Raw genomic sequence first — 70,356 nt, 5'->3', positions numbered from 1 at the left:
TACGCAGAGTTTTGGTAGCCAACTATGGGATACAAGCTTGGGAATCCAAGCTTTGCTCGCTAGTAACCTAACCAGCGAAATAGGGCCAATACTCAGGAAAGGGCAGGACTTCATTAGGAGATCACAGGTTAAATCTTTATCTCAGTTTGCGGGCATCTCCTAGCATTTCCTTTTGCTACACCGACACATATATTTACATGTTGATATTGAAGGTCAATGATAATCCTTCCGGTGACTTCCAAAGCATGTACCGTCATTTTTCTAAAGGATCTTGGACTTTTTCGGATCAAGATCAAGGTTGGCAATTATCTGATTGCACCGCAGAAGGTTTAACGGTAAATTCTTTTGAAGATGGTGAATAGTCATCAGATCTAAGATTTTCTGGTGCCTAATTTGATCTCCTTCCTGCTCATACAGTGTTGCTTGCTTTTCTCACAAATGCCACCAGAAATCGTAGGTGAGAAGGTAGAGCCAAAGAGACTATATGATGCGGTCAACATTATACTTTCTCTGCAGGTAAGTGTCAGTCAATAGAGCATATGATTTTGCAGTATAGCCAACTATACTTGTGGTGTTCCAAAAACGTTAAAATACGCGATATATAATGTCTTACGTCAATTCTTAGTGTGTTTCCAATGTAATACCATGATGCATTCATACATCACCGTTTTGTAGCGTAAAAATGGTGGATTGACAGCATGGGAGCCCGCAACTGCCGCAAATTGGTTGGAAGTACGCACTTCGTCATTTAAGAAGAAGCCTATGCTATATATATGAGATAAATCGTGGCTTGTATTTCTATTTATACTTCTGAAATCTCATATCAGTTATGTATGGTGTAGCTCCTCAATCCACTTGAATTTCTCGACGAAGTCATCGTGGATCGGGAATACGTTGAATGCACTTCAGCGGCCATCAAAGCTTTAGTTCTGTTCAAGAAGTTGTGTCCAAGGCACCGGAGCGAAGAGATCCAAGATTTTATATCCAATGCTGTCCGATACCTCGAAAGCGCACAAATGCAAGACGGATCATGGTATGCATGTCCGTCTTCCCTTATGTTTGACTAATATGGATAATTCAAAAACAAGCTGACAAGATAACTTGAGAACTATTATGTGTAGGTATGGACAGTGGGGAGTTTGTTTTACATATTCCACATGGTTTGCGCTCAAGGCACTCGCAGCCGCCGGCAAAAGCTACAAGAATTGCACCGCTATTCGTAAAGGCGTAGCTTTTCTCCTTCAGATACAGTTACAGGATGGTGGCTGGGGGGAAAGCTACCTTTCTTGCCCAAGAAAGGTGATTATTTTGGGAGTATTCCGGAAAATGTTCGATTGACTTTGATAACTCCTTCGAGAACGGAAAAAAGAACATGAATAGGACTTGTCAGGAATTGCACAATGAAATGAAATCTAAATGAACGTGAAGTTAGTAATTTCACAAGTAAATTTCTGGCAATAGCCAAAGTTAGACCTCCAACCAACTACAGAGCTTTGCATCTTATCCCTAAGACGAACTTGAAAAAGAAATAGAAGCAATATCAAGTATGATTATGTTATAATATTTTTATGACATTCCTAGTTTAGTCATCCAATTAAAAGAATGGATTTTCTAACCATTTTTTGATTGAGGCAGAAATATGTATCTCTTGAAGGAAATAGATCAAACTTGGTTCAGACTTCATGGGCTATGATGGGTCTGATTCATGCTGGGCAGGTTTGTGTATTCTCTTATTGCATCATATCTATCTTTCATATCATTTTTTTTTTTTTTTGGTCAAAATCTTTCATATCGTGTTTAGCTATCCCTAGTTCACTGTGGAAAAGATTATTTGGAAACGTTGAATACAAAAAGCGACCTGTGCATTTTCATTTTTAATAATTGCAATCATTTCGAGTTTTCCTTTGCCAAATTGCCCGTGCACAAAAACTATCGCACCTCAATGTTACGTATAAATAATATGCACAATTTCCTTGATCTAACAAGTTCTTCTCATCAGGCGGAAAGGGATCCAGCTCCCCTACATCGAGCAGCAAAGCTGATAATTAATTCCCAAATGGAAAATGGTGATTTTCCTCAACAGGTGATATATGATTGTTTCTCCATAAAAAAAAGTACCACGATGTTTCTAACCAACACGTACAGTGATTGGTTTTGTACATAATTAGTACCGATCATTTTTCAAGAGAGTGAAGATTAGTTTAATCAAACATGTGGAAGATAGAGATAATCTATCGGAGTTTAGAAAATATATTAGTTTAATTACTCCTCTAAGTGTCAGCAGGGTTGACTTCGTTCATTCTATATACACATTGCTGACGGTGAATAATTTTGCGTGACAGGAAATTACTGGAGCTTTCAAGAAGAATTGCATGTTGCACTATGCAAACTATAGGAATATTTTTCCCATCTGGGCACTTGCCGAATATTGCAACTTGGTACTTTTGAACAGTTGAGGAACTCAATGAATCATGTCTTAAATTTTGTCCATCTCATTACACTTGAAGGGGATGTAAAAGTAGAATTCTTGTGCGACCTTGCCATAAAAACAGACGTGTAACCGTGGATCCTGGATTTCACTTTATGAAAACGTAATGCAAGCAACACGCCGAATCCCACTTTAATGGGTGACAGATGGTTAAGTGGCACATGAATGCCGCCTGCTATAGTCATCACCAATATTCCCTTTTGAAAGTTTAGCCACGAGGAGTGTGGAGTGTGACAGGCTCTTTCGAGTTAACATTGAGCAAGAATTGAATCGAAAGAGATGTTTAAACTGGAGAGATAAACAAATTAAATTGTCCGAATATAATGAACATTATTAGCTCAAGGGCCTTCCACCTCAGGGATATGTTGATGCAGGTGCGGGATGGGCGAGAGTTGTTTTGAGTGATTATTGATGAAAGTTTAAACGAGTCAAAGTGTATAAAATGGATATCACTGGGTAAATGCAAATGAAGGATAGAATACGATCGAAACCAATGCGTACAAGATGCAACACTAGCTGAGAATCAAAATCGGGATTGATGAAACTCACCACCAAGACCTATAGAAATTACCAGCCAAGGATACAGAACTTCGAAATTGAATAAGCTCACCACCAAGGCTTACAGAAAACCACCAGCCAAGGATACAAAGCTTCTTTGGCTCATCACCTAGAAAAATCCACTTTTCAAGGATACAAAAATCAAGAGTAATCCACTATCCAAGATATTTGTTTACCGAGAGGAAAATCTCAAATATTCATTTGCTCAATATTTACTGACATTTGAGAATTCACCTCATTATCTAGAGGGATTATTACATAGGAAATAGACTAAACATTGAACACGAGAAACTACCTAATTAATTAAAGACATAGGAACTAAAAAACACAATAAAGTCCGAGGAACTATAAAATGCATCAAAGCACCTAGAGACTTGAACTTTGACTCTTTAAAACCTACAACACACTTAAGACTCACTAAGGACACTTGACTAGATTTAAAGTAATTAAAATTACACTCTAAATTCATTCGCCATCCTGGGCAACCCATTTGACACCTTGAAATATTGTCAACTAGTAAAGGAAATTGTCCAAAACAACCTTTGGTTACTAGATAGTTTATTAGTAGTCTCGAAATCGACAACAAGATTGTAAATTGACATCGACAACCATCAAAGTGACAACTTGTCCACCGAATCGACAACTCTCTTACATAATCGACATCTTCAACTTGTATTGATCGACAAAGTCTGATGCTCCCGCATCATATGTCATGCAACACAACTAAAGGAACTTGTTATACCGTTAATCACCTGAGTATATCACCTATTGCACTTACTGATCATGTACCTTGACAATAATTTGATCCCCTGGTATGAGGCACTTCTGCCTGGCACGATCGTTTCTAAACGTACGACTCCATCTTTATCACTGAAAGAAAAATTTTAAACATCATATCCTTCAAAAAAGAAACAAATGGATATCCAGACAAATTAAGGACCATGCCCCTGCTCTTTTCTAGTTCCTATAGTCTATTGTTCTCAGGGATATCCAGACAAATTAAGGATCACAAAATAATTTTGTTGTAGAAGTGACTCAATGACAAATTAAAAATAAAAATTAAAAAATTTGTCACATGAAGAAAAGAACGGAGTTTAAAAAATATAAAAATTGAATGTATCTCATTAATCGACGTAGATGAATGGATGAGTAATTTCATATTAATGTAATAATTAAGCTGAGTTGAATAACAATAATCATCAAAACAACAGACGCCCAAAACTCGGCCTAAGAGAGCTCTTACATATACTGACAACTGACCCAAGAATGACCGTACTCTCCTCCTCAAAAGTACTTCAGATGATCAACTATAAAAACTTATTCACCTTGTAATGAACACTTGACTATATAAGTGATTTCGTTGCTTTCCACCTTGGTAGTATCAAGTTGATAGGCATGAGAACCATCAAAGATTTGAGAGTCAAAAAAATTAAACTCTCCCCTGTCAAACCATTATGCACAAGATCCAGAAAGGCAACAGCCAGCGAAAACAAGTCGACCATCATGCCATCATGCCTAGCCAAGTCGCAAAAATAATAGGCCAGAGAAAGTTCTAATGAGTGCTGATGATCAAATACTCCTCCTGTACCATAGGAGTTTTACTTTAAGCAATGAATCATATTTAAAGAAAGAATAAGAATGCTAGTCATGACCAGAAACAAAAGTCTTCAGCATAGGTAGAAGTATCCAGCTGATTTTATTGAGAAACTCCAATGGATTTACATGAGACGAGAACATGAAATCCACAAAAATGAGAGTGTAGAGGATTAAAAAGAGAGAAAGTTATGAGGCATTACCTGTGAAGGAAAAAGGAAAACAACCTAAAGAATCAAAACAAAGTAGAACTGGGCAAATGTGTTGGGCGTTCAAGGAGCCAGGAATACCAAAGTTATGAAGCATAAACCGAATAACTACTTCAGGCATTATCAGAAGTGTTTCCCTAGTGAAAAACATTGGGCATTTTTTTTTCTATAGCATCCACGGGTAAAGATTGAAGAAAATACAATTATCAACAGTCCAGCAATAGGAATATATAAATCTGTCACCAGTGTCTAGACCTATCAAAGGGGTGGATTGGGTTAAGTTTGGATCAGGTTATGAATAGTCAAACCTAAATTGATCCATTAACTTGTTTATTACCCAATTCGTAATGTAAATTTCTCGACACATATTCGACCCATATTACTGAAATATTGTTTACACCTAACGACCATTCTGCTTGTTCTAGTGAGCGAGGGGCCTCCTCTGCAGGTGCACCACGCAGCCACTTGTGAATCTCGCTGTCCCAGATACGCACCTCAGCCCACTTCCACAAGTCAAGGATCTTGCAACCCAACAGAGCAGCCGACAAGGATCGAATTGCCTGCAATCCACCCCGAAATCCAGCCAAGAAGCCCTGCACCGACGAGTTCCAGTGCCCGACAACGAGCACGCTGCCCTCGACAATCCTTGAGCAAACATCGAACCAACAACATCGAGTTTTTGTTTTGTAGGTTGTCTTGTGAGATTCACTTGTTGATTTTTTGGCCGAGCCATATCGGCAAACAGCCCCTTTGCCGGTCATCAGTGAGCCAAGTCGAGACACCACCACCCGTCAGCCGGCCATACCACGGCAGTCATCATCGCCACCAACCAGTCCAAGCCACGCCGCCGTCGACCCCGCCGTTGGGCCCCATTCATTCAGACCTGATCCGTTGTCATTTTGAATTTGGAAAAGTTATCCACAGATTAGGTAAGATAATTTTTAAATTTGATCTTTAAATTTGTTGCCTATTTTGTTGGTTTTTTTCCATCTTTGGGCGAGTATGCGATATCCACAAACATCTAAAATACTTAACAACGTGCTCGGACAGCAATCCGATCTCTAACTATGAAATATGATACCCAACGACACGAATTCCAACCTTTTCATAACCATTGGATACAATTGTTAATTTATCCTGTTTACAAATTTAAATAGAAAACCTTCCATCAATATTCAAAATCACTAGAAATGATCACCGGTTTATTCTATTTCCAAATTTAAAGCAATTTGTTTATTCCATGTCCACAAGGTAAAAGGTTATCTCACAAAATGTACAATGACCGAAATGACGAGACAATTCATTTCTCTGTCTTAAACACTATAGGCAAACCTTTGTTTAAGCCTCTTTGAACCTCGAATAGTTGCAAAGAATGTTCAACTTTACCCCTATGAAGAACCACCCCGCACCAAGGTAAATTGGAGGTAAGTTGGCATCATGAGGTAAATAAAATGAATGAAAACTTTCTTCTCTCACTCGCATCAATCTCCTAATGTTATAAGAGCTCATAATTCCCAAGAAGAATGTTCATTTTTGTCTCATTCACTTTGTTGGTTCCTTCAAATGTTACTAAGATTCAATCCCAAATTTCCCTGACTATAACACAGGAGAAAATTCTATTAAGTTCAGATGGAAACAAAGCATAATACAGAAGACGTTTAGCTTTTAGCATTAGCGGCCGCTTTTTAAGCTTCTTCTGCAAGAGCCGCATCTTCAACTTGAGCTTTTTGTCCTTCTCGTTGAGCAGGAGTTTGAGCAGGTATGGCTAGACAATTCTCAATCACTTCCCACATGGCAAGATCTATTGCCTCAATGTAGGATTGCATCCTTTCCTTCCAATAGCCACAGTTGCTTCCATCAAAAGAAGGCGGTTTGACGGGAGCTTGTACATCATTTGTAAATAAACCACCAAAGTTTGCCATAAAAGAAGATCTTTATGCTCAAAAGAAATACACTTCAAATAACAAGCTCCGAGACTCTAATACCAATTGTTAGGGCTAACAATACAACCTAAAGGGAGGGTGAATAGTTGTTTTGAAAAAAAATTATGATTTTGCAGAAATTAGCAACTATCATGCAAAGATCAGGTCAAGCAAACACTGTGTGCTAAGGTATGCAAAAATTAGAAAGACAGGAGCACACAAAGATATATAATGGTTCAGCTTTATCACCAAGCCTACGTCCATTGTCCACACTAAAAGCCAAAAGTCAGGCTTGGATTACACTGGTAATTTGCTAAACAATTTATAACCAATAAACACCAATCCTATCATATTATAGATCACACTATCAGAAATCAAGTGTTACTATCACTCATGTACACTTGATCTTTCACATAATTAGGCACTGTTTGGTAACTATCCAAACAGTGCATGACTCTGATTTTTTGTTCCCAGAATCAATTTGGGAACAGAATCGCGTTTGATAAAATTTTTGTTCCTAGGAACAAATTTCTATTTTTTTGTTCCTAAGAACAAATTTCTAATTTTTTTGTTCCTAAAAGTAGATTTGGAACAAAATCAAGAATAAAAAAAAAGTTGATTCTTTTTCCGGGAACAAATCTAAGAATCAAAACCCATTATTCTTCTTCCATTTTCTCTTCTTCTTCATTGATTGCCATCCCGCAGTTGCCATCCGCCGCCATTACCGGTCCCCACCGTCTGCCGCCATCACCGATCGCGAGCAACCAATCCAACGAGCTCGCCGGAAGCAAGCCAGCCACCAGCGAGTTTGCTAGAGGCCCGCCTAGCCACCTGCAAGCTTGTCGAAGGGCTGGGCGAGGCCGCCGGCCACCGACGAGGTTGGGCGAACCTCGCCGGTGGCCGGCGGGCCTCACCCAGCCCCGCTAGTGGCCGATGAGCCTCGCCCAACCCCACCAATGGCCGGGCGAGCCTCGCCCGGCCCCGGCCGAGGCCGTCTTGGCCACCAGCGTGGCTGAGCCTCGACGAGGCCGGGCGAGCCTCACCGATGGCCGTGCAAGCCTCACCATCCTCGATGAGGCTCGCCCAGCCCCGGCGAGGCCATGCCTCAGTGGGGTTGGGCGAGGCCGAGCCTCCGCGAGGCTAGGCGAGGCCGAGCCTCAGCGAGCTAGGCGAGCCCTGCCCAACTGTCGATGAGGGACGGCCTCACCAAGAGCCAGCAACGCTCCAGTGAGGTCGCCGGCCACCGGAAGAAGAAAAACATGAGAGAAAAAGGAAAAAAAATGAAAAAAGAAAGGGAAAAAAGAAAAGAAAAATTAAAAAATTAAAAGAAATTGAATTTGGAACAAAATCAATAAGCACGGTACTAAACGCAATTCAATTTCAGAATCAGAAATTTTAAACAAGCACCAAACAAGTTACCAAACAGCTTAAAATACTTAAAAATTGTTCCCAGGAACAAAATAAAAAATAATCATTTCTAGTCAAAATCTGTTCCAAGAATAGAATCGTTACCAAACGCATCTTTACAAGCCAACAAAAACGTTACATTGAAGAGCTTAAGGAAATGAAACAATATCAACAAAGGACACGAAACGAGCAAATATGGATTCTAAGGGCCTATAGGCCTATTTGGTAACCATCCAAACAGGTCATGATTCTGATTTTTTGTTCCTAGAAATAGTTTTGGAGTGTAATAGTGTTTGGTAAAAATTATGTTTCCAGGAATAAATTTTTATTTTGTTGTTTCCAGAAATAGATTTGAAACAGAATCAAGAATGAATAAATAAATAAATAAATAAAGTTGATTCTTGTACCCGGGAACAAATCTAAAAATCAAACAAGAATCAAGCCATTTTCTTCTTCTTCTTCTTCTTCCCTTTTCTTTTTCTTCATTTACCACCACGGTTGCTATCCATTGCCGTCCACCCTCAATCACCCACCACCGCTGGCCACCGGCAACCGGTCTGGCGAGCTCGCTAGAGGCAAGCCCACCACCGGTGAGGCTCGGCCCGATGAGGGTCGGCCTCGCCAAGGGTCGGCAACACTCCCGGTGAGACCGCCAACCCTCATCCGGCCGGTCACTTTGGTCATCCCAAGGCCGATGACCGGCCACCTTCAATAAGAAGAAAAAAGGGGAGGAAGAAAGGAAAAAAATAAAAAAAGGAAAAATTAATAAAATTATTTTTAAAATTAAAAAATGATTTGAAATATGAATTGAAAATTTGCTATTTATAGAATACATACTTAATTTTTTATTTTAATTTATTATTTAGTATTTATATTTATAGTTTATACTATAGTTTTTTTGGTAAAGAACTATAGTTTATTCTTTACTATTTAATAAAAATTTGATTAGTTAATATATTTATTACTTAGTATAAATATAATTAATCAATAGAATTTCTATAACCTATTAAAATTCTAGAATTAGAATAGAAATTTTATGTAGTTACCAAATGCATTTCTGTTTTTTTTTTCTATTCCAGAATCAAAAATTTTGTACAGTTATTAAACGCGTTCTTTTGCTCATAAACTATTCCCGGAATAGAATAAAAAAGAATCATTTTTTATCAAAATCTGTTTCCGGAAGAGAATCATTACCAAACGCGTCCTATGTATTGCACATCTCTCTCTCTCTCTCTCTCTCATGTTTGGCCTTCAAGATCTTCTCTTATATGAAACTATCTTTAATCTTTCCGAGAAGTAAAGAGCCGTTAGAAAAAGAATAGGAAAAAAAGGAAAGAAAAGGAAAAATAAGAAAAAAAGGAAAACTTAAAAATAATAATAATAATTGAAAAATTATTTAAAGATGTTCATCTCGGCGCCAGTCGTGCCATGTAGGATGGTCGTTATCCACTTCAGTTATTTCTAGCCTAAATTGACCAGATAAACTAAATTAGTACCTATGTGAAAATATTTATGACTAAATTAGTTAAGTTGAAAGGTTTAAAACTAAATTGGTATAAATGCAATAGCTTTATGACCTTTTTAGTACTTTTCCCTTGAAATCCATGAAAAAGAAAAGCTTGACTTGGCGAGGCGTCGCCGACGTTGTAACACCACCACCGTGACACTTGGTCAAACGCATATAAGGCATTTGGGTGAACACTACTGAAGGCAAGATGGATTTATTTTGTGCATCAAGTGCAAGCTGAGAATGATAAGGCAAAAATTTCTGGGGTGCATGAGGTACAACGCGTTGTAGTGCACCTAATACACTAAGTTGTCTCAAGAAAGGAGACTCTAATACCAAGTTGAATAAATAATATGTAGAGATAGGAATATGGAATTTCCTTATACTTCAATATATTAGGATGAAGATTACACCAACCTATTAATAAGTTATATGAGATGATTATCTAAGATAACAAGATAAATGTAATATCAAATATAATCAATCAAGAATATACTCTATTAAAGGATATAAACGCATAACCTTGAGGGTATGTAAAATCCTAATATTGCTTACAGTTGGCATGATCTGACTTCAATCCAAATATGCCATAAACCTTCGAAAAAAAAAGAAAAAACTGGAGAGCGAAAGCATAGGAAACACTATCGCATCGTCAGCAAAGCATAGATGTGTTAGCTTAAGTATAGAGCACAAGGGGTAATAAGAGAGTGATTTCTTCTTAGCAGCATCATCCAACATCTTGCACAGAACATTAATAACCAAAACGAAAAGATAAGGTGAGAAAGTGTCTCCTTCTCATAAACCTTTCTCTCATTAGAATAGCCTTCAAGTCTACCATTAACCATAACAGAAAACAATAGTGAGGTAGTACACAACTTTATCCACTGAATGAATAACCCGAGAAAATTAAGATCCTCTAGTACATTTAACAAAATGTTCCAATTCACCGAATCAAAAACCTCTATTGTAGAGAGAAGCCATCGCATGATCTATAAACCATGTGAACTATAAGGATCACAACCAGAGTCTCACCATGAGGCTTACATGATCAATTATTAAGATGGACTTGATCGATATTATCTACTAACCATATGATATTTCTTTGATAGTAGAGGTGATTTGCAACAACCAAGAAGAGAAGTGTAGAATCATATGTTTTTGCAACTATACTTTTGGGAGATCTTCCAAATAACGTTACATGAGATATATCATAGTCGACTTTTCACACCAAGAAAGACAGTCCCTAGGGCCGTCTTATCAATTAAATAATCTGATCTCGTTTAAAGTAATTTCCCTTCAACCTAGGGCTAGAGCTTGCTTTTGACCTTTTATGACTGCAATCTTTCCCTTGGACTTTATGAGCCATATTCTCTCCTACAAAACCCCGAAAGACATCCTCGAGAACTAACATTGATCACACGAAAATCGATTTGGCGGTATCCCCTTTATTTTTTCATGGATACGAGCGACAACGCTCAAAACAAATAGCATCTTTAAATCCCTCATTTGGGCGGTTTCCATAGAGATTTGCGTGCTCCATGAGCTGTTGCGCATGGAAGAGCCAGGGTTTCTAAAATAATCGCCATCGGTTTTAGCAGATTAGAGATGTTCCTTAAAGAAACGCTAACATTGGGCGAGACGGAATTTTGAAAGTACCTTTTCAAACAAGAAGTTTGCTTTGTTAGACATAAATCTCGGACCTATAAAATAATCCATACATTTCATGGACCATACAAGAATGCAATCCAACACTCAGGTGATTGATCTAATGGAATGATTAAAGGCATGAAGTCTTAAGGGCATGAATCACTCTGAACGGAAAGATAAAATACGAAGTATTCGAGCTAACGTGTCAGTTCTCTATCATGAATTCTCGACACGAAAACAGAGCCAAACGGACAACCGCATCACGTCCCAGAAAGGATGAAAATAGAAGAGAAAATGGGAATTCCACCCATCAAGGAGAGCAACCAAAATATTACTCTTTCCAAGCAAGGGGGCACATAACCAGCCATTAGCCAAATTAAACTTCTACTTGACAAAAAAAATTCTGGTTTTTCCCCTTTCGTTTACCTCGAACAATTCCTCTTTACTGGTATGCTCTTGGTACATCTTCGATAGATGAAAATATGATCAATTCCAGGGGTCACGATAAAGCATTTGATAAAAACTCAACGAGGACAAAAGTCACCAAACGAATCAACTCAATTTGAATAAGCTCACCTGTCGATGAACGGTATTTGCACGGTTTCCTTCACTGCGAGGTACAAAATCACTGTTATTGTATTATTAAGTGCCAATAATTTCATATTTTGACAGAATACATGAAGTTCAGATCGCGTCTTGTGATAAAGGGAAAAAGAAAGAGTAGCCATTGATTGTTTTATTGTATTGAAGTGATGCACGGACACTCGAGTATAGTTTCATTTGACAATACTTACATCATTTCCTTCTGATCTCCACTCAACGACGAAAGACAGCAGGGAAGCATGCTTTCTTTGTTTCTGTCAACAGGTTAATAGAAAACATTTCATAACAGTGGAATTAATAAAAACTCTTTTTTTTATGCTATTGTATTATTAGGCTTTGCTTGTTTTATGAAAAATAAACTATTAAAAAATATTTTTAAAAATTATCACTTATATCACTTGAAATATTAATTAATAGAAAATATTTCCATTATCGATAACAATTTATATTTAAATATTTTAGTGGATGATGAAAATATTTTTCTTTATTTATTATTTTAAGTAATATAAATAATTATTTTTAAGAAAATATTTTTCAAATCTTTCATCTTTCACAAATAAATATTTCAAATGATAAATTATTTATTTCAAAAATGGAGAGGAGTGGCTTTTAGACTAATCTAGTTGGATGGCCATCGCTCGTGAATAATTTCATAAAACTTTTGCTTTCGCAATCCCCGGTGGTTTTCTACACTTTTCCACCATCAGGTAGCGACTCTCTCTCGATTTGGGAAGCAACAGTGGTTGCTTTAATGGTTGAAAGTCGTGCAACCATGCACAAAAATCAAGTATAATTTCATATGCTATTTCGTATTCGACACATAACCCAGAGAGAAGGAATGTAAAAAATGGTCAACATCATCATAGAAAATTCAAAATTAATATATTTATGATAAATTTATTTTAAATTTATTTTTTAATCATTAAAAATCCCAAACTAAAACATTTGACTTAAAATTTTGCAACTATACTTTTAGTACATATATCCCGTCAACTATCATGTGTCATATAATTTGAAATTTGAATGCAAAATTTAAGGAATTGTAAATTTATCATAGTGTGTGCCAGTTTATGGTATTTTTATAATCGAAAAATTAATTTTAAATAAATTTATCATAAAAATATTAATTTATGATTTTTCGTAATATTAAACTTATTAAAAGAATTCGAATCTTATATTATTAATTTCATGTCATATCTCATTCGATCAAATGATTTGAACAATCAAAGGGGGTCAAGGTGCACATTTATCCAATCCGAAGCATGTCATGAATTGCCGAACGAAGTGTACGTCGGGTCTACGAAGCTCGTGGTACGAAGTATAAAGGTCGAGCATGGTTCCTTTTATCTTTCGTTCGGGCAGGGGCAGTACTGTAGATGTGGCCGAATTCAAATTCTGATAATGGAGACCCCCCATTCAAAATTTGTTCCTGAAAGATCTGACACCGTCCAATGATACTTTCCCCGACAGCGCGGCAGACCGAATTCAGTGAAGAACGAGGAAGAAATTATTTATTATTACAGAGGCCAAAGCACGTTGCGTGCCTGATCCGTTGTCATTCCTGCTCCCCTCCTTTTGAATACTTTTCATCGTTTACTAGATTCCCACTCTTTGGTGCAAAATATTAATTACGTGCTAATAATTTCATAAGCTCAAAAAGAAAATCACGTGTAAATCACGGCGCAGTTTGATGAGCTGATTATGTTCCAATCAAGGAGTCTACGTTTTTGTCCCGACTTGAGCTACGACGCACACATTGGAATATAATAAGGATTTATCGACGAGTGTCTGAAAATACCTATTAAACGCTAATTGCATGATACAAGAGTAACCAGTTTATGAAAAAATGAAAAAAAAAAAGTTCTTTAATTGGCTGTTTAACAAGTTCCCCCAAAAGACTCGTTGGCAAATGTCCGTGTAATGAGGAGATAAAACTCTAGTTTGGCCTTCCATAGAGTTTTGGATCTTGATCTCTTTTTTTCCGGCAAAATGTCCTATAGTAAAAAACTTGAACTTTTTTTTTCTCATCTTGATTCCTTCTCAAGCCAGGGAAAGTATTGAAAACGTCTTAAATTTATTATGTTTATATCAATTTAGTTATAACCATTTTAATTAAACTAATTTGGTTATAAACGTTTTGTATTTTTGCCAATTAAGTCCATCAAGATAATTTTGGCTAAAATATGTTGACATGGACATCAACCGTCTTATGTTCTATGATCGATGCTAATGTAGACAAATTTTTAATTTTTTTTAAACTTTTTATTATTTTCTTTTGCTTTTTTTTTAATTGTGGCCAGTGACTCTCGCTAGCCCTAGGCAAGAATCATTGGCTGCGGGTAAGGGCCTGCTAGTCTCTCTAGAGGGCCGAGGGTTGAGCCCTCGCAATAACTAGCGAGGGTAGCCATTGCCAAAGGCCATGAGGTCCAACTCGTGACCTTTACAAGCTCTAGCGAGGACTTGACCTTGCGGGTGGGCAAGGGCTTGGTGGCCTTCGCTAGTCACAACAAAAAGAAAAAAAAAACATTAAAAAATATTAAAATTTTATAAAAGTTATCATTGTTAGTGTTGGTGTATTACATAACATGGCCAATGTCCATGTCAACAATTATTAATTAAAATTAACCGAATTAACTAAATTAGCATAAATGCAAAAGGTGTAGAACTAAATTAATCAAATTGAAAGGACTATGATAGAATTGATACCATTAAAAGGGTTTATGATTTTTTTTTTTTTTACTTTCTCTCGATTTGTGTTGTTGGACTACTAGACTCTCCTAGGGTAAATGAATGGGGTGTCCATCGCTTATTGTTCATGAGATGCAAACCGACCTGCGGACTAGGTGAGAAAGGCCCATCAAACTGACTCCCTTGTCTCAAATTGGCTGTCTAAACCCCCACCCTTTTTGGCCTTTATTATGTTATTGTGATGGCCCAAGTATGGGGGTGCGTCTCTTGTCCCACATCGTTTAAGGGGGAGTCCTGAGACTAGTTTATAAGACTTAGGTCTCTCTAATATGTGTAACGCATTTCACGTATGCTTCCATTGCACTGAAAACAAATTTGTGAGAGAGGAGGTTGCTACGTGCATGCCTCCAAAGCGGACAATATTGAACTGCCCCAAAAGCCACATTTTTTTCTGCGTTTTAAAGCACAAAGCACTGAGGATCCGTGTCCACCGAGTTGTTACAGCGACATTTTTTTTTTCCTTCCAAGTTGGTTATGGAAGAAGACATTATCGACCAAAAAAAAGAAAAAAGAGTACAATCAATCAAATGGTCATAATTAAGCTTGACCAACGGGTCGGATATTAATTTCCTCGAACGCAGTTCGGGTGGAGCCGAGACACCTTTCATTCTTAGGTGTTTGCCCCCTCATGGTCGTCGGGTCGCTGCATTTCATCATCACCGGACAAATTGCGATGGCTGCAATTGCACGCTCGATGTCGTCACAGTGAAGATGGTTGCAATTGTGTTTGTTGGTTGGTAATGGACTGTCAAGAATAGTTTTTTTTTCTACAAAATATAATCAAGGCAGACTGTGCGAATGTGATGGAGAGTGCAATGTTAAGAGCGTGACGACAAAAATTAATTGGATAATGAGAGCAAAGAAGGGGAGTTGAAGTAGCACGGGTAGTTTGTCGAGTCAACTTGAGCCTAAAATTACTCGTATCAATGGTCCCGTGAGCTTAATTTTTTATTATTAGTCCTAATAACTCTTAACATACTCTCAAATTTTTGCTCTATCGAAATCCACATATGAAACTAATCGTTTCCAATTCAACTCTTGAGAATGTGGAGATTCCCTCTCTCTTCTTATGTTAGAAGGATGGCCACTAGGACAAACTCTAATAATTTTATGAGCTTAATTGAATGTCTCATTTTTTTATACCAATAATCTTGACTTTTACTATGTAATTACACTTTCAACCCTTGACATAATATTTGACATAAACAAAAAGGGTATTGAGATTCATATGCTTAGATCGGATCGAACTCAGGAGTTCAAGTATTATATTGAGCTATGTTCAAGCAAGGAAAAAAGTACTTAATCAAGTGTCGGTTGAGCTTTGAGTTTCAAGCTAATGAGTCAAGTTAAGCTTGAATATGCCACTCTATTAGCTCGACTCAACTCAATTGTAACCTTAATTTGCATCCATTGAACTAAAAACAATGTAATTTAGGCAATTTAAAAGGAATTAGGCTAGGCCCACCCATTAGGACCCATGCACTCGAGTTGGCCTAAGCCACTTTCGACCATAGTCCGGCATAGCCTTGAGAGAATTCCTTTATTTAGCAGGCCGATTGGCATGGTCTGCTAACCTGAGGAGATGTGCCATGCTGTGCTCTGCTCGTCCTAGTTCCTCCTGTCCCGTTAGTTAGGCTTTGCCGTCTAATTGCGCATTTGTTTCACTAAAAAAATTCATGACGATTGAAAATATATTTCATGAAAATCATTTACAAGGAAAACTATTAGCTTTCATTTATTTTCTGGCTTTGAAAAAAACAATCTCCTTTTTCTAGAGTGGGAAGTTGTTTTCAGCCGATCTAAATTCATGACTTTTAGGGTGTGCATGACAAAATTTATGTTTCTCGATTTCTCTGTTTCTCTGTTCCCTAATAGGTTTGGAACAAAAATTCGTTTGGTAACATAATTTGATTTTTCTATTTCAAACAGATTTCTATTCCAAAAATAGAGAAATTGAAGAAATCGAAGAAAAATTTTTAACTTCTCGCTTTACTCAAATATAAATCGAAATTGAATCAAACCATATAAAAGAACCTTGCACTTTCTTAATAACTTAATTCACTCATAACCACAACTTCACAAATTATTGCTAATTTTCTTTTTCTTATTTTGCTCGTGTTTTTTTTTCTGCATTTTTTTTTTCAATTTTTTTTCATAACTTCCTCTTTAGGATGAAAGGCAATTGAATGGGTCCCCAATTTTAAAAAAACAACCAAAGTTCTTAAATGCTTACTTAAAAACAATGGGGCTCTTTTCTCCTAGAAAAGGCACGCGCATGGCCAGTTGAAGAAAAATTCTTACGTAATAGATGAATAAAAAACGTGCCTAGAAATTTAACCTCATTTTTTACGGATTCAAAATTCATGCAAAACAAAATGATTAGATTGTTACACAATCTTGAATTTTAATTCGAGGCAAGAGATTCAAGAGAATCTCTCTTTTGCTATGCAAGGGCCATTAAAGGTTCATTAAGCAACAATAAAGAAATTATGAATGAGCAACTGGACTGATTCAATTCGAGAATCAAAATAAACCGACCTTCCCTCGATTGGTTCCTAATCATAAACATTACTTTAAGGTAGAATTCTCATATATTCTTTTACACCATTAATTTTATTTTGTTGATAATCTTGTATAATACTAGTTTTTGATTGATGGCACCCATATTTATGCTTCCGCAATACTTGTCTGAACCTACGCAGGATGAATTTGTAAACGATACATTGACTGAGGAGGGAAACCAAATAAATACGCTTAGGAAAACAATTGTTAATAAAATGGCAAGGGATAATAATATGCCGAAAATTCCATAAAATTGTATTTTCAACTTTTGTAATGTATTAGTATAATTTCGAATACATTGACTGAGGAGAGAAACCAAATAAATACGCTTAAGAAAACAATTGTTAATAAAATGGCAAGGGATAATAATATGCCGAAAATTCCATGAAATTGTATTTTCAACTTTTGTAATGTATTAGTATAATTTCGACTATTATTTTGTATTTGAGGATTTCCCATGTTGTTTTAGTATTATTTCGACTATTATTTTGTATTTGAGGATTTCCTATGTTGTTATCTAATCAATTTATATTCCTAAAAATAGAAATTTTGTTCTGTTATCAACGGATTTCTGTTTCAGAAATAAAAATTTTGAGTCGTTATCAAACGGGTTTCTTTGCTTAGAAACTTGTCTGGAGAATAGAAATTAAGAAATTGATTTTTGGCCAGAAATCAATTTCTGTTTCAAAAATTTTGTCATGCACGTTCTTAGTTCATCGAAATCATTTTCTATAGAAAATTGATTTTCCGTCGCCTAAAAACACTGGACAATCGAAAAATAATTCCTTGAAAATAATTTTTTTTTAAATAAATTATCAAGAGATGGATTTTTAAACTTGGAAGAATAAAATAGGTGGGGGAAGGACAGGAGTGGAGGCCCCACACACTAGAGTCTAGGCTAGTCACGCAACACTGACAAAGATCTTCTTTCCCTAAAGCAGTGGCTGACTAAAGATCAACTTGATTATTGCAGAATGCAGAGTCTCTCCCCAGTCAAAAATGGCATTATGCAAATGGCCAGTCCCATTCACCTGTACTACAACACCAAAAGATTCTCTCCTCATCCCACAATTATCTTAATCTAAAATCTTAATCTAATCTCCATCTCCCTCTGCCTCAGCTCGCACACATGCTGCTCGCATTCCCCGCAGCTTTCGCTTTTGTCGAGTTCCCAGCCTTTTCAAGCGCACACTTTTCCCTGCAACTTTTCTCTACCACTTTCTCGCACTTCCCCTCCAACCAAACACTCCCCAAAACCCAAAACCTCTCTCTCTCTCTCTCTCCCCTGCTTCACTCCAGACAAAGAAAGCTCGCATTTTTCTTCCTCACCCTCTGAGAAAGTCCCTCGCTTTCTCGGCCATTTTCCCGCATTTTCCCGTCGCTTTCCTTCGTTTTCTTTGCGTTCCCACAAAAGCATGGCTCCCCTCCTTCTTGTCTACTCCCTCCTCTTCTTCCTCCTCCCGCGTTCCCTCGCCGTGCCCGCTCCCGAGCTCGCCGCCCTCATGGCCATGAAGTCGTCCCTCGACCCGGAGGGCCGGGTCCTGACCTCTTGGGCCCTCGGCGCGGACCCGTGCGGCGGAGGGTCGTTCGAGGGCGTGGCGTGCGACGGATGGGCCGCGTGACGAACGTCTCGCTGCAGGGGAAGGGGCTGACCGGGAGGCTGCCGGCCGCGGTCGGCGGGCTCCGGAGCTTGACGGGCCTGTACTTGCATTTCAACGCGTTGAGTGGAGAGATACCGAAGGAGATTGGGGAGCTGAGCTCGCTCAGCGACCTGTATCTCAACGTCAACAACCTCTCCGGGGAGATTCCTCCCGAGATTGGCAACTTGTCAAACCTTCAAGGTCCGCTCTTGTTTTCCTTCCTTTTCTTTTTTTTTTCCTCTTTTAAAAGTCTTTTTTGGTATGAGGAAGGCGAAAGCTGTTTATTTGATGTGACTGTTAATCTCCATTTATGATTTTAACTTTCTCTTTTGGGGGGGCCAGAGGACTCGGCCTTTGCTTGACAAATCATCCTTTTCTTCTTTGAGTTTGTGGGGTCTCATTAAAGAAAATTTGTCTTTTTCCCCTGGCAGCCGGAGAAGACTTAAGATTGCTCGAGCACCCTTTAGATTTTTTGTTCTTTTTAGCTAAAAGTTTGAACCTTTCTGTGTGTGCGTGTGTGCGCTAGTGTTCCCCCGTTTACAAGTCGGAAGCTTTCTATTACTGTATGTCAATGTGCTTGTGGTCCTTCGAATCTGGCCTAAAAAAATGCTTTGATCTTGGTCATTTGTGTGGGCTGGCTCAGAGAGTTCTCAATTTAGTAGCATAATCAATCTTAATTACTGATCCAGTTACTTATTGGAATTTTTCGGTTGAACTTTGAAGATGAAAACTACCCAGGGTTTGTTTTTTGTATATAGCATATGCAGAGTTTATCTGAAGCATTGGTTAGATAGTGGAAAGATAGGTTCCCTTTTACCTAGAAAAAGGAAAAGAGGAATGCTGATCATGCCAGATACAGCAGAATGTATGCAAGTTGCTTCAGATCGAGTCATTTGTTTTTTCTTATGTTTTGGTTACAAGTTATTGGCTTATTTTGTTTCGCAAGAAGTGATGAGTAGAGACAGAAGGAATTATTTGTAGAAGGATAACCTGACTGAGAGAACATCTGTTTTTTTCTGTTCAGTTCTGCAGCTGTGTTACAACAAATTGGAGGGGAGTCTGCCAACCCAGCTGGGATCTATGAAGAAGCTTAGTGTACTCGCATTTCAATATAACCAACTAGCTGGTGCAATTCCTGCGACCTTGGGGGATTTGGAGAATTTAACGAGGTTGGACATGAGCTTCAACAATCTTTTCGGTTCCATTCCCACTAGATTGGCTGATGTTCCCCTGCTTGAGTTTTTGGACATCAGAAACAATAGCCTTTCGGGCAATGTATCTCCAGGTAACTTTTTTATTGCCTCTCTGGCTGAGTGCAGTTAGTGCTAGTTATTTGGCCTTTGTTTTGTTAGAAACGTATAAATGGAATTTCCTTTCGACTTTTTTCCATTGTGAATTGGCAGCTTTGAAGAGGCTCAATGCTGGCTTCCGATATGAGAACAACTACGGACTGTGTGGAAATGGTTTTCCCGACTTGGAAATCTGTGGTTCGCCCGACCTTATAAATCCAAACAGACCTGAAGCTTTCGGACCAAAAAACCATTCTACTAAAGACATTCCGGAGTCTGCTAAAGTACCGTCAAATTGCAGTGAAGCTCGCTGTTCTAATCCTTCCAAAAGCCCGCAAGCCAGTTTAGTTGTTGGGGTGATTGGAACTATTGTTGCATTAACAGTGATTGGACTTTTTGCTTTCTCTGCTTACCGTCGCCGGAAGCAGAAAATTGGTAGTACTTTCGACACATCGGATAGCCGTCTTAGTACTGATCAGGTGAAGGAGGTTTACAGAAGAAGTGCCTCTCCTCTAATCAACTTGGAGTATTCCAGTGGATGGGACCCACTGGCTAAAGGCGGAACTGGTTTCTCTCAAGAAGTATTCGAGAGCTTTATGTTCAACTTGGAAGATGTGGAACGTGCGACTCACTGCTTCTCCGAGACGAACTTACTGGGGAAGAGTAATTTCTCTGCCACTTATAAGGGGATACTGAGAGATGGGTCGGTTGTCGCTGTGAAGTGCATTGCCAAGACAAGTTGCCGGACTGATGAAGCCGAGTTTCTCAAGGGCCTGAAGCTACTAACGTCGCTGAAGCACACAAATCTAGTTAGGTTAAGGGGCTTTTGCTGTTCAAAAGGAAGAGGTGAATGTTTCCTGATCTATGAATTTGTTGCAAATGGAAACTTACTTCAATATCTCGATGTGAACAAAGGAAGCGACAAAGTGCTTGAATGGTCCACGAGGGTTTCCATCATCAATGGCATAGCTGAAGGTAGCATCCATAACTCTTTTTGCCATCTTATTGGCACCTTGAAAATTAATTGTAAACATGTGCATAAGTGCTTGCTGTTCACATTGATAGGCATGATCTGTTCTCTATATTATAGCATTGTGAAAGATATGTTTGATAGAAACATTGCTGCAATGGACATGATTCAGTCATGAATGGGTAGTTCTCCGGTAAGAGGTGTATCTTCATTGTCTTTTCTGCAGTAGATATTTTATCTATTCTCCGCTAAACGATACCCTTTTCTTCTAAATGAATTTACCTGAAATGGTGACCCTTTACTTTTACTTCTAGCCTGAGTACTCATCAATAGTTTTAAAAGGACTCAGCTTTATGGCTGCTTAGCTCAGCAATGCTTAAACATTATGTTCTTTATTTCAGGCATCAAATACATACATGCGAATAAAGGGAAAAAGCCTGCTATTGTTCACCAGAACATATGCGCGGAGAAAGTCCTTATTGACCACTGGAACAATCCCTTGCTATCTGATTCCGGCCTTCATAAACTTCTTGCGGATGACATCGTGTTCTCAACGCTTAAAGCCAGTGCTGCCATGGGATATCTTGCTCCTGAGTACACCACCACCGGTCGCTTCACTGAAAAGAGCGATGTGTACGCATTCGGCAAACTTGTCCTCCAAATCATCATTGGTAAGCGCAACATCACCCCTGGCATGTGGCAAGGAGCGGAAAACTGTAAGTTTGAAGACTTCATGGATCCGAATCTCGAGGGCAATTTTTCAGAACGTGAGGCAGCCAAACTAGTGGCTATTGCTTTGCGTTGTATCCAGGAATCTCCATTCTGCAGACCATCAATGGAGAATGTCGTTCAAGAATTGAGTAGATTGAGTTGAAGATCTTGACTTCTAGATAGGATTAATTCTTGTCTCACTTTTTCCAATGATTAGAGGCAAGCTAAGTTCCATTTCTTACTCCTCTCCCTAAATGATGAAGCTGTAGGTGACTTGTATGTATGCCATTCCGCACTGTACTTTAATTAGTCATCTCTTTTACTGTGGCTTGTGTACTAATGTGTTGTAAGATGAAGGACCTTAAGATGCAATCATTAGAGAATTAGGCCTTTGTTTAAGTTGTTTTTTGCAAGTTGACCGCATTCATGTTTGCTTTGTGTCCGTATTTAGAGTTGTAGCTAGTATCTAGTGCCTACTTAGATCATAAAGAGTCTGGAGAGGGATTAAGTTCTCACCTGGGTTGCTTTCAGTCTTCATCCATTGCTTGGCCCTTATACGGTGGCAAAAGAACTTTGAATTCTATCTGGGCTGTTGGAGATTGACATTGCAAAGACCTTTTATGGCAATGTTGATGAAAATGGTGTTGTTCAGAGCGCTGGTAAAACATGTTGCACGGTTATTGTTTCGAGTACCTTTCAGATTCAGGTCTTTCCTCTGCACAAATCAGGAATTTTTATAATCCAGGTCAAGTGCGCATTACAGTGTGATTGCACAGCGACAATGACTTGCTAGGAACCATCTCATGCTTGGTATGTGGTAGCGAGCTTGCTGTTTCCTTGATTATGATTGCATCTTAGGAGCTATTCGACATCACAATCTGCGTTGAACACCATCAATTTGCAGAGATTTGACTACAGCATATTTGCAGACTTAACTTTGCTCTTTGATCCCATCATCAAGAACCATTTTCATGCACCTTTTTTCAGCACCATCTTCAGTCTCATGAACGGTGGGAAGGTCCTCCGTCATCCATCTCTGCACTGCTCGCCTCTTCGTGAGTAGCCTTTATTTTGTGATTTATCATTTTCCTTCTTGACATAATTAGGAACAGCCTTTGCACCCCGGTCTGAATTTTTCACCAGCAGACACCTGCAGCTCGCCAATTACTTGAAGTATTGATTGTGGCCTTTCAATGCACGCGTGCTTCGAAAATAAGCGGCCTTTGTGTGCCTCCCCCTGCTATTTTTCCTCAAATTCTTGCGTGAGGTTTGTCTTTGCCGCGCTTCAAGAAGACAATTCGAAGTACGTTCGCAGAAAACAGTTTTATTCTTGGTGAGAGGGTTCTGTTCTATCCAAGATGGAAATGATTTCTTTAATTTCTCGAGGGAAAGGATCCATGATGAAAAACTGCGATTTTCCCTTGGATAAATCCACTGGGCAGGTTTAGCGATGGCTTGTGAGTGCAATTTAAACTAAAATATCACGATTCTCCTGCAGTTTTCATTTGCTTCACAGTTGAAAGTGAAATGCATGGAGAACCTCATTAGCAACTCCACAATGCGATACTTATAAGGGACAACAAACAAACCACTCCGGACATTGCGCTTTTACTTGGTCTAATACCGCACGCTGCACACCCGTTATCGAAGGGTAGTTCTTCAAGCAGAAGGCTGTTTCTGACTCCAGCTCACCCTGCCTAACCAGAAGGAAGATATGAAGAATTACATGATAAATGCTCAGCTCTTTTCATATAGGGAACACCAGAGCAAGATACACGAGCAAATTGTGCACTATTTAGATTCAAAAGAGATGCTAATTACAGTGTGCTTTACATAGCTAGAGTTAAGTTAATAACCCGTATGTACAATTGACATAAAGAGGCTTCCCAAAAACAAGGATACAGAGGGCCTGTCGCAAACTGGGGAGCTTTGCCTTTTCCCCCAAATTGGGAAGATGAATTGATCCCTTATTTTCTCAGGTAGAAGAAAGAATTCTTCATTGAATTCTGACTCAACAACTAATTCCTAGCAAGTTACTTCTGAATTGGAAATCAATGGACTGCCCAACATTGAATAAATCTCTGCAACTTGCGAATGGGACCTATCATCCACAGAAAACTCATGAACGATTCCGTTGAGTTCAATCCAACTGCATCCTGGAAGTTTTGGAATTCTCCTCTCTTTCATTACTTCTCTAACACTTCTAGCCTGCTTCCACAGACCAAGACCCGCATACATGTGAGAGAGAAGAATATAAGAAGTTGAATTGCATGAAGCCTGCCTCAATAGAGAATTAGCAACTGGCAGCCCAATTTTGTAGTTCTCTTGAATCTTACAAGCACTAATCATGGTCCTCTGAATAATGTCATTTGGCTCAATAGGCATTTCTTCAATGAATTTCTTTGCCTCATTTAAATAACCTGCCCGACAGAGGATGTCAACCATGCAACCATAGTGTTGAATTCTTGGATTTATCTTGTAAACTCTTCTCATAATTTCAAAACAAATGAGACCTTCCTTCACCAAGCCAGAATGGCCACACGCGTGCAACACTCCAATGAACGTGATATCATCTGGTTTCATGGAGAGTCTTTCCATCTCCATCAACATATCAAAAGCACATTCTCCTAGACCATGAATAGCCAAACCACCTATAATTGCATTCCAGTGATCCACATCTTTTTTAGGCAATACATTAAATACTGACTTGGCATTCTGAATGGAGCCACATTTTGAGTACATATCTATTAGAGCAACACCAAGTTTTCCACCTAACGAGAAGCCGATATCTTTTATGTAGCGATGCACTGCAATTCCTTCATTAAGCTGTCCTAATTGAGCAATAGCAGAAAGTACAATCAATAAAGTAGTGACATCAGGCGACAAATTCCTCTCATTCTTCATAGAATAGAAGATCTTCAAAGCTCCTGCATGGAGACCATTTTGAACATATCCAGCCATCATTGCATTGCAAGCTACAACATCTCTCTCAGGTATTTCAGAAAAGAAATCTCTTGCAATATCCACACATCCTATCTTGGCATAGCCATCTATCATATTAGCCCAAGTGACCACATCCTTTTCAGGCATCGCATTAAACAGTTCATGAGCATCTCCCATCTTCCCACACCGGACATGTGCATGAATCATAGTGTTCCACGAAATCAAGTCCCTCTCAGGCATTTCCTCGAAAAGCTTCTGAGCAGGGATAAGTCCATCTTCTAATTGCGAATACCCGCTCAGCATGGAGTTCCAAGAAATCAGATTCTTCTCCTGGACTGGCATCGAGTCGAACAATGCACGTGCTGATTCAATCATCCCACACTTAACATAACCATCTATCATGCAATTGTAAGAGACGGAATCCCGAGCGGCCATTCTATCAAACACCTGGCGTGCATCGTCAAGGCATCCACACCGCAAGTACCACCCCATCAAACAATTCTGCAAGTACAAATCCGACGCCATTTCCAGTTTCCTCAACAACCCATGAACCTGCAGCCCTTCCTTCAACGAACCCAACCGCGAGCACGCTTTCAAGACCAGAGAGAACGAGAACCTGTCCCCCGAAACCCCGCTCTCGGCCATCAAACGGAACACGGGCAACGCTCCCTCGGGCTCAGCTCCATGGGAGTAGGACTTGAGGACCGCGTTCCAGAGAAAAGGGTCTTCCCCGGGCCCGCCCCCGCGGCCCGAGAAGGCGCGGTGGGCGAAGAAGACGCGGCGGGCGAACTCGGCCACCGGCGGGTCCGGGGAAGAGCAGAGCGCGAGGATGAGCTTGGAGGTGAGAGAAGCGTTGCGGATGAGGCCGGTCGTGATCATCCTCGCGTGGATTTGGCTCACGTCGCGGGGGGTCTTGCAGCTCCGGACGTGAGCGAGCGTGGGCTGGATCGAGTTCCATGGCTGGCTCGGGTTCGAGACCAGGAACATTGCGGTTTGCTAGCTGCGCCCGAAGCTTCTCTGACACTCTCTGTTCTTACGTTGAAGCTCCTGTTATCCAGGAGTTCGGTCGCAAGGACGCTTTCTCTGAATCAGATAAAAAAAAAAAAAAAAAACCTGGCTCGCGATAGTTCTACCAAAAAAAATCCAAAATCCGTGCACCAAAACTTTAAAGATGGATTTGGAATTTCTTGACCGGTTTTGAATTTTCAATCTTGATCGTATGAATAACAACACTATGCCAAACGCATTGAGTTGTTCAAGTAAAATGTCTTTTTTCTCTAATGGTAGCATGCTCGCGGCCTAATAACATAACACCAACGTCCGTTTAAATGGATTTTTCACTTCTTGCATTTTATTCGGACAAAATCCTACATTTTAAGTTATGACACTCGAAACTTTCGTAAAATGCAAATGTTGATACGCACATTTAATATACTTTTTTATAAATCGTAAATCAAATGTTAGTATTTTGGATTTTAATGGAAAAGTGAAAGAGAAAAGAAAGGAAATTCGTAATGAATATGATTATCGACATGCAAATTAAGTAGTTCAGTTGCAACGAGAACAAATTGCAGGAAGACGTTTCAGGTCAGAGATAATTTTGTTTAGTACTTAAAACAACTCCGGGCATCACTAAACAGCTCTCCAATCCACCAGAACTGAATCTACTCTTCAGTGAGACCCAGTGGAACATATCGACATCGACCATATTGTGCACTGGATTCCGTATCTCTCGATCTCCCGAATCCACACAACCTTATGTACAGATCAAATGCTCGACCCATCTTGCCCAGCTCAGCACAACACCTCGATTCAAGAGAGGCAATCCACCCCCTTTCCTGCTTGCTCTCTTCTTCTAAAAAAGTTATCCAGGAAACACACATCATGGAGCCAAATTTAGCGGCAACCTCCTTTAGTGATGGAAACCACACAGCTGTCAAAGATATCCATCTCCCAAGATTTATGAGGCAAATTTCTGGATCCTCCCAGGAAATGCACAGTGAGATGGTTCCTAGAATGCTTCTGAATCGAATTCGGGTCTCACTGGGTAGTCAAGACCATTTAGACATGGAATTCGCTTCTTATCTTCCTCTAGATATGCTGGAATGAACCAGTATAGTTTATCTGTTCCAAACACCTAGCGCACAAAAGAGAGATCCATCATTAATAAAGAGTCCCTAAAAAAAGTAAAGGGCAAATACCACCAAAAAAGAAAAACTATGCTCACTATGACACACCCCGAACTTTTTTAGTGTCGCCAAAAACCCAGAACTTGCCCACAAATAGCCTCAATTTTCATCATAATCATATATAGCCTCTATTACATCCAGAACAGGATCTTTTATGACATGAGAAAGTTTTGGAGTATTTGTGTCATAATTGACAAGTTTAAGGTTTTTGGCGACACTAAAACAGTTCGGGGTTTGTGTGTCACAGTGGGTATAGTTTGGAGTTTTTTGTGATATTAACCCAAAAGTAAAATGCTACAAAATTGAGGAGATCACTTATGTATGAAACCAGAATAGGAAAGTCAAGAAAGTTAATAAAATTAGAATCCAACTACAATAATCTTCACTTTTGGTTTTGTTGTGCAATCATCCATCTACACCAATTGCAGACGACAAAATTGTGAAGCGATACAGAATCAGAGTAAACAGAATTCGGTGCTGTCCATTCACGACACTTGACTGGAATGCCGACAGAAAATTGTTTCCCCCATACTGAGAGTGTACTCATCAAATACAGCTTCAACTAGTTTACACGACTTATTTATATTGAACCATAACTTGTTCTTTGTACTCTTTCCTTTTCCTTTTTCTTGACAAGTAATGTAGACTCCTGAAGTTAAACAGCAATTAACCAACAGTCTGGCAGGGGAGTCAACCACATGCACTTACATAAATGTCTTTGTTTCTGGTGTAGATGTAATGAAATCTTTAACTTCAATCTTTTTGCTACACATATAATTCTAGGTTTCACCTTTTGGATCAACTAACAACTAGCACATATATAACAATCATTATGCTACTCTCCCTCAATTACCATCTTCAATCACGTTACTGTTCTTGGAGTTCCCGATCATTGCAGAAATTTTAATAAACGAACGATTACTTTTAGCATATCAAGACTAGGACAAGGAAATGAGAGTAACTGTGAGAAAAGCATTTTGAACTTGGGAGGTTTTCTTGCATTTTGTTAGATAAGAGATTATTTCGAAACTTTCAAAAAGATTATTGAATATGATCAAGAAATTACAAAAGATGGTACCTGCTCGAAATTTCTTTTCCGTCCAAGGTCAAAATGCCATTTGGTAGTGGTCTTCTTCTCATAAGCCTGGTCACAAGAGCAGAAACCACCGGAAACAATGAAGAACGAAGAAGAAAATTCTACAACTTCGGCATTAATTCATCCATGAAGAGATGCAGAGTTCTTTCAGCAGATACATGTCTAGCATAAAAGGGATACTTGTTTTCTCAATTTCATATTAAGCTACGGAAGCTTGCTCAGGAATACTTTTTTGGGTCAGATAAGTGGTATTTTGCTAAAACTGCCAAAACCAAATAAGCACTGACAGTCTAAGATTGCCATAAAAAAGTTCATTGTTTTGAAGTATCATCAACAGATAATGCAAAGAAAGTATCTCCAAGATTTCTAAAGCAAAATTACACTCCACATACAAAATTTACCAAATAGGAAGGGAAGGGTTGTGAGCAAACCACTTAACATTCAAAACAACATGCTTAGAATCAGAAGTGAAGGTAATACCTCGATTGTGGTGGTGTTAGCAGCAACCAGAGACATATGCAAGATCAGGAAGCCGAACACGCTCAGAGAAAATGCCAAATTCAAAACTAATGACCAACAGAAAAACATTATTAACTCAAGGAAAACAAGATGCAAGTGAAGGTCACAAACAGTTGTGTTGACCTTACCAAAAGAAAGAAAAGTCGTCGCAAGAGTGCCAGGGGTATCAGGGATATCTCCATCAGTAAAGAATGCTATGAAGTGTGGAAGTAAGGCTAAAGTAACGACGCTTGTCTCGAGGAAGGTATAGAACTGCATTTAAATTCAGAAAAGAACCAACTAAAACCTTAGCTGTTGTTCAGTCAAAACATTTGAAATAAAATAAAAAAATCAACTCTTTATGAGTAAATTGTGGATAACCAAAGATATTCACAAGGCCAAATACCAGGCATAACTGCAAATGTCATACATGCTGAAATTATAAGCATATGAGAGCATATGAGAGATATGGAGAGACTGATGGACAATATTCCACATGAGCAAGTAAGGCTAAGGCAGATAGTACATAAATAGTGACATGTCATAACAATTTAAAGACCTAAAACCATACATACCAAATGCAACTTGACATATGAGGCAATGGTGTAAGCTTACCAGAAAAAGAAGGAAATATTTGTAATTTAATGCTCCAACACAGTTGACAACCCAGACACAATGATGGTCCATTTTGAGTACACACCTTCCACCTAAAACAAGAAAGTTACAGGGTATCTGTCAGCAACCTAAAGTGAGAAAAGGTCAACATACAACGATAGAAATGAAACAATAGTTTCGTAGAACTTACAAACAGAACAATGATGACAACGAGGTGGTTTGAAATGGTCACACTTTCGACAATAACGGATTCGTGGATTGGATGGATCAGATTGCAAACCACTCGAATCAGGTAAAGTGAGCGGATCAGACTCCCCTCTCTCCTCATCAATACTAGGCCTCCAATTGGGTGGAACACTACCCGGGTCGGTGAACACAACCGAGAAGTAACTCCACAACAGCATCACCAACTGCGTTACATCAATTTCTATTATTTCAGTCTTCTTTCAAACAAAAATAATCAATAGCCAACAAGCTCTAGTAAATTTGGGCGATCCTTGGCAAGAAAATGGCATGCAGGATCAACAACAGGCAATTAGCCTCCTCACAAAAGTACTCATTTCTCGAGAATCCAGGACTAATAACTGCAATAGGAACTCTAATTGCCGGAAACTTGCAGACAAAACAATTGTGTGCACAAATTGAAATGATACTCCACAGACACAACCAAGAATTCCATCCAGCAAACAATAAGCCTCTAGAAAATCCAAGGGAAGAACCCCAACAAAAAACAAAATCCGTTTAAAGAAACCAAGCATCGAACTTTCCGCCTTTAAATTCTAAATCACACTTCAAGCAGGCTTTTTTCTTTTCTTTTCCATACTCAGATTAAGAGATAATTCAAAAAAAAAAAAAAACAGCCTCGAATCACTACGCAAAAGAATCAGGGGAAGCTCACGAGGCCGTGGAACAGAACCAAGACGGCCAGGGCGATCAACGCCCCGACGCCGCCGCCGAGGAGAGCCGGGCCGTAGCTGGTCACGACGACGGAGTAGTAGGTGACGCCGACGACGCCGAGCACCACCAGGATCATGATGGAGCCGAGGCCCCGGAGGGCCGTGCAGAACTTGAACACGTTCCAGGCCATGGCGGCCCCGGATCTGTGCATGCTAGAGGCGGCGCGCCGGCCGCGGAGGGATCGGTTGGGGGAGCTCGATTGGCGCCGCTCCGGGGCCCCGGCGGTCCTCGATCCCGGGTGCTCGCCGCCGCCGCCGATCGGGGCGGGAATTCAGGCCGGAGGATGTGAGATTCCGGCGGGGGGCGGTTGGATTTTCCGGTCGGAGGGGTTCGTGGGAATCGAGGGTTTTCTGGGATTTCAGAGGCGTAGGCGAGAGAGAGGGAGCTGCCCAGAGAGAGAGAGAAAGGGAGGAGGATGGGGTCTTCAAGTAAGGTCGGTCGAGACGAGAATTTGTTGACCCGTTCTTGTTTTTAATTTTTTTTTTTATTGATTTAGGAAATTTGATTGAAATGAAAAGATCTTTTTAAAAGTGTAAGTATGAAAATTTGTGAATAATTCCGAAAGATTGATTTAATTATGTTATGGAAGGTCGAATGACTAAATTGAATAAATTAAAAACTTAAGGATTGAATAAATATGAATGATACAATAATTTAATGATGACATTATACATTTGGTCAAAATTTAAAAGTCATGTGCATTATTACGCTTTAATTCTCCTTGGCCCTGTTAGGCAAGGGTCGACAACACTCACAATATCTGGGGAGAGTCGCTGCAGGTCAGCCAAGGTCACTAAGCCTGGTCAAGGGCCTAGTGACTCTAGTAGACCTTTCCCCACCGTTGTCAACCCTTCTTGGGACGGTGGGAAAGTTACGGCGAGGGCTAAGCCCTTAGTACATATGATATAACTACTACTCTTCTTCTTTTTATATTTATTTTTATACATAAATAAATTTAGTTTTAAATTTAATTTAATTAATACTTATTTTAATTATTTAGTCACATCAACAAAATAATGTTATTTTGCGCTCACTTTATTAGAAAAATGTCACGTATGTATTTTGACCGAATTTTCTCGATAACTAATCTATTTTGTTTCGATTTTAGCACTTAAATATTACTTTCTTAATTTTTCGCACTTAATAATCTCTCCACGCAAAGTTTTAACACTAACTATTCAGCACTTGAATATAATGTCTCTATCTTGTCTCGTACCCGACACGAAATTACTCAAATTTCGACTTCATCTTTCCATCAGTTTTCTTCCTTTCCAAGTTACCTTAAAAAAATAACCATATATTAGAGCACTAGTTTACCTCGATCCAATCGCCCAATGACGTGTAAGAGAGCTATTTACAGGCTTATACATGGCAAAGCGCACAGAAAATTCATTATGAGAAAGAGATGGCAGGTGATAAAGAGATGGTGTTGGTCACGGGTGGAACAGGATGTATAGAATGATGGATCATCATGAGGCTTTTCCAACACGGTTACACTGTCCGGACCCCTATCAGACCAAGATCTAATCCAGGTGATGATTTCTCAGACCCCTACATTGTGTGAAAAAATCAATTCCAAGCAAATTTCAGTTCGGCTCTCTGCTTACCAACAGGGATTCCTGATAGCAAGAAGGACATCAGCTTCCTGACCAACTTGCCGGAAGCCTCCGAAACCCTCCACATCTTCACTGCGGACCTAAATGGACCGGACAGTTTCAAGCCGGGCATCGACGGATGCACCGGGGTCTCACACGTCGCTCGCCCGATGGACTGGATCGGCAAAGACCCAGTAGAGGTAGTCGTCCAAAGATCCATCCGGGGGACCTTGGGGATATCCTCAAAGCCTGCCTCAAGTCGAAGACCGTGAAGCGAGTGATTTACACTCCGTCATGTACTTGGGCAATGGCCAAGACATGGCGGACGAGAGCTCGTGGAGTGACGTCGAGTCGACTACTACAAGTCTCTGTTGCTTTCTGGCAATTCGTACATGGCGATGAAGATGAGGACTGAGAGAGCCGCCATCGAATTTGCGGAAGAAAACGGTTTGGCCGTGATCCCTTCTCTTGTTGTTGGTCCGTTCCTTTGTCCCAGTGTCCCTGCCTCGGTTCATATGGCAATGGCCATGATCTTGGGTATGTTTATGTTCTCTCTCCTTTTCAGGAGAAGTAGGAAAAAAAAAGTTCTAAATTTATTGTGTTAATATTAATTGAGTCATAAATCTTTCAATTAGATTAATTTAATTTTAAACTTTTTATATTGATACCAATTCAGTCCATCTCTCTGATTTAGGTTAAAAAATTGCTAACATGGATACCAGCCATCCTAAGTATATGACCAGCACTTAGGTACACAAATTTGATAATTATTAAAAATTGCTAACATGAATATCAGCCATCCTAAGAGAGAGAGATGAAAGGCGACGGGCCGGTCTACGTGAGCAACGGGAGGAACTGGATTCGTGGTGTCCTGGCTCATCGAGAAACTGCTCGAGAAGGGCTACACCGTCCAAACTACAGTTCATTCCAGTATTGATGGTATGAGGTTTCTGACAAATTGAAATAGAAGTGACACGAAATGAAGAAGATAAAACTGAAGAAGAATATTGTATTTTGTGCACTTCTCATTATGTATTCTCCATGTACAATGTTCAATATATAATACAAAAAGTAATTAATAAGAGGAAAGAGCAGGCTGTTCCTTGGTTCTCATTCCTCTTGTCTCGATTATCCCTTCTCATCTTATCTCAAGTAAAGTGATAATCAACTTCTACGTGCTTCATTTTTTCATGTGCTATGGGATTTGCCACAAGTTTGAGCACCGAATCGTTCTCACAAAATAGCAAGCTTGGTCCTTTAATGTACCCCCAGGTTTACAAGTAGGTCCCGTAACCATACTATTTCACAAACAATTTTAGTCATGGCTTGATACTCAACTTCAATTGATGACAAGGACATAGCGGATTGCCTCCTTGTCTTCCATGAAAGCAACGATTCCCCAAGTTCAATGCAAAAACAAGTGATAGACCTTTGGCTCATATGACAAGTTACATAATTCATGTCGCAATAAGCTATCATCTCCATGTTACATCTTCAAGAAAGAAGTATCGTAAGTCTTAGGCACTTCTTCAAGTACTTTGCAACCTTTAGAGTAGCATTCATATGAGACTATTTTGGATTATATATGAATTGATTGAGTGTCTATATTGCATAACATATATCTGGTCTAGTCATTATGACGTAGATAAACTTCCCAATGAGTCATTGATAGCTTGATGGGTCATTGAGTAATGGATCATTATTTGGAGACTATAAACCCGCATCATAATGAATTGTGATCAATTTGGCATATTGCTTAATGGGAATAACAATTAGTTTGCATCATGATAGTCTTGCTTTTGATATAATTTCCTGTACAAATTTCCGTTGGCTAAGAGAAATTCCTTGCTCTGATTGGGCTATCTCAATTCCAAGGAAATATTTGGGTGGTCCCAAGTTTTTAATGTGAAAAGTGGAATGTGGGTATTCTTTAAAACTCTTGATAGCAAATTCATCACTTCTTATAATACGTATGTCATCAAAATATATCATTAAATGGATGGACGACATGCCTTTTGTCCTATGAACAGAGCAGAATCATGTTTGTACTATTTGAATCTTGTAGCTATAAGTACATTGGTAAACTTGGCGTACTATTGGAAAATCTATTTTAGACCATAGAGGAATTTATGGAGATGACATGCTCTAGACTCCCCCTATCTCCGTAAAAAAAGAAAAAAAAAGAAACTTTAACTCAATTACTTAATTATTTTATAGTTTCTTGGCCAATATATATGTATGTATGTATATATATGTATATATATGTATATATATTTATATATTTTGCAATAAATCATTGATTAATTTTATCTCATAATAGGATAACCCCCATTTTTACTAATTTTAATAATCTATTTAAGTCAAAACAAAATAAACAAATGAAGAAGATGGAAGAGACCGATTGGAGATGTCAATAAATATTTCATGATATCAAATTAAGAGCCAATGACTCATTTTAAGAGTCTAATTAGGTCTCTATTTAACCATGCCGTGATTAAATTAGGTTGACATTGAAAAAAGATGGATCAAGAGATTAATGTTTTGAATTTTGTGAAGATTAGGACTTCTAATCTAGAGTCTAATTCCCCATATATTCCCGATGTTGGGAAATCCTAAAAGAACTACACCATGACTTTTGGAGAAATTAAGTTCCTATCTAATGAGTATTGTTGATTCATTCCACCTTATATTTTTCATTTTTTAAATAAAAGTCAATTGGTCACAATTCAACTCAAATTTAAGGCCGAACACGCTTTAGTGCTCTACTTAGAAACTAGGTTCACCATGATATGAATTAATAAATGTAATTTTGTAGGTATTGGAGACCGGTTTCATGGACTCACTTGGAAACTGCTCTAGTCCGGTTCCTAATTGAATCCTTGGGCAAGCACTCAACATAGAACATGATAAATTTTATCCCATTAATAATTGTATCCTAACTACCAAACATAGCCTAAGTGTTGTCCTACTTAGATTACACTCCAAGCAAACCCACAAGTGTTATCACAAAATCTCTCACAAAAAACTTACTTTGAAATTCACAGAGAAAATCCTAACACTTCTTTTGATTTTCTCTAACATGTAACTTGTGAAAATAGGTTAAAATAAGCTATAAATCTCAATTTGTTTAAGTCGATTCAATACACCAAAGCCCACTTAATGTCCGGTGCTAAATGATGCATCTAGGGTACGTCCCGGTACGAAGTTTGACATATCAGCCAACCATGCCCAATACCTCAGTGTAACTCAAGTTGATACCCGGGTGCCTCCTTGATATCCAATGCCAAACGGCTCTTATAAGGGGGGACCAACAATTGGCCATGTGTAGCCAGTCACCCTGCCAAGCCTAACTTGTCGACAAGTCCATGCTCTATACCTTTGTGTTATTGGGTTTGATCGGTCCATGCTAAGTACCTTTGTGTATGTCAGTGCGATACATCGACACCCACTTGAATTGGGCCAATCGTCCGTTTGACATCCAATGCCGAATGACACTTCAAAGGGCTTAGTCGAGCTCCCAGCCATGTGTGTGGATGGTCGGTCAGCTTGGCTAGTCAGTTGGCCGGCCCATGCCGGGTAGCTTCGTGCTTCCGGTCTCGATTGATCAAGCTCCCGCCTTTGTTCCAAGCGCCCAGTCTCTTGTTCCACTGAATCTCAAACACACCCTAACATGTCTCGGACCTATCCAGTTATTCAGGCTTGATCCTTCATATTTGGCTAGAAATTCGAGATACAATTTCAACAATATCAATGACATGGGTTGCAAAGTTGTCATCTTCACGTTATGCTTTCTGCATCTTTTGTCGCCAAAACATTTTTTTTTCTTTTTCTATAGTATATATTAAAGAGGTATGCTAGGCTATTGTACACGTCAAACTAAATTCACTTCTAAATTCATATTAAAATTAATACTACCCAGTCATTTTATCACTCGTCCAACAATGGATGCTTGAATTTTTTAGTATTTTTTTGGATAAAAGGTAAGAATTTTTTTATACTACATGGGACTGCGAAAAAGATATTTTATGCAGCGTTTTAAGGCACTTGACATATTAATACGCTGTCACTCATCTAACTAAATAGCATACCTTTCACATGACTTTAGCAACTAAAATAATCAAAGTCATCCAATGACACAATGACACCACATTGTCAACGCACATATTATAATTAATCATTGTAGAGTAAAATTTTCGTGATATAATAGGGTACTTTTTTTTGCACTAGGCTAATGTCATGGTCCGTGAATCCCCCGTGCTCGTGACGCTTGTGAGTGGTGCTTGGGATTATCGAGTGAAGAGTGAGGAGGTAGGAGGGATGAACACAACTAGTCTGTGGAAGTGGCGTCAAAACGATTGGTGCTAGGAGTTATAGGATAAGAAGATTATATCCCTTAGGAGCTCTGAAAGTGGGGTTCCTGTGCACAAACTGGTCGGGAGCTGATGCTGCTTTCTTGACGAGGCCATGACAGACCGAAACTAGTTGTTGTGTCTAAAGAAATATGTTGTCTCACTCGATGGACTAGATGCTTAAGCAAAGCTAGACGTGGTAGGATCTCGTCCACCGGTTGAATTCTAGATCAACGGATGTAAGCCGAGGGCCTCAAGTATAAGAAGGGGTGCCCTCCCCCTCATTTGTAATCACCCAATCATTTCAGCAATACAAAACTCCTTTCTTTCCAGAGCTCCTCTCTCTAAACTTACTCTCTCTACGATCCGAGTATACGAGCGAGTGAGTGTTTGATTGAGCAAGGTTTGGCTTGTGTGATCCAAAATAGCCTGAGTTGCCGCATGGTCATGATCCCAATCGATCGGCTCGTGACAAGTGGTATCAGAGTAGGAATCCTTCCAGTAAGTGAGCAAGTCAGAGAATTGAGCTTCTCGCTCTAGGGCGTTGAATTGATAAGTGCCCGATCCAATCCTAATGGGTGGAAAGTGAATGGCCGGGGCAAAAAATGCTCAAACGAAAATGAGCTCTCTACTCATAGGATGGCAATGGTACTAGGATGAGTCAGTTCCTCGCCGAGCCGCTAAGGAGTTCGAGAAGAACCGAGCCCTTACTGAATAGGGATAACGTTCCTGGATCGATCGGTGAATTCGAAGAAGAGATCTACTGCCACATTTTCAACAAGGAAAGAACCTCAATTTTTAAAAAAAGTTTTAAAAATTAAAAGATGCGGTTGGCGAAAATGCCACACTTGCCAAAAAGCGCAAGTGACCGAAAGGGCCGTGTAAGATCAAAAGAGGCTATCGATGGAGTAAAATCTGTTTTGTTGGGCGAGCATGACCATTCGATGTGAAATTCGAAAAGTGGCACATCAATGGTTAATGGACGCAAGGAAAGGACAGAGCAGATCGCAACGAGGGCGTTGCGAATTAAGTGGGGGAGAATGTCATGGTCCGTGAATCCTCCCGTATTCGTGACATTTGTGAGTGGTGCTTTGGGTTATCGAGTAAAAAGTGAGAAGGCAGAAGGGATGAACATAACTGGTCCGTGGGAGTGGCGTCAAGACGGTTGATGTTAGGAGTTCTAGGATAAGAAAATTATATCACTTAGGAGCTCTGAATGTGGGGTTGGCCTCTCGTGCACAACCGCGAGTGGGAGGCGATGCCGCTCTCCCGACATCATGGACGCCAAAACCTACCGTTCCTAAAGAAATTTGTTGTCTCACTCAATGGACTAGACACTCAAGCGAAGCTAGGCGTGGTAGGATCTCGTCCGCCTGTTGAATTTTAGATCAACGGATGTAAACCGAGGGCCTCAAGTATAAGAAAGGGTGCCCTCCCCCTCATTTGTAATCATCCAATCCTTTCAACAATACAAAGCTCCTTTTTTTTTTTTTCCAGAGCTCATCTCTTTAAACTTTCTCTCTCTATAATCCAGGTATACGAGCGAGTGAACGTTCGATCGAGCGAGGCTTGGCTTGGGTAATCCAAAATAGCCCGAGTCGCCGAGCGGTCACGATCCCAATCGATCGGCCTGTGACACTAAGCTGTCTCTAGAGTGCTCGAGCCAGACAAGCCTTTTGTAACATAGCTAGACACCGCCCTTGTCTCGAGGGATTATTACATGAACCTAGTAGATGTACTCTTATTAATCTACGGCATCAAAAACAGTAGGTCACATCAGATTTAAAGGATCCAATTTATTGAGTGTATGTAATAGATTCATGTGATAATTTCTCATAATCATTCAAATTTCAAGCAAAACTAAGTCGGCTAGTACCACAAAGTCCTCTTTTAGCATAACTCAACCATTCAAACGCGGATGATTCATATAAATGGACTCTCCATGCCGTCTGATATTCGTCACTCCAGGCGAAGCCCAGAGAGAGAGAGAGAGAGAGAGATGGAAGGCGGGGTTGTCGATGAAGGGCCGGTGTGCGTGACAGGAGGAACTGGGTACGTGGCGTCCTGGCTTATCAAGAAACTGCTCGAGAAGGGCTACACCGTCCGGACTACAGTTCGTTCTGCTACTGATGGTACGAGGTTTTCCGACTGTCTAACGCGTATCTCGATAGATAGCAGTAGGTGATAGTAGGATTCAACGCGCTCGCTAGTTGACACGATGTTCATACATCTATCCCTCCCGGCAAATCGCGCAGGAAACGAAAGGGACCTCAGCTACCTCACCAACTTGCCGGGCGCGGCGGAGAGACTGCAGATATTCGGCGCCGACCTGAGCTAGCCGGAGAGCTTCGGGCCTGCCGTCGAGGGATGCGCCCGCGTGTTCCACACGGCGCACCCCATCGACTATACCCTGGCGTCGCCGGAAGAGGCTGTCACGCGGGTCGCCGTCGGGGGCCTCCGGGGGGGGTCCTCGCGGCGTGCCTCGGCGCCAGGACCGTCAAGCGGGTCGTGTACACCGCCACCGCCAGCGCGTGCCTGTTCAGCGGCGAGGACCTGGACGTCGCCAACGAGGGCACGTGGAGCGACCTCGAGGTGTGCCGGAGGTCGCCCTTCTACCCGAACTACCTGGTGTCGAAGACGGTGACGGAGAAGGAGGCGCTGGAGTTCGGAGAGCGGCACGGGCTGGAGGTCGTGACCTGCGTTCTTCCCACGGTGACCGGGCCTTTCATCACGCCCTCCGTGCCGGGGTCCGTCGGGCTGACCGCCTCCATACTCGCCGGTAGTTAAATGTTATCTTCTCTTTTCTCCGTCATCTGATATTCAGGAACATTACGAACGACAGCAGGACTATCTGATCCTTATCATACTCGACCAAAATCCGCACCTGATGCGACGTTTATGATCGCAGGCAATGTGCAATGGTACGAGCTATTGCCGATGTGGTACCTGGTGCACACGGACGACGCGGCGAGGGCTCTCATATTCCTTATGGAGAGCCCGAAGGTGAAGGGCCGGTACGTTTGCCGAGCACTCGAGCTGAGGACTCACGAGCTGGCCGAATTCATGGCCGGTAGATACCCCGAGCTCAACATAACCATCACAGAGTAAGTTCTTTTCTCGTTTAGAGGTGGATGATCATATCTGCGTATCACATAACAATGATTCTTCCATTCATGTTGGGGTCATTGCTGCTGAAAATATGTTGGGAATGTGTTTGCAGCAAGATGAAGGAGCTGAAGGATCGAAAGGCAACTAGCCTCTCCTCGAAGAAGCTCTTGGACGCCGGGTTCGAGTACAAGTACGGGGTCGAGGAGATGTTCGACGACATGGTCCGGTGCTGCAGAGCGCTGGGCCATTTTTGAATAATCGATCGGGCCTCAAATTTGGAGAAGAGAAGAACATCCGATTGAAAGTTTGCCGTGTTCATTGCGTTCCTCTCGTACCGAGTGGAGTTGTCTTTTTGTTTGGAAACTTTGCGGTATCCACCATACGTTTGTTCCCAACAATTCCTTCTCTTGCTCATACTTGGACCTTTAGAATGCACATAAAGAAGCAACCGACCCCCTTCGATATTTCTCTTAACGTGTTATACACTGTTGAAAGTTAGATCCACATGAAGTGTTAAAAGGTACCTAATGTTGACCTAAGGCCTGATCAAAGTTGACCAAAATCATGATTAGTCAAAAGTTCGATGGAAGGGTATAATTGGCTTGTGCTCCTCGGGAGTTGGCCAATTATATCAAATTCGCTCAAATCGGATGGCTGAATCTTAAGTTAGCACATCTTCATCATGGTCATCCGTTCGTGAGGTGCTGAGAATTTTGCGAGTCGATGTGACCGATCAATTTCACCTTAAAGATTAAGTCATAATCTTCTGATGCTACAAGAATTACAACCGACTAATTTTACTTTATAATATATTATAACTTTATGTCACGATTATCCATTGGCCCAATTTCTAGAACTTCACAATCCCGACATTTAAAAAATTCGAGAGGGGATTAACTTCACGGGAATCCAGGCTGCCCCCCTTTCCTTGTAAGGGGAATTGGACAAAGACTGCAATGGGGCTGGAATATTTATTGAGGCTCAGTTTCCCGCTTTTATCCAGTCTTTCTTGGAAAATATTTTAAGGTCATACTAAGGACCTAGTCCCGACTTCTATGTGAATGCAAAAAATGGGTATCAATTTGACATCGAATGGAAGAGATATGTCTGGTAAAGTTTGGTCATATATTCTATAAATAAATAAATAAAACACAAAAATCATCTTTCGAAGTTTTTCTGAAAAATAATTTGATTTTGCCACCGCCATTTTGGTTCTGACAAAATGGTTGCTGCCACGTGGCGGTCAAGAGCGGCCTGGAGATGAGCGGCCCACCTAGCCTCGTGCGAGGCTCGATTGGGATGGGCCTTGCACCGGGCCATTTTCGCCCTTTACTAAGCCATTTAAGCGTGTTGCAACTTGCAGGTCTAATTAAACCTTCTAGCTGCGTTTAGTGGTTTGTTAACGTTTTTCGGATAGGATAAACCTGAATATAATTAGATAAAAATGCCAGATATAAAATTCGGCGAAGGGGTGGGTTAAGCCCACATTGGATACAATAACTTGAAAATACAATTAACAATTTCCACGCATCAAGAAAACTTCACCTAAGGTGAGACTTACAATCCTTGGCGTATCTCTACAGCAGCATTCCACCACTACTGTGGCAGCCATCCACTGTGGCCGTCCCTCTCTCCGACATTTTTGAGGAACTTTGCTAGTGTCCTTGTTCACGGCTCACTTGGAAGGCTGGCTCACAACCTCATCCATGACTCCCTCTCTTTCAAATCCTCTCTTTGGTTGCATCAAACATATGATAAAATTATTTTTATAACTCGGATGAAATGTGGAGAATTTCAAATCACATTTTATCCTATCCTATCTCAATCTGAATCTAGGCGACCAAACATAGCATTTATGCTTTTGATCCCTCTCCATTTTATGCTCACAAATTCTTGGTTACTAATGGATCTTTCTTCTTTATAGGGAATTTTTCGGTGAAATTCAAGTTCAAAGATTCCGACAATCACAAGTGTGTACAAATTGAAGAAAACTGGTGAGCCATTGGGTAAGGGTTCTAATCCCGTAAGTAAAATTATCATCATGATGATGCTCAAATTAAGCTAGAAAATTTAACACAATAACTGTTGTTACTACACTAGCTTTAAAAAATGTATTGAGATATTTGCCAAACACATTTTAAAGCCGTCAATATCCCTTTTTTTTATAGCTTAAACCGTTGCATGAAAGCTTTTAATGATATGTGATTCTTGTTGGGTAAAGAAAGGGAGGTCTAAGGCCAAAAATGACATTAAACTTTATGTGCATCGGAAGTTCATCCACCTATAAAATAAAAAAAAAAGAATCTTTTGATTATTTCGCACAATAACTACCTACATTACATATGACGCGCCTCTTTCATAAAAACACAAGTTTATGTCACGTGATAATGTTGACATGATATAACCGACTAACTAACATTACTCTCACACGATGAATCTCATCCTGTTTAGCGTGTATTATGCATCTCGCTTTTGATCTGGTCATTCCGTCACATGCTGCAAGCATATGGCATAACGGTCGCATAAAAAGTACCCCATCCACTAGTTGGGGGTCGATCGCCGAAGAATCAAAAGGGTAGGGGGTGGATTGCAGTTGATCCGATAGTACAGGGGCTAATGTGCAATTATCCCTGAACCATATAAATTCATAAACCTCTTCGAACTTTCTTGCATCGTCTTCTTCGGTGCAAAGTAAACCTCTCGGAACCTGAATCTGCTCTCAAAATCTCGTCGGTGCCGGAGAAAGTTTCCCCGATCGATCGCCTCCTCCGCCGAGGAGCGCATGGATTCCGCCGTCGCGATCGCGGCGCTGTCGCTCGTGGTCGGAGCCGCGATCGCCCTCGTTTTCTTCGGCAATTACTTCCGCAAGCGAAGATCCGAGGTCGTGGCCATGGCCGAGGCGGACCTCCAGCCGCATCCCAAGAACCCGTCGCGGCCTCCGCCGCAGCCTGCCGCCAAGAAGGTCCACGCCAAGTCCCATGCTCACGGCGCCGATAAGGTACCACCCGCTCCTTTCGTTTCGCGGCTATTTCGGGAGGTTTTTCGGTTGTCGCTGCTGCAGGATGGAAATGGAGCGTTGGTGAAGGAGAGATTAGTGTTTAGGGAACTTGCATGTGCGTCGTGCTTTCTTTGTGCTTCGATCGGATGAAGATCGAATTGCTCTCACATGCAAAGAGTGGAAATTGAGAAACGATGACCTGATTGCGTGGTTTAAATCTAGTCAATTGGGCTGATTTGGGAGCTTTGGGTGACGAAAATGTCTTGTGAGCAGTATGACTGAGTCGTTCTGAATCGTCATTGGCTGGCTCTTTTCTGCTTATGGTAATGCTAGTGGTAAGAGAGGTTGGAGTGTAAAAAAAAAGTGAACCTGTCAATGATGGACCAACTTCGATGTTCTGATGCAGCAGTTTGAGTGTCCAGGCAATGTTCAAAGGAATGTTTGAGTTTTGCTCTCCTTTTGAAAAATTTTCGTCGTCTTTCTTTAGATAAGTTGCTAAACTTTTATTGTCAATGCAATATTAGCTTGTGTATTTTATTTGCTGGATAATTCTGGAATGTAGGATAAAAACAAGAGGCATCATCCTTTGGATCTGAATACTTTAAAAGGTCACGGGGATTCAGTCACAGGGCTATGTTTCGCTTCTGATGGACGAAGTTTGGCAACAGGTAAGATGAGGTTCCTTTCCCCGGAAGATATGATATCTATAAACACGGAAAATTATTTGGCAGTATGTGACCTCAAGGTTGAAGCATCATACTGTGGGTTGGTTTTCTCTTGAAATATTTGAATTTCTTTGCTTAGCATGGAAGTAGCATCTATATTTTATGTGTTGCACCTTACTAAATGAACGCTAATTAACAACTCTGATGTTATCTTCAGTGATTTTTACTGTTTCTTTATGCAAGAAAAATGGAATTTCTTGAAGTGCATGTAAGTGGATCTTAGTTGATGAAAGCTAGTTGAAAGGTGGTTATAAAAAATGAAACTAAGGTTTGAATCTCATTATCTCCCTGTGACCCAAGGAAACAAGTGGTCATTAAGTAGTGGTAAGAAGGGAGTCAATTAGAAGCTCTGGAATGCTACGTAAATGTTATTCCATTCATGATATTTGATGTTGAGGAAGTGCAACGAGCTTGGCAGATCGTAGACCATGAAATAACCTCAATCACCTAACCGTCATTCTTTAAAGAAGTAGAAATAATATGGGCTTTGCATTGCCTTGTTTCAGTTGATATGTTAGAAGAGCTCTCTGCCAGGGCCTTGCTGTGAAGAGAAGAGTGAGAGAAACATTATATTCTATTTGTGCCTTCTTACTGAATATAGCACTAGCTCTTTTGTTGATATATGAGAGGTCAACCTACAAAAGAGTGAAATGTATTGAGGAATTTGGTGCGGAAATCTTTAAGTATCCTTATTCATATGCTCATATTCCGTTAAATCAGTTGAGCCTAAAATGTAAAATTGGTTCTGTGTGCTTTATCTGAAAGTGCTGCTTTTAAGCAGGGTAAAAAATTGCATTCTGATACAAGTCATTCGGTAGACGTTCATTACTTTACTTGTGTGTAGGATGCTCTTTTTTGTTATAAACTCTGTCTCAAGTGGACAGAAAATGAAAGTACGAGCCCTTGAACTTTGAGATTTATCCTATGTTTTGCTTCGTGAAGGTGTAAGAGTACATCTAAATTTGTAAAGGAAAATGCAGAAGAAGGTGACTTGGATAATTAGTCCTCAATTAATGATGAATTTTTTTGTTCTGCTTTGCTGGAAAGAGAATGCACCATCCATCCTCAATTTATGTGGTATTCTTGTTTAGGATATCCTCGGTGGTTTAAACAGAATACTAGTGGTTGGCTTTGTTAACGTGACATATGATTCATACATCTCTTATTTTTACATGCAGCTTGTGCTGATGGTGTTGTGAGGGTGTTCAAGTTGGATGATGCTTCAAACAAAAGTTTCAAGTATGTCTCTCACACAAGCTCGGCGATTGATCACATTGTTTATTTTTTAACTTGACAACTCTCATCTGCAGATTTCTGAGGATTAACTTGCCTGCTGGAGGCCATCCAACTGCTGTTGCATTTGGTGATGATGTATCATCAGTAATTGTGGCATCTCAACATTTGTCTGGTTGTTCTCTGTACATGTATGGAGAAGAGAAGCCTACAAATTTGGACAGCAATAAGCAGCAGACTAAGCTACCTATGCCTGAAATCAAGTGGGAGCATCACAAAGTTCATGAGCAGAAAGCAATATTGACCCTTTCTGGGGCTGCTGCAAATTATGACAGCGGTGATGGGAGTACAATAATTGCATCTTGTTCAGAAGGTACGGAGTTTATCTCCAAAATGTGTCCTAAACTAGCTCAATCTTATGTTTGTTTAACACGAATTTCTTTTGAAATAGCCCAATGTTCATGCATCTAGTAAAGATAGTTGAGGTAGAATATTGAGATTGAGATTTCATAAGTTAAGGTGATTGGTGTGAGTTCAATTAGTTGATGTACTCCAACTGGCTGTGCAGAGAAACTGTATCATCTTCCCCCTAGTGTTGTTGCCTGCTTGTGAAGGAAATTGAAAACGACAAACTTTCTGGGCTTTGAATTGATGCAAAAACAATTTTTTATGCAAGCTAGTGTAGTTATTAATATTTCAATGCAAATTTTCCAGATATAACTCATATTTTCATAGTTTGATCAGTGATATGAAAAATAATTATGTCAGGTTACATGAAGGAATTGATATTGGAATATGAAACATTGTGCCTTTATTGTGGTCTCTATAGCACCCTTTTTGTCGTAATATATTTTTACATGGGATGAGTGCAACTGAATGCCTTCTAATCTTTCAGACTTCCTCTTGGAGGAAGTTGAAGCTGTATAAACAGTAGTCTTTGGGATAAATTGCCAGAGCTTGAATTTCATTTTTTTTCTGGCTAATTTTTGACTGGTTTCATGTTGCCTCTTTTCTGCTTCATCTATGTGGTCCTTTCTCCTCTCTTTTTCAACCTTCTATTGCCAAAGAGGCTGTCTGTGTTTCTAACATCTCTGAATTTTTTGGAAGGAGCTTCAAAATTCATACAACCACTAAATAGGTGTTGCATAATACTGTATTTGAGTTATAAGATGACTGCTAATTTCAGTCGTTACTATTAGCAGAATTATAAGAATGACCAGCAAATGTAGTTTCTTGTCGTTGCAGTGACTGTCTTGATGGAACATGACAATGGCCAGTCAGCATATTGTGTTAAAGCTGTAAAAACTTTTGTATTTTGCAGTAATCTTTTGCATCATGTCCAGGAACTGACATCATAATTTGGCATGCAAAAACTGGGAAGATTTTGGGGAATGTCGATACAAATCAATTGAAAAACACTATGTCTGCTATCTCACCCAATGGGCGATTTATTGCTGCTGCTGCTTTTACTGCTGATGTTAAGGTAAATCTTCCTTGATTCATTTTTCTGCTGAAATAGTGCTTCTTTTCAATGTTATATCTGGATTATGTCTGATAGTGGCTGCAGTCTATCAAATCGTTTTTAGTTTGGTGTCTAATAAGCATATTGTCCATGCAATGAATGATGTGCAATTATTTCATCTTCTACCGCTGTTTGATAGGAATATTTCTTATAAGCAAATTACAGACCTTCATTTTTTTACTGTATTTGAATTGAAATATCAAGCAACTTTGTTTTTATGAATAAATGTCAAAGTAGAAATCTCATAAAATATATTCATGTCTCGTTGATCTTATATCATATATATGAAGAAGACTGAAGAGCTACAATTTTGCAAATCAAAACCAATTTACAAGCATCTTTATGAAAAAATCACACCATGTTCATATTAATTTTTTTTTTAGAATATTCATTAATATGACAAAGATGAGATATTAACTCAAAAATTTATTTGGAACGAAACGGATCCTTGGGCTTAGCTATCAAAAGATGGCCCTCACCCAAAAGCCTCCTCACTGTCGATTGAAAGAACTTGAATATAGGGAGAGTAATTGCAAATGAGAACTTTGTGCTCACCCCACCTCTATCTACACTATTCAAAAAGTTTAATTCCCTCGGCCATTACTAGGAACTAGACAACATGGTATCTTCTTTATCTCAACAGAATTCCTAGTGTTCTTGTGTTTGGTGAACATGTGACTGAGAAACAGATTGAGGCTCAGGCCTTCATAAGAGTCTCTGTTTACAAGCACCACTCCACTTCTTTTGTTTGCTTCCTTTTTTGAAAAACTTGGATTCATTTTTTAAATTAGGCAGATAATCCGTCACTCTGTTGTGATACATGTGGCCATGCATGGGACAGTCTTATGCTTCTTGTTATGTTTACCCAGTGCATATGTTTTGGCAGGTCTGGGAGATTGTTTACTCAAAAGATGGTTCTGTGAAGGGAGTTACAAAAGTCATGCAGCTTAAGGGACACAAGGTCAATAACTTCATGAATGTTTTCCTACTTTGGTTATATTTGGCCAAGTGTCTTCTTCATTCAATTTTCTGTTTTATTCATGCTGCTGTGAATTAAGATGCATATCTTTTGCTTATAATCTTTGTGGAGAAATCCAAATTAAGCATAACTTGAGTACAGGAATGATAATTTTATTAGTGTCATGTCTTTTAGTAAGGAATAACCATGTTAGCATGTGTAGGGTGTGTAAATATTTATGTTGTGTGTTTTAAAACTGGACCCGACTGGCTGGCTACCTGTTTCAATGCCATTTCATTTTGTTGGGACCATGAATTGGTCAAAAACAGGTTTTGACTCAGTTTAAGCATTGAATCCAACGTGACTGGATTTGGCATCAAAAGAAATTCCATTGACCAGGCAGAGTTTTGTTCAACCTTTTTACCTTTAAACATGTAACTTGGGATGACAAAACCCTGAAAGCATATAATTTGCCATCCATATTGCCAAGGAACAAGAGAAACCACCTTGCCTGATCTATGTTGGTGGCTTCGATTTCTGATGGCATTATGTATAGCCATTGACCCTAAACAAGTCTCCTTTCAGATTTCTCCTTGCCTCTCAGATTGAGTTATCCATAGGATTTGATGAGCACAACATTCACATATCCCACCTTGGCTTGATGCTTAACAATTTCTTGAGCTATGCTCCATTCATGTTGGAATTGACATTTGTTTTAAACTCCCACAATATGCAAGCGATATCCAACTATAATTGTCTTGCACCTTTTTCTCTCTTTTTGATGATTTAGAGGTTTTGTTGAAGTTGTAGCATAGCAACAACTCCTGAAGCATCATTTCCTTCATAAAGAAAAACCTATGGTTGAAAGAAATTCCCACATTTAGAAGAATAGATTCATGTCAAAAGTCGAAAGAGTTAATATGGGTCAGGTTTAAGGTTTTTGACGGACAGGTTTGGCAAGGTATGAGAAATCCGTTTTCTTAGGAAGAGGTATTGGACTTCCCATTGTTTTAACTTTTCTTGTTTCAAAGTTTTCTTGGATTCAGATTTTATTATAGTTTTTCAGATAGCTATATTTTCTTGTTAAGACTCCTAATTTCCTGTGGTAATTGTGCTTTGTCATGATAATGTTTTAATACCTAAAGGACTTACTTTCATTTCTTAAATTCCTTTTTTCATATTCAGAGTGCAGTGACTTGGTTATGCTTCACTCCAAACTCAGAACAAATAGTTACAGCATCAAAGGATGGCTCTATAAGAATTTGGAACATCAACGGTATGTGCTATCCTATTCTGTTTAACTGCATATTTCTAAGGCTAGGTCAAATACATCCCCTGCTTTTTGGTTGCGGTGGGGTTGGGCAAGGCTGAAAAAGCACAAGGAAATGGAGATATCAAAGTTGCTTACTTGCTTTTTCTGCTTGTTGGATTGATTGCCTTTATTTATTTATTTATTTATTTGTAATTAGTATGCTGTAGTGGGGCAGAAGTGGCTCTCTCATGTCTCCTATGCATCCTGAATGGTATAGTGAGTTGATTCAATATTGAAGTATGGGTACATGCTCAAAGTTATAATTTGTGTACTGCACAAAGAATCAAAGGCTTTCTAGGCTTATCGTCAAAACATAACTAGCTGCAATTTATTAACAATTCTGGAAGGGGGTTTATACTGTATAGTCAGTGCTAGTCTCTCATTAGATTAAATTCACCTGTCACCAATTTCTATAGAAATTGAATGTTTCAGTTTGGGTTCAGGGACTCACAGAATGAAAAGGAGGGAAGAAATGGGCAGATTTTAGTCTACTATTTTTTTTAGTCTGAGCCTTCACAAGTGCAAATTACTAGCATATCCATATGTTAAAGAGCCTTTGGGGGAAAACAACTAATATAATATTTGAGGATAGAATTATGATGAACTGATGGAGTTTTACTTTTGTATTTTGCCTGGAGTCATTGAAGGTGATATTTCTCTAAGTTAACTTCTTATCTACTAAAGAGAGCATTTGTTGATTGAGAAATATGATATACACTAGGTATCGAGTTTCCTTGATATCTTTATTTCCTTTCGGTTAACTGAGATGCTAATAATATCTTGCAGGCTTTATCGCATTTCTTTGTTGTAGTATTTTTCAAATTCCTACTTCTTAGTTCTGAAATTTCTTTCTTTATTCCTTGAAGTTCGATACCACCTTGATGAGGATACGAAGACTTTAAAGGTGTTTCCAATCCCATTGCAAGATTCAAGTGGTACTACTTTACACTATGAGCGCCTCAGTCTATCCCCTGATGGAAAGATACTGGCAGCAACCCATGGTTCAATGTTGCAGTGGCTGTGCATTGAAACTGGAAAGGTTTTGGACACAGCTGAAAAAGCTCATGACGGTATGCCCCAGCCAGTAACGTTTCCATGAGGCTTTTCCCCATTTTTGATCTTCAATAAGTGATGCATGAAGTTTTATGGTACAGTTAAATGATTGATGTTGGTTCTCTAGATGCCAGAACTTCTTTATGTATGGCTTCACATTGTTGATGTATTTGTGAAGCAATTTTAAAATGTGGATGGAATGACAAGACTAGTCAATGGAATTAGTTGGAGATCACCACCATATTTTCACCGTAACCAACCCCATCCCCCCATTCTCCAAACAGAAAATGGAAAAATTTAAAGGCCACATAGTTTATTTTCTTGCTTACACATACGATTAATTATACTAAAAACCCTGTAATGTGAACTGATAGCATTATATTCTACTTTCTTCCGTTTTCATTGAGATTTGGATTGGAACATAGAAATATTGCAAGACTGCATGGGTAGTGTGATTGAAAATGAGATAGTTATTTGGGGCTTTAGCTTTAGCCCCTGTGCATTTTTCTCATCCGCCTTTTCCTTTTTATCACAAAAAATGAAAGAAATGAAAACTGTTACTTTACTCATGGCCCTGGAATCATAAAGGGCAATGGCAATCCTTTCTTCAAAATGATAAGACTAGTCAATTAATGATCATATTTCCCCTTCTAAGATTTTATATGCAGCAACCAATCTTTATTCTCTATTATCTTCAGTGGCTACTAATGGACTTAATCAGCATTCCTAGTTGAGTTTGACAGTTCTTCAGTGTGGCAATGTTTTGTAATTTCACTCACAATTATACCTAAATGCAGGTGACATCACTTGCATGTCCTGGGCACCACAGAGTATTCCAACAGGTAAAATTATATCGACGTCACTAAGCACTGTTCTTTATTGTGAATGGATCTGTGGAAACTGGAGCCTGCACTTCGCATGATGCAGCATTTTAAAAGTAATTTCACTTGTTAGAAAAGCACGTTGCCCCACCATACTGAGGCCTGCATGTGATGAGAGAGAGAGAGAGAGAGAGAGAGATGGAACAATCCATCCTTATCTTGACCAGAGCATAGAATTGCTTTAACTTTTCTTCAATTCTCTATGCATGGATAGAGATGCTTTTAGTCGCCTGTTTTTATTTTATTTTTATGAACTTCCTTGACCAGAGCATAGAATTGCTGCAACTTTTTCGCTGTTTTCTATCCATGCATATATCCCTGCACTTGCATATGCATGGATATGCTTATAATCGGCTCTTTCTTTTTCTTTATTTTTAAAATTCTCTCTCTCTCTCTCTCACAGGCGATAAAAAAGTTAATGTTTTGGCGACGGCCAGTGTTGATAAAAAAGTGAAGCTTTGGGCAGCCCCACCACTTCCCTCATAGATGAGTTAATACAGGAGGCTGAAATTCAGCATCAGAACAATGTGAAGCTTGCTCCTACGAATACGCTTTGCCATTTGAGATGCATTATGGGGTTCTAAATTATATCTGAGCCACTGTCACTCTTCACAAGAAAGCCTCAGAGTGTCCTATGGAACGTTCCAACACTGTCCATTCTGACAGCATCCGGACATACAGTTCATACTTCGACGTTGTTAGCCTTTCCTTAAAAAATTTTGCCGATAAACTTGGCCTAATGCAGAATCCAACAGGAAGAGTTTTCTGTATTCCTTCTGTTTATTTGTCTTCTCTTTGGAGGGATATTGAGAAGGTTGTTGTTGAGATGGTGGCTGAACTGCGAGGCGATGACCCAGTATAATCTATCTGAGCCGGACTGATCTGGACGGCTCAATCAAGTGCTTTTCCTTTTAATTTGCTTGCTTTTTGGGACAGGCTATTACACTTTCAAATTTGCTTGTGTGGCTGAAGCACCATATTCTACTAAGTTAGTCAGCCTCAGAGTGGGAGGACGAACCTATGCGGATGCGCATTGGCTAATCTGAACAATCATTCTGTAGAACACTAGAGTCTATATGCTTGACTGTATCGGTTAATTAATTCAAGCTGACCACGATATGTTGTTGCACATGTGATCGTCAAAACTGGTCGTTCTTCATGATGAGCCTAGTGTTGTAGAGAAGCGAACTTAATCCTAGGAAGAAAGAAATTTAGCAACATCATGGTTCCTAAGAGATCGAGTAAAGAATTGCATTTTCTTTCTACGGGATGTAAATTTCGAACGTGATGAAAGGTTGAAGAGAGATTGGACTGGTGAGCATTGGGATCGGGCACTTACTGGAGAATGTATTTGAGGTTAGGCCATGGAGTCGATGTAGACCTCCGAATAGATTGGGAGTTATAGATTAACAAGTTCATCTTTTCACGTGAAGTGAAGTGGATCGCAAGATTCTGAGCGCACTGGAGAGACCTGCCGCTCTGAAAGTACACAGTAGTTTATCCCAATCAAAGCACGTATCCATCAATTGACAGCAAAATGCGGAGATTTGCAAAGAAACAATACAACCCTGTCTTATTTAGAACGGGAACCTTGGTGAGAATTCAAAAGAAAACCTCTAAACATCGGTGCACGACCCACTGAAAATGCAAGGAGAAGCACCGTGCATACCCTTGAGGCATAAAAAAATGGTTAAGTCACTATTACAGATGATTACAGTCGACTCACATGACATGGCACGGACGGGGCAATGAAAAGTGAGAGAACGACCCTCGCGGAGATGAGGCTGGCAATTTGTTGAACTTTCGACCATGAGAATCATCACACGGCCTGATACCTGAGACTTTTCGGCTTCCAACTTTGAGATTGGAGAGGAGATACCCATGTCAGATCATGGCATCGGGTTGACGTTCCGGTGATGATGCTTCGTATTCAGGCAAAGTCTTGTACGATTCATGGATCCTCCTCAAAGTAGGGAACTTGGCCTGCAACGAAGAATACGGACTCAGCTAGGCTTCTCAAGCATCAAAAGTAAAGACAACATGCATGGATGCTCGATCCAGGAGTCCGGCACCAATGATGGGTTTCGAGAATCACAAAGCTCCGACATTAACCATTCCAATACAGAATGTGCATCATTCAAAAACCCTCATGCAGTGCCATACCATAGAGATGTCCCGGACTCGAGGTGCACCATGAATACATTTTCATATGTTTTTGCTCGCGAGACATATCTATAGTTACGATACGTGGCAGCAGGTTCGCATACGATGAACTGTGAATTGAGAAGTAAAGGGCCTCTCATCTGAAGATCTTAATACCCCTATTTGGTAATTGCAATGTGAAAGTTCCCCCAGCGAGACAACTATCCCCAAAAAACAAGATCTTCTAAAGAGGTGGCACCAACATACTTGTCCAACATTAAGCAGAATCGATCTGCCTTCGCTATCTTCATAAAAGAGAAGTATATATAACATATCTTAAAGGGGTGTTCACTTAGCTTTTGAAAACCAAGGAATTGTCCATGGAAACCGCACCATAATTGAGGCGGGAATTGTATATGATTTTCTCATTAAGTACTCGCAGAAAATTCTTCCTTGCAAGAGAATGCTTTCACTGATTCTTCCAAGATGCTTCGCTATTTGCAGGAAAGAATAATGCACATACCAATGGACCCAAGGTAGAAACAGACACCATAATAGCAAACTCAAAATGAACTGATCATGGAAAAAGAGACAGGGAAAGAACTTCACCATGTCGATCTGAAATCTCAAGGTAGCAATAGCTATTTGTGGGGCCAAAAACACATCAGCCTGCACAACGTACATCTCAGGTTGTTAATACTGCATTCACTGAAGGGTGATAAAGGAAAATCAGAAACATGGGATTCACGACATTTACAACATTTAAGTCCAGTCACTGCTTCAAAAAGAAGGGCTTTAGAACAAGGGATACACGTACAAATTATTCTAATCTTCTCATGCGTCATTTTGACGAGTTTACCCCGCTTGCATTTCATATGGGAATCCAAGTCCCAAATGCAAAAACAAAAAACGAATCAATTGTTGAGTTGAAGTGGGAAGAGGGAAATCAAGATGCAGTTCATGTATGAAGATGGCCCCCAGCACGAATGGCAAGCTAAGATTAACAATATCGAGTAAAAAATCATACTTCTAGCGGGACACACGAACTAATAGAATGGCAGGGCGGCAATTGCTAGCTACCTTGTCTCATTAGCACTTTTTGACAATTGACAATTACATTTACAAGTCCAATATACATGTTACGAAGTATATATGTTACGAAGTATATACACTGTGCTAATTGGTCAAACTAATGTCGTTTCATTTAGATACTTTTGAGTTCATTGCATTGGTGTAGAGATTAATAGACACAACAATCAAACAGAAAAGAGAGGAAAGATGAGATGTTAAGATTCAGAAGCAAACCAAGCACACTTCATCCCCAGTGGCATATCTGGTCGCAACATTTTCGAGCAACTTCTCGAGAGCTGTACATGGAGGAAACTGGTCTTATTCACAGCTAAGAAACATCTTCAACTTGGTATACAAGTATATGTTGCTAATATCCATTGATACTTTATTAGACTACAACACGATAGAAGATGCAAAGAAGATAGGTTCATGACCAGAATCATTATGAACATGTCTAGCCATTGAGTTTTTCTTCTCTTCCAGGAGCCGTGCCAAACTAGACGGTCCTACGTTTTCTTATTTCTCTTTCAGGTTGGATTTCAAAATTTCTGACCTGATAAGTATGCCTCGCCAATGTGAAAATCTCATTGCAATTATGTATGGTAAAAGTCATACGATATTCATGTTTAATTTGAAGCTGCTTTCCCTCATGATCTTGTGATTGTTTAGCCTCAAAGGAGTGCCTAGCATTCATTTTAGTTGGTGTTCAATAATGGCGGTCAAAGTACCGTTGTTTCTATATACAAAAACTACAAGACTCCCAATTTTTGGAATGAGGGTACGTGACAGAATTAAACAATGCCATCATTTAAACCGTGCTATATTCATTTTGTCAAAGGCTTGCTTCAACCATAGTAAACATAAGCAGAGAGACTGATAAGATTACTACAAGGAGAAGACAAGCCAAAGATGGGTGAGCCTCTACTGCTAATGTTGATGAACCAAAGGTATCTGTTATCATTGCCGTTGCTTATTCAATCAAGCGTCAAAAAAGTAATTTCTATGTTCTGTGAGCAACTCGAAAATCATGTTTTGGACCGTGTGCTCAAAATGTGCTTCATTCCTAACGGAAGGTGGACTCTGATTACGCCCAAGTGATTACTAATGCTTTGGTACAGGGGAACTACAAGCGTAGCCCAGTGTTCCTCAAGTTAAGAATTAACAGTCCTTGGACTTAGCATATGTTTTGAATCAAATGAATCATCTTATGCTTTCCTTGTTAGTTCCAGAGACCACTTTGTACAGTCCTAATGAGACTTTTACCTTGGAAACCTCTCTCTATTGCATATTGAGCCCATGATAGCCTCTCTTCAGGGCCAGCTTTCTCCTCAATGTACTTCTGCAGAAAAGAAAGAATGCATCTCACAGGCAGGACTATACCAGCACATTCAGCACATTCAGCATCTGAAGAGAAAGCATTACAAACAGGACTATACCAGCACATTCAGCATCTGAAGAGGCTGTATGCTCGAGCTGATTATACTTGCAGCCTGCCAAAACAAATGACAACGCCAGTTGTTTTTCTACTGAAAACACCCACCAAATTGAACCTAGACTCTGTTGTGAAGTGACAAAGCAGAGAGGATAGGGGAATGAAGAGCACTACAATGGAAGATCTCATCTAATCAGCTTTGATCATGCGTAATTCAGCAAAAACTCAGAAATTTCATGTAAATGATCATCAAAATCTGTGGGAAACTTCAGCTTTAAAGGAATGGAAAGTGCATAAAAAAAAGAAGAAAAAAAGAGACCTGGAGGTTGAGAGCTTTCAATCGACGATCATGAGGTAACAAAGCCTTCTGAGGATACTTTTCTTCCAAATACTGAACAAAGATAAGACGTGCTTTAGCAAAAAATCAAAATCGAAATGCACTCAAATTAATCAAACTGATCAAATCAAGCAAAAGGGCCATGAAACTATGCATTGAGTCGAAAAAGGAGCTAGGGAGCTTCTACTCAAGGCTCCTAAATGATGACCTCATACGTATTGGTATTTTAAGTTACGTGTCCATCCAACTCTTATTTATTGCAAACTCTGCTGCATAGCCTAAATAACACCCACCAGCAAAATTGCATAAGAATCTGAAACCACGAAATCTCCGTCGACTAACGCCGGAACCAAATGCATAGGATTTAACTTGTCAAATTCTGCAAAATCAAGCACACAACTTCGATCAGAGCTAGAGAATATTTCACTAGATTTCACAGACTTGAGGTAATCGTGCCAGCGGGTATTATGCATACAAAATCTTTCCATTGCCATTCCGAGGCGTACCTGCATAAATCTCGAGAACAATTTGATCTATGACTAAAAAGAAGGATCTGAAATTACCAGCAGTATATTGCTTTTCTTTCCTGAGATCCACTGCTTTATACTCATATGAGATCCCTACACACCAACCAAGAATAAAGTTAAAAAACATCACCCAAAGAAAGGTCTTTTTAACATCGTTTCAGGTGCAAACTTCAAGGGTTACTTTCAGATTGTAAGCTCAACATCTGGTTTATCATAATGCCAGAACCAGCGGAAAAAGAAAAGAGAAAGGAACTGGAAATTTGGACCTTTAAGATTCAGCGCGAAGCGCACGCGCCAAGAACAAGAACTCTGCCAATTGGAATACAAAACGAGCTTCGGGGGTTCCAATGACTCATCACCAGCTTTCTCCTGAAAAGGAACAGTGAACAGAAAACCCCAAGATCGAAGAGTTCATTTGCATTTCCAAAAGGGAGAGTGCTCTCAGGGGAAGATTTCGAGCGCAGATGCGAGACCTGATTGTGGGTGTCCATGAGATTGAGAGTGATGATCAAGGAGATGACGGTGAAGCAGAGCAGAGAGTTCTTGGCTTCAGGGTCTTGTCTTGCAGATGTATCCTCACTTCACACGATCATACGGAGGTCTAGTAATTGAGGATGGAGCGTTGACCCCTTAATTCCACGTCAAGCAATGGTCCATGCGGAGAACGGCGGGCTCGAGCTCAGCCAGAGACAGAGCAGAGGTGGCTCTGTTTTTAATGCGATTTGCCAGAGCTCGTGTTCTGTCCGATCTCCGAACTCGGGCATGAGCACAAAACAAGGCCCTGCAAATGATAAAATAAGATGCCTCTCCCAAAAAAGTACATATAAAAAAAATACCTTTTTGATCGCTTGATTGAGAGAGAGAGAGAATAAGATGATGAAGGTATTCAACTGCATGTCTTCATCAATTTTCAACCACACAATCTCATTTCCTAACTTTTAATTTCCTTAACTGAGGACTACTGCATATCTTAATCAATTTTCCATCACACAATCTCATTTCCTCACTTTTAAATTCCTTAATGTGATTAGTGATGACGTGGAATAATGATTACGACCACTATGTCAATAGTTATCAATTCAATTAATTAAATCAGTGCTTATGTGTCTGACCCAAAAAAAAAAGAAAGAAAGAAAAATAGCGCTTATGTGCACCTATCGTCAATATTGATTGAATCATAGTGTCTAAATGTCAATGACCTTTTTTTTTTTAATAATTTTTTTTGGTCTACAATATTGAAGTAACAAATCAAAGAGTGAAAAATCAAAATGGTCATGGTACATAATCTTTTATAAGTTAGTGTGAAGATAACACGTTAAGCAAAGTATTCAAAGTTGATTATTTGAAGATTTCTTCTAATTTGTTTTTTTATTCAATTTCCATGTGGATCAAATTGTTATATTTTATCTTTAACTTCCACTATAATTATAAGTGATGTTATCACTATTGAATTCTTTGTTTTCTATATAATATAAGAGTAGGAGGTCCTATTTTTCCAGGCCCCAATTTTCTATTTAATAAAGATGTCCACACTTAGTATTAGACATAAAAGACCACACTAATCGTGAAGGATGATAGCATATTAAAATTTTAAATTACATTTTTATCTAACTGCTTAAATTTTTTGAATAGTTGATAGATGTCCTTCAATTGCTCCACTAATGGACCCTTTCTCTAACAACAAAAATATGCCACCTATGGTTGATCACTAGGAATCGCCTACCAATGCAGGTTTTCCTCCTTTTTTTATGGTAGAATTGACTATGAAGTTTGCGCCTTTTGCAATGTCACTCGAGACTCTATCGACCATCTCTACTTTGCTTGTCCCTTCTCGACGACTATTATTTTTTTTTTCCTGGGCCGGTAGATGTAATCTTCCATGGTGTAATAGATCTTGGACGGAAAGTCTCCTTTGGGCTTTGAATTTTTTTGTTTGGTAAGGATTTTTTCCATTCCATTGCTTGGTTCTCTTTTGGGGCCATGTGCCATTTAATTTGGTAGAAAAGAAATAGTATCCTTTTCCGGGGTGAAGCACTTGTGGTTTCGACTTTGAAGAATCATAGTTGTTAAAGACAAAGTGTTGACCTTCAACAACGTGCCATACAACTTTCGAAACAGGCGTCTTCAACAAGGGTGGGGCTTTGACCCTTCTATATTTGTTGGCGGGCCTGGCCTTCCTCCTTAGTGGCACTGATTCCTTAAGACGTTTTGCTCTCCGTCTTCTGCTAGGGTGGGTCAATTGCTATTGTTCCTACCGAGTTTGTGGCCTCGCCTTTTTGCCGCCTCGTGCTGCCTTTGCTAACTGTTTTTTGTTTTGCTTTGGTGGCGGTTTCCTTTGTTTTGCCGGTCTGTTTCGGCTTCTTTGTTTTTTTGTTCCTTCTGGTTTTTTTACTTCAGCTCCCTTCCACTCATTTTGCTTTTGCACTTTGAGTGAAAGTTTTTGGCACCGGATTTTTGTATAGTTGGCTATAGCTTAATATATTCTTAACTTACCCCCCAAAAAAAAAAAAAACAAGAATATGCCTTGGATCTTTTGAGTTGAGCGTCAATAGTGCAATATAAGCTGATTGCAACTCCAATAACTGCCAAGCACCATCATTTAAACATGCTAATAAGCCCCACATTGATCCATCCCATTTTTGAAGCATTGTAGGCTTTCTTCATTTTCTTATTCTCACTCGTTCGGATCTCTCACTGGCGTTCAACATAGTTTGTCGACATATGCATGCTAGTGAAGAAAAAGAAAAAAAGATGGGAAAATCTATTTAGCGATATATTCGTCATACTTTACACATTAGGCCTTATATTTTGTCTTGTAGTTCTCTACATTTATTTGGCTTTATCGATGTGAATTGGGTTGGGTGAAAACTCATTAAACGTTCTATCACAAGTTATTCTACTTTTCTTGACTCAAATTGTATTTCATGGTGTGCTAAGAAATAACTTATTGTGACCCATTCCGTAGCTAAGCTGAATCTAAATCTTGCTTTTGAAGCTACTGGACATGCTTGTATTTCATACATATTGTGTGACATTAGGATCTACTAAAGTCAACTTTCGATACTTCTCTCAGACAACACATTAGCATTACATTTCACAACTAATCAAGCTTTTCATGCTTGGACAAAGCACATTGAGATAGATTATTATTTCGTTTGGGAAAAGGTTGTTCTCCGTTCTGAGCTTGATTTGTTTCATCTTCCCCACAAGTTGCTGTTATTTTTACCAAATCAAACTCGGTCTTTGGCTCTATCCATTGACCGAGCCAACCAGTTTGAAGAGGGGTATTTAAGTAACACATTGAAAATCTGAAAATCACAATGATTATGGTGCAGAATTTTCTACAAATCAACAAAAAGATGACATATCAAGCAAAGAATCCGCGAGTTGAATATTTGGAATTTTTTCTGATTTGTTTTTTTATTCACTTTTATGTAGATCAAATTGTTATCTTTTATCAATAAAAAGTATGCCTTAACGACTCAATTATTTCTTCTCTATAGATAACACAAAGGACAGATTAGCTCACTATGAAATGTCTTGCATGTTTGAGGAATCGGTTGAGTCTGACAACAAATTATATTCGTGAATAGATACAGTATATTTTGACAAAAAAAAAAAAAGATACTGTATTAAATTCGTATATGAAACATCTTTTGTGGCGTTAATATGTAATCAACCAACATAAATAGATATCGTATAAAATTAGAAATCCGAGTCCTCTCATCACCAAATCTTTTCTCGTCTTCTCTTCTGGTCAGAATTCAGTCACCAGTAACTAGAATCCCCAAATTCAGCAAATCTTCAAAATGTCTTCCAAGATTAGAAATTTATACTGCTTCAAAGGTCAAGCTATAATTAACATGGAACAGAAACATTTGCAGAGAAATATAAAAGCGAAAAGAGGGAGAAAGGGAGTCTGAAGCCATGGAGAGCCTGCTTTCATGGCTCTTTGCCTTTCTTCTTCTTTTTTTTGTTCTCTGCTTGGTCGGCTATCAGGTAATTTTGACTCTTTCTTTGATTATCTTTTACGACTCTTGCTTTTATTTTTCTCCTTGAAAAATCAGCAATAATATATAAAAAAATATTCTTATAATTTCAATCGTTTTCATCGCTTGGAAAAATGGATTATTCGTGGTTATTAGTCAGACATGGTTTGGGTGAACACTTGACTGTCATTTCCTGGCATAATGCTGATGGAAGATTAATTAAATGTTAATTTTGGAAATGAGTGATGTATTCTGCATCTGAACAGGCTAATTGATTATGAGCATTGGAAAGTGATTTGAACAGAGAACAAGAGAACAACATAGGTTCAAATGTCTCATGGTTTGGTTTTAAGAGCATGCTTTTGTTGCAGATCGTTTGCTTGACCGACTTGGAACTCGATTACGTCAACCAATATGATGCAGCGGTTCGGATCAACAAGGTCTTCTTGCCCGAGTTTGTGTCCCAAGGAGTCTTGTGCTTCGTTTATCTTGTGACAGGCCGCTGGTTTATGTTCTTGCTGTCTCTTCCATACCTAGGTTACAACATCAGATTGTGAGTCTCCCTTGATCTTCGTCTCTGTTTCATTTGACATGGAAGTTCTCAAAATGATTAAATCTGATCAAAGAACATACCTCCACTGGTGTTTTTTTTACAGATCCTTCGTTAAAGAAAAAAAAAATCAATGTTACTGTCCAAATTGTTCATCTTCTTTAGGTTTTTGTTCATTGAGTGCAATCCTTGTAGCTTATATACTTTTGTATGAGAGTAGCTCATTTGACTAGCCCGTTGCAGGTGGAAGCAGAACCGGCACTTGATCGATGTGACAGAGATATATAATAACCTAAAACAGGAAAAGGATCGACGGCTTTTCAAGCTCTTCCATCTTATTATACTAGTGGTCATTGCCTTATTCTGGTACTACGGGCAGCGTTTTGTTCACCCAAAAAACTTAGCAACTCATATGAGCTTTCGAAATGTTTTGATCGAATTCATTCTTTTTCGTTATGTGCTTAGGATAATCTGGAGCAACGCAGATAATTTCGATTGATCTGGCGCGACGAGACATGCCCATGTAAGTCGCTAATCCTCTTGTTTTCTTTTAAGCTGAAGAAAGATAATATACTTCTACGGACGAGTCTGGGCAGCGATCTTAAAGTATGTTGTCCTGATGATCATCTGCTGTTGTGACAGCAGTCTCCTGATGGCCATGCCCATCGAATGCTGGCTTTGGCCTCGATCAAAGGAGAAGGGATGCCGTTTCTCTAGAGACATGCCCGTGGCCTCGAGAATTACTGGTGATGTTCAATGCATATTGCCAGCGGCTTCTCAGGTTCTTCGAGCGTCGGCTAAGGGAAGTGGATTGGCGGGGCAAAGGGATGCTTCTCGGCTGCAGCCATCGATTTTCAAGATGTTACAACATGCAAATTTACAGCTTTGCATAGCCTGTTTTGGATGTATGTTTTTTTGCCTCCCGAAATAGATTGTTAAATTGGTTTGAATACATCAACATCTCAAAGCCTTCCAGCTAATTCAACGTATAGTTAAGCAGCGTCACGATTTAGGGTCCAACTTACATTTTGGACCCAGGATTTTTCGGGCTATTGCAAAATGCTGCAAACCAACCCCCCCAAAAACCCAAAAACCCAAAAACACCCGCGGGAGGTCTTTTTTGCAATTCTCCCCTGGATACTTTTAAATTCGTGTTGATTCGCTCCTCAATTTGATAGAATGTCTCTAGTTATACATAACGCCATGGTTGACGGTGAAAAATTAATTATGAAAATCATCCATGCATTTACATATGCTATAATGTATGCTTCATAAAATTTTGATATAATAGTCTACCACTGACATAATCTTTGATGCATCCATGTCTATGAGTTATGTGAGAACTGTTAATTAACATAGTCAATGTTTCGGTGTCATACAGATATGCAAATATTACTTTGTACCATGTTGTTAATTCTAAAAGTATTCAAAAAGTCCTAAACCTTAATTGTGTCATGTAATAAAGTCCTTCACCTGTCAACTTTGGGCAATCTAAGTCACTCAAGCAATTTGGAAAAATAAAAAGAAGTCTCTCGAGCAAAAAATTTCTATGAGTTATTTGTAAAGTCTACGGCGTAATCGAGAAGTGGTGACTATAGGATTGTGATAGCACATTTTTGAAAAAGACTTGAATTGAAAGGTGCCTTGTACTTTCAGTTCTATAAGAACCATAAGTACTAATATTTATAGCGAATGTGCAATTAAATCCTAAAAAAAATCAAATTAGTGTAATTAAATTTATTTGAGTCCATATGTTAACTCCAACTAATTTGGCCTTGAAATTATGCATCAAAGCGCCCTCAAAATTTATGTCTAACCTGTGTTTGCTTATCCCTTGAGAAAAAGCTTGTGATTTTGATGGTGATACTCGGAGAGAGAGAGAGAGAATGTGTTCTGGTTGTTTTAAAGAGTGCTTTAAAGCATAGAGTCAAATGTTTATACTTGTAGATAGGGATGATTTTCTATAGGGTGGTAGGTTCTTCACCTTGAACATATCCTGTTATGGTTGTTTCCTAGTTTTTGATCCAAGAACTGACCCTGTTGATCATAGAATCAAATCGGCTAGTTCCAAGGTTAACTAGAGAACCCGTTAGGTTTTTTGTTTTTTTCCTTTTGTTATGTAACTGAGATAAATATGTCAAATATATTCAATTTCAATGAATAACCTTTATATTAAAAAAGAGAGTAAAAGAACTTACTTAGAGTTAGAAGTAAACCGTTCAAAATCAGTTCGATTCGAGGCTATTGGTTCTAAGTTTCATGTTTCAAGTTCTCAGGTAGAACTAGTTGATTCAAAGTATAGAACTTGAAACTGAACCGGTCAAAGCTAGGTCCCAATTTTCCGAATTAGGACCTGAATTGGGTTAATTCCTGGGTTGAACCGGCCCCATTGTTCAACCCTACTTGCGGAGTAGGCTGTAGTCCCCCGTAGAGATATAAAATTTCATATGTAAACGGTGTTGACTGTTTGAAAGATTGCACTAGGGTATTTCATCCTTTATATTGAGTTGTTCAAATTAGGAGAGTGAATTAGGTCGAGGTGGAAAAACGGAATCATTATTAATTGTTTAGCGCAATCTTTTTTGTTTCTTACACTCTTTACAATTATGTCGGTAAAAAAAAAAAAAACTTTTTTGGCATTGAATATCACGTTTATAAATCATTGTTTCATCATATTCGCTATTTTGCACTTAAACACGAAAAAGTTTAAAATTCCAGCAATATCCCTTTCACTTCCTTCTCGATTATTAAGTTCAGTCCATTTCAATTGAACTTTATATCTAAAAGCAAAAAGATCATCGTTTAAACTCTCATGGAGTCGCATGCTTCCATGGACGAGTTTCATTTCTAGTTTATGGAGAAAGTGAACGATTTTTTGACATTGTATCAAGTCTGTCAACAAGTAGCCTAGTAGGATCAACTTTGAATGTGCAAATTGTAATTACATGATTGGCAAATTCTACATATTCTCGAAAGAGCATGAGCTTATTTTACTTTTTCTTTTTTCCTCCCAAAATAACATTTTATTCATTTTCACAAAAATACAATAGAGAAACATCATAGTCCAACCTAAAAGAAAAAGAAAAATCCCAAACAACTTCGAAATAAAACAAGTTCCAAATAACAAAATGAATCATTAGAACCAGATTAGAGGGTTACACGCTCAAAAAGCAAATAGATGACTTCTTAAAATCAAAATCGACAGTCGATTACTGAATCTGTCTTTAATAATAAGCACACACTAAGATTTTCAATTGTTGACATGACTTTGCTTTTTGATGGTGCATGCCTAGGTTTGACATCCATCCCCAAACCATTGTCGTGCATAGTAATAAGATTGAACGAACATAGTTTTGACACCTATGAAAGCAATATCTTCACAAAGCTCAATCAATTTCCTTCAAAGTTGGACTTGTACACCAACAAAAGCCATGGGAAGTGAAATTCCAAAATCATAAATGCAAAATTCCAAAATCTAGACTAGATCGGGGTAAAAATCTCCCCAAAATGGAAGAGAAAAGCTTCTAGATTTAATTAAATCAGAAAGGAAAAGCTCCACAAAACAGGAGAAAATTGAGAAAAAGAAAACAGAGATCTAAATTAATCAAAGAAAAAGAAAAGGGAGGGAGAGATTTAGCTTAAATCCTTCCCTCCATGGTGATTGAAGAAGACAATTATGTGAAAATGACAAGGAAAGGAGAGAAACCTAGGAACGAGCAAAGCAATGCTTATTTTACTTCCTTATGTGGCTAGTTCTGCTTGTGCCTATTAGTATTTGGTCCCCAACTTAGTAAACGTGTTATGAAAAACTCTGATAGGTTTCACATTCTCTAATAGTATTTTCTAATGTTGTACCGAGTATAAGATCAAAATCATCAAATTTAGATTATAAAGGATTATTACTGACTACGAGTGCTTAGAAATCATTTTATGGGGACTAAATGATGCGGGCAAAGAGAGATTCAATTTGGCTCTATAAATTTATTCCTATTTCAATTAAATATCTTTTTAGACACTTGACTGAAGTTACGTCATGTGACCCGATACGACTTAATGAATTTAAATGATGAGCAAAGTTGTCATAAATTGTTAATAAGCATATAAATAAAATCAAAGTCATATAATCAATTATCGACAGAAGAAACTATGATGTTTCGGGCAATCACACATGTTCATCACAAGAGAATTATAATTAAGACACCCCGGGCATATTTAAACACTTCCAGGCGATTTCTCGTGCATGGACTTTATTTGGTATGTCTGTTGTGACCGCTGGTTTCTTGGTCACAGCTAGTTAAAAGCTAAAACTCCATTAACGTGTGTTTGCAGAGGGTAGAATCTTCTCACATGACATAAAATTTTCATGAGATTGATCTCTAGGGTCTATTATCACATTTGTCAGAAGTCATGATTTTGAATTTTGACTTATTGGATTACTCTAATGGCTTAAAATTTTTTCAGACCATCTCGCTATCTGATAGCACTAGTGATGAAAGGGAGCTTTCTTGAAGTTACAGATTTCTTTGACCCAAAAAAAAGAGAAGAAGTTAGATTTCTAAAAGCATTAGAGGCTTACTAGAGGGGGGGACATGATGAAGTCATGGGGCAGAATTTGAAATGGGTGTGAATCATAAAGCGCAAAATGGTAGTTTTCCCAGAGAGAGAGAGAGAGAGAGAGAGAGAAGGGGAAAAGTACAACCAAAGAAAAGAAAAACACACATAGGTTAGACTTTTGCACTTCAGGTGGAACAGGTCTTTGTAGAGAGAGAAAGAGCGAGGAGAGAGAGAGAGAGAGAGCAAACCCTCGAGTCCCCCAAATGTCAGGCCTGGAGGAGGAGGAGAAGAAGCTGAAGACCCCCCAACGCTCTGCTCCCCCACTCTCGAATCCTCACTTCCTCTCTGCAATTCGCTGATCAAAATCCAATCTTTACTCTCTTTCTCTCTCTAAAAATCTCTCCTTTCTGCTCTTCCCCTTTTTCTCGAGAATGAATCCGAACAAGGTAGAAGACGACCTTTTCCACCACCACCGCAACCACCCCCACCACCACCACCACCACCACCACCACGACGGCCTGGCCGCCCCGCCGCCGCCGCCGCCGCTCTTGCCCCAATCTCAGGCGCCCATCCCCCACCCCGATCCCCCGACGAACCCACCTTCTCGATGGTCCTCTTCCGCACCTCCGACTCCGAGTCCCCCTCCCCGTCCTCCGACAACGAGGACTCCGTCTCCCAGCCCTCCTCCTCCTCCGCCGCCGCGGCCGCCGCTGCCGTACCCGCCCAAGGAGGCGGCGGCGGGGGGGACAAGAATTCCCACCATGCCCTCGCGTACATTAGCCCCGACCCCCACATCTCGTCCCAATTCTACACCTTCAACGCGAATTCCCACTCCCTCATGATCCAGTGCATCCTCGAGCAACGCCTGGCGACCCCCGCCGAGATTCGGGCCGCCACGCCCTGCTCCGTCCTCAAGTCCTGGCGCGCGGTGTGGAAGGACCGGAACGAGGACACGGCCTACCTCACCGCGTGGAAGCGCATCCAGGAGAAGCTCGCCGCCCACGTCGACCCCGGCACCGGTAATAAGTTCTTGTACTTCAAGAATAATTCCCAGCAGTTTGTTTCGCATATCGATCAGTGGCAGGATATTGTTATGAGTTTCCATGGGGATGCTGATTTGAAACATTTGGGGCTGAAGGAGACCATAGAGAGGATTAAGCAGGTGTGGACGGTAGGTGCCAAATTTTATGGGATCCCCGAGAGTTATATTAGGGTTTGTGTTGCGGCATGCCTGGTGTGTAATAGTTCGTCGCCTGGGTCGGCAATTAGGAGCAAGCGTCGTAGGTTTGAGTATACAGAGTCGTTTGATGTGCCTGCGAAGGAAGTGCCCAGTAGGTTGCAGCAGCTGGCAAAGAAGCATAAGGTTGTGCTTTGCATTAGGCAGAAGTATATTAGGTATAAGCCGTTCATGGCTGAAGTAAAGGATTATGCTTGTCACAGGGCAGGGGAGCCTGCGACGAAGAGGTCGAGGATGTTGAAGAGGGAGCCTTATGTGTCGAAAAGATGTGGGTGCGGTTTTCGTATTAGGGCAATTGTTCCCATTACAAATTATAATGAGAAGGATAAGACTTTTGTGTATCAGGAGGAGGGTGTGGCGGTGTTTAAGTTGTATGCAGTGCATTCGGGCCATGAACCGGGGCCATTGGATGGAAACGCAAGGATCATGCACCGTGTTGTTGGGCACAAGAATGGGCTTTTAATGGATCAGGACACTGTTTATGGGGTGAGTGAGGAGATGGAGACTGATGGGTATGGGTTGACTGGGAAGGATGATGGAGATTTGCAGCATTCAGTTTTGCAGCAGTTACAGGAACTCAAAAACGAGCTTGGTTTGTTGGAAGGAAGAATTTATAAACTGCCTCAAGGGGTATTGGGCTTGGTGTCTCATGAACTGTTTGATATTGCCAATAGAGTTAAAAGAATAGGCGAAGAAGGACAAAAGTCTGTTGGTATAATTTCAGGCAAGCAGCATTCAGATGATGTGCTGGTGTGTGACAATGACATGGCTCACTGGGGTGATCCTCACTCTGAACAATTATATGGGGTTGTAAAGGACACAGAATTGATGGATGATGACGAAGACAGTTTTGGGCGGACTCTTGGGGATGTTGTCTCTTGGGAGCAGATAAGGACGGATTGTGCTAGTCAAAAGGATCTGATGGCTGAGCCTTGTAAGCCTGAGAAGTGGTTGGAGTGCAGTGACTTCGATGATAAGAGCATTCTTGATTGTGAAGATACCAAACTAGGTAAGCCCATAAGACATGATGAAGGGATTGTTGGAGATGAAAGCCTTGTTGGTATACAGGTTGATAGCTTTTACCAAGAAAATGCTAAATGGTATGATTCTCCTTGTGGGTTGGACTCTGGTGCTGATTGTGGAGATAGTGGATTTAGGCATGAAGAGATTGTGTAGCATCCTGGAGTGGTGCATGAATCCCGTCTAACTTAGTTTTGGGACAATTATTTGCCTATTCATCCCTTCTCAAAGTTGGAAGTGGTTTGTAAATTTCTGTATACACAACATTGGGGACTTTCACATGCTTTTAGGTGACTTGCTGCTTGTGTCTCTAATTAGTCCTGTAAAGTAGAGCCAAATTGGGTTCCTATGCACATACCCTTTGTAATTACTTATTAACTCTTTCGCTTTCTCTTCTAGTCGGTTTCTTCCAATACTAAACATGAGTGACTCTGTCTTTTAAATTGGAAATGTTGTACCTGTTATATGTGTCATGACTGCTTTCAAGCTCTTCTGGTATTCTGTCAATCTCTCTTCTTTTGCCTGTTATACTTTTCCCTTTGTGTTGCTTATGTCCTATGACCCAGAAGGGAACGTTTGTCTCATCTGCTGGTCATCTAGTTATTGTTGGACAGTGACATATGATTCTGGATCCTAACCGCTACTAGTCTTTGGTCATGTTGTAACTATTTGGGTACCTTTTTTAGGCATTGTGCAAAAGAAGTTTATGTGATGAGATTCTTTGTTTCTGTTATGGATTATAGATTTGATGTTACTTCGCTAGACATGTAACAATCCATATCGGGGATTGGTTGGCACTGTTCTCGGGATGTGTCTAGCGCTGTTACTGTCTATTTTGGCTATGTGGCCCTATTTACGATGGAGCTCGTGCTTTCAACCCTTACGAAAATATCAGTTATATCTACATTATTAATCTTATCCCGGAGATCACATCAGCGGTTCTTATGTTCACTTCATTACAGTGGCATAACTTGGAAACATGGGTTGATAATTTTGGGGCATTGAGGTTACTGTACAGGTCATAAGAAAAGAGATACCTATAGCTGAGTGCAATGCATTCTATTCAGATTGTCACTATATTGTCGCCATATAGTGACGAGATATTAGTTCTTTGTATTAATACTTCTCGGCTCTCTGTCCTCTGAAGAATATCAAATGCCCAACTTATGTTGGCATAGTTGTCAGAAGTAATTTGCCTTTGATTGCTAATTCCAATAACTACACTTTATTTCCAACGGACTGTTGAGCTTGTGAGACCTAGAAAATCATTTGTTAGATGCATGTGGATTTTGCTGATGGCATTTTTGGTTCAGATGTTGGGGGCCATGGGGTATGTTCGCTTTTCCCATGAATTGTCTTACCAGTCTATGCATGATTTTTCAATGATAATTACTTACACTCTGATTTTATCATTTGAGAGAAAGAAGAATAAGCAGCACATGGACATTATGATTCTATTGCTGAGTAATTTCAAATCATATAACATGTCAATATCCAGAGTAGTGTACAACAGAACTCTTTTGAGCCATATTTATGTAAAATAAAACCATTTTATCTGGGTTTCTTTTGAGAATCATAGCTTGTGAAAATTACAGGACTTTTTTTTTTTTTTTGGCTATTTACTTTTCAGAAAAAGGAAAAGGAGGAGGATTACTCTTCATTGCGGATCAATGTCTCAGTGTACACCCATTGAGCATAGATCTGTTTTTTTTTTCTTTTAAGAAAACACTTCATGAGCCTGGATATTTATCTTTTTTTACTTGTAGAAAATAAGTGAAAGAGAAAAGATCATTCAATCATTCAATTATTCTTGCCAAGGCTTAATTTAATTCATGCAAACTAAATTCGATTTGATCTCTTCTATCTACTTTTGTACATGTGCATTACCACTTTGGTTACTCATTTGCCACATTCTCAGAATTTTTCAGGGCAAAATTACCATGCCTTCCTCCTATAAATAGGGTATTTTTTGATATGGTGGTCAGCAACCCCATTGAAAGAAGTGAAAGCATGTCCTTTGTTGTGGAATATGCAGGAAAGAAAGACCTTGAAGGCTAATGAATTATTGTGATTCTACCGTATAACTTGACAAGACCTTAAAGGCCAATGAATTATTGTGATCCTACTGTATAACTTGTCAAGACCTTTGAGGCTAACGAATTATTGTTTGTTTTTTCTTAGTCTTACTTCTTAGTTCTTGGCCATAGCTTGTTACGGAATTTTATGTGTCCTTGAGAAACTATCACACTGCATGAGTGAGCTTTACACTACACTTTCAGGTTGGCAAATCGTTAGGAAATTGTTTTTGACATCTCCTTTTCCTTCTTAGAGTAGGTAAGTGTTGGTGCTTCATCCGTGGGCAATATCCTTGAGTTTGGTTCAGATGTCACTCCAATGCCCTTTTGTCCATTAGAAGACTTTGACTATTTCTGCAGATCTATATCCCAAAGGGACGTGTGCGATGAGTGTTTGCTATTGCAGGTTGAAATTTTGCTCTGACCATCAGTTGTCTTTATCTTGTATTCGAGACTGACAGTCATGTACGCCAGAGTATGGTTTTATTACCACGGTAGATTGACTGTACACTTGTTTCAGTATGAGATTCTTGACCGGGAAAATTCCCGCAAGCTAGTGACAGCTTTATATTGGTTCAGGATAATGTCTGAAAGGTATGTGGTGCCCTATCCTTATTAATTCTCAATCAGGTAAACACTTGATGTGTCTGTCATCTATATTTCCATCTCTTGGACATAGAGAGCAAGAGGTTTGTGAAACCAGATCCTATTACCTAATGCTTGTTTGATGTTTCTGGTGTTGTGCTTATCCTGGAACATTGGTTTGCCATGTATTAGTCTGATTATATCATTTTGGAGTCTGGAATTGTACAGATTTATCCACATCGCCTGCATATTTTCTTCTATTTGAATTATCATCTTTTCACTTGGCAGTTCGCTCAATTTTGCATTTCAAGGTACCTTCATCGTGCTTAATTTGGTGGTATACTTTGTTTGTCTCACAAAAGTCGGGGGTTTCTTCTTGTTTTGTGGGATTCTCTTTGTGCTAATGGCAAGTTATGTACTGGTCTTTTGTCACTAAGATCAATGGTGACGTTTGTGTCGGTTGAGTGATGATACTCTTGACAATATAAGGCATGGAATAAGGTGAACGTGAAAATATTTTTAGGATTTCCAGGGTGTCAGACTCCCTTTAAATTGGCAAGTGTGTGAGACTTAAAACAAAAATACCTGACTTTCGAAGGTCACTGCAATGTCCGTATGGTTAGCCGTCTGGAGGTAAAGGTAGTCATGCATCCTTTTGGTTGTAATATGCACAAGCTTTGTTCCTTTGGCTAAGCATGCATGTTGTTTCCTTTCATATGGAGCAGAATATATCTGTTAAGCAATCTCATAATTGGTGCAACAGATTGGCTTCGGCTTGGAGTTGTGCCGGATGATTTGTCTTTCTCGATTTCGAGATTCAGAGTATTTGGTAAGTCCAAGCCTGTAAAACCACTCCTCTATCAGTCCTCTGGTCATTAACTGAGCACAATGTTTTTCATCAAAAAAAAAAAAAAAAAAAAACTGAGCACAATGTTATTTACACGTTAATAT

General features: G+C 39.5%; 8 protein-coding genes across 8 annotated transcripts in view; 5 read left to right on the top strand and 3 right to left on the bottom strand.

Moving 5' to 3' along the window:
• Window positions 1-2,608, top strand: part of LOC104443262 (beta-amyrin synthase) — a 5,728-nt gene extending 3,120 nt beyond the window's left edge. The window contains 9 exon segments of the mRNA XM_039311225.1: window positions 8-127; window positions 213-335; window positions 418-516; window positions 676-732; window positions 843-1,033; window positions 1,122-1,299; window positions 1,636-1,716; window positions 2,000-2,083; window positions 2,343-2,608. Of these exon segments, the coding sequence (XP_039167159.1) occupies window positions 8-127; window positions 213-335; window positions 418-516; window positions 676-732; window positions 843-1,033; window positions 1,122-1,299; window positions 1,636-1,716; window positions 2,000-2,083; window positions 2,343-2,456 (1,047 nt within the window). The 3' untranslated portion in view covers window positions 2,457-2,608.
• A 15,704-nt stretch (window positions 2,609-18,312) lies between these two features.
• On the top strand, window positions 18,313-22,253 carry LOC104442244 (LRR receptor-like serine/threonine-protein kinase GSO1). Its single transcript, XM_010055596.3, is given in 5 exon segments — window positions 18,313-18,849; window positions 18,852-19,085; window positions 19,909-20,169; window positions 20,288-21,148; window positions 21,545-22,253. Coding segments are annotated over 5 exon segments (2,019 nt in total). The 5' UTR covers window positions 18,313-18,659; the 3' UTR covers window positions 22,018-22,253.
• Window positions 22,254-23,626: 1,373 nt separating this feature from the next.
• Window positions 23,627-26,176, bottom strand: LOC104442243 (pentatricopeptide repeat-containing protein At2g45350, chloroplastic). Its single transcript, XM_010055595.3, has one exon. It carries the CDS (start codon window positions 25,782-25,784, stop codon window positions 23,880-23,882), a length of 1,905 nt encoding a protein of 634 aa, XP_010053897.2. The 5' UTR covers window positions 25,785-26,176; the 3' UTR covers window positions 23,627-23,879.
• A 129-nt stretch (window positions 26,177-26,305) lies between these two features.
• LOC104442241 (probable protein S-acyltransferase 14) lies at window positions 26,306-30,580 on the bottom strand. The gene is made up of 7 exons (XM_010055594.3): window positions 30,094-30,580; window positions 29,386-29,605; window positions 29,196-29,287; window positions 28,730-28,853; window positions 28,563-28,648; window positions 28,065-28,130; window positions 26,306-26,934 (listed from the first exon to the last, which is right to left on the bottom strand). Exons 1-7 carry the CDS (start codon window positions 30,301-30,303, stop codon window positions 26,809-26,811), a joined length of 924 nt encoding a protein of 307 aa, XP_010053896.1. The 5' UTR covers window positions 30,304-30,580; the 3' UTR covers window positions 26,306-26,808.
• A 7,445-nt stretch (window positions 30,581-38,025) lies between these two features.
• LOC104443260 (vestitone reductase) lies at window positions 38,026-39,699 on the top strand. Its single transcript, XM_018872771.2, has 4 exons — window positions 38,026-38,228; window positions 38,352-38,875; window positions 39,005-39,200; window positions 39,317-39,699. The coding sequence occupies exons 2-4, from the start codon at window positions 38,464-38,466 to the stop codon at window positions 39,456-39,458; spliced, it is 750 nt and encodes a 249-aa protein (XP_018728316.2). The 5' UTR covers window positions 38,026-38,228; window positions 38,352-38,463; the 3' UTR covers window positions 39,459-39,699.
• Window positions 39,700-41,874: 2,175 nt separating this feature from the next.
• Window positions 41,875-50,826, top strand: LOC104442240 (transducin beta-like protein 2). The gene is made up of 10 exons (XM_010055593.3): window positions 41,875-42,202; window positions 42,765-42,870; window positions 44,106-44,166; window positions 44,238-44,533; window positions 45,504-45,643; window positions 46,569-46,643; window positions 47,826-47,916; window positions 48,819-49,022; window positions 49,803-49,847; window positions 50,290-50,826. The coding sequence occupies exons 1-10, from the start codon at window positions 41,987-41,989 to the stop codon at window positions 50,370-50,372; spliced, it is 1,317 nt and encodes a 438-aa protein (XP_010053895.2). The 5' UTR covers window positions 41,875-41,986; the 3' UTR covers window positions 50,373-50,826.
• A 556-nt stretch (window positions 50,827-51,382) lies between these two features.
• On the bottom strand, window positions 51,383-56,325 carry LOC104442239 (glutathione S-transferase 2). Its single transcript, XM_010055592.3, has 11 exons — window positions 56,232-56,325; window positions 55,869-56,176; window positions 55,662-55,764; window positions 55,432-55,488; window positions 55,162-55,247; window positions 54,851-54,922; window positions 54,536-54,589; window positions 54,363-54,438; window positions 53,334-53,395; window positions 52,638-52,697; window positions 51,383-51,869 (listed from the first exon to the last, which is right to left on the bottom strand). Exons 2-11 carry the CDS (start codon window positions 55,884-55,886, stop codon window positions 51,771-51,773), a joined length of 687 nt encoding a protein of 228 aa, XP_010053894.2. The 5' UTR covers window positions 55,887-56,176; window positions 56,232-56,325; the 3' UTR covers window positions 51,383-51,770.
• Window positions 56,326-64,613: 8,288 nt separating this feature from the next.
• Window positions 64,614-67,252, top strand: LOC104442238. Its single transcript, XM_010055591.3, has one exon. The coding sequence runs from the start codon at window positions 65,096-65,098 to the stop codon at window positions 66,899-66,901; it is 1,806 nt and encodes a 601-aa protein (XP_010053893.2). The 5' UTR covers window positions 64,614-65,095; the 3' UTR covers window positions 66,902-67,252.
• The last annotated feature ends 3,104 nt before the right edge of the window (window positions 67,253-70,356 follow it).

Source organism: Eucalyptus grandis, chromosome 4 (genome assembly GCF_016545825.1).
Source record: "Eucalyptus grandis isolate ANBG69807.140 chromosome 4, ASM1654582v1, whole genome shotgun sequence".
Classification (NCBI taxonomy): domain Eukaryota; kingdom Viridiplantae; phylum Streptophyta; class Magnoliopsida; order Myrtales; family Myrtaceae; genus Eucalyptus; species Eucalyptus grandis.
Note: the sequence above shows the minus strand (reverse complement) of the source record. Positions and strands in the feature narration are given on the sequence as shown.

Coding starts and splice junctions, on each gene's coding strand:
- LOC104442238 (XM_010055591.3), top strand. CDS start 65,096: ATGGTCCTCTTCCGCACCTCCGACTCCGAGTCCCCCTCCCCGTCCTCC.
- LOC104442241 (XM_010055594.3), bottom strand. CDS start 30,303: ATGCACAGATCCGGGGCCGCCATGGCCTGGAACGTGTTCAAGTTCTGC. Junction 29,606..30,093: donor TGGTTCTGTTCCACGGCCTC/GTGAGCTTCCCC, acceptor GATGTAACGCAG/TTGGTGATGCTGTTGTGGAG. Junction 28,131..28,562: donor CTAACACCACCACAATCGAG/GTATTACCTTCA, acceptor TCTTGTGACCAG/GCTTATGAGAAGAAGACCAC.
- LOC104443260 (XM_018872771.2), top strand. CDS start 38,464: ATGCGCCCGCGTGTTCCACACGGCGCACCCCATCGACTATACCCTGGC. Junction 38,876..39,004: donor GACCGCCTCCATACTCGCCG/GTAGTTAAATGT, acceptor TTATGATCGCAG/GCAATGTGCAATGGTACGAG. Junction 39,201..39,316: donor CTCAACATAACCATCACAGA/GTAAGTTCTTTT, acceptor ATGTGTTTGCAG/CAAGATGAAGGAGCTGAAGG.
- LOC104442239 (XM_010055592.3), bottom strand. Junction 53,396..54,362: donor AATAGAGAGAGGTTTCCAAG/GTAAAAGTCTCA, acceptor CTCCATGTACAG/CTCTCGAGAAGTTGCTCGAA. Junction 51,870..52,637: donor TGAGATTTCAGATCGACATG/GTGAAGTTCTTT, acceptor TCTTCGTTGCAG/GCCAAGTTCCCTACTTTGAG.
- LOC104442243 (XM_010055595.3), bottom strand. CDS start 25,784: ATGTTCCTGGTCTCGAACCCGAGCCAGCCATGGAACTCGATCCAGCCC.
- LOC104442240 (XM_010055593.3), top strand. CDS start 41,987: ATGGATTCCGCCGTCGCGATCGCGGCGCTGTCGCTCGTGGTCGGAGCC. Junction 45,644..46,568: donor CTTTTACTGCTGATGTTAAG/GTAAATCTTCCT, acceptor ATGTTTTGGCAG/GTCTGGGAGATTGTTTACTC. Junction 49,023..49,802: donor AGCTGAAAAAGCTCATGACG/GTATGCCCCAGC, acceptor ACCTAAATGCAG/GTGACATCACTTGCATGTCC.